The following is a 72089-nucleotide window of genomic DNA, read 5'->3' as shown; positions in this document are numbered from 1 at the left end:
CGTTTCGCTCATTAAATTCTCTTGTTCTTGCCGCGTCTAGCAGAGATTGTTGGGTCTCTATTTATATATATATATATATATATATATATTTCCTCCGTCTCATAATAAATGTCCTTTATGGAGGGTAGAACTTTTTAAGGGGACATGTAATTATTGCATTGTCTCCTTTAAAAATTACAAAGCTACCCTTTCAAGTTTAAATATATATATAATCAAGTTTGAATTTTTTAAAATTTTAAGGATATTTTATGAAAATATGTGAAATATGTTGTTTAAATTTGGTAGATGGACAAGTATTTTGGGACAACTCAAAAAGAAAAAATGAATAACTATTATAAGACGGAGAGAATATATATATATATATATATATATATATTTGAGAAATATTACTATTTATAAGTTGAAAAAAAAATAGGAGTATTCATAAACGTTGTTGTTGTTGTTGTTGGAATTGACGTGTTTGTTGTTACAATCACATATGAGACGTGTTTCTAAGACTCCCACATGAAGTAATCTCTGAATTTCAAATTTTGGTTTGTTGATTTTTAGAAATGAAAGGGTCGTCTGATCTTTCATCACATCAGTAGCATATATCGATTACGAGATATGATTTTCTTGCCATCTTTTAATTTTCAGACACATACGTGGCCTTCACCAGCTATGGTCTATGCACTCTCTATCCATATCCATTTCAAATATTATCGTTATTTCCGAAAAAAAAAAGGTTTGTTGTAATGGAATCACGTTAGTTCCACAGAATTAGGGTGAGTAGTTGCTGTCATATGAGAGGAGTGTCACTTCCAATCTTGTCGTGTATATAGATGGAATAGATTAGCCTAATTGTCCATACAAATATGATTAATTCCATAATGAGAAAAAAAAAAAAAAAAAAATGGTTTAGAGAGAGAAAAAGGGTGCAATGGGTCTGGGTCAATAGTGACTTAACAACATTTGGGCCAACGAGCCCAAATGGTCCGTACGTGACTAGCCAATCAATTGCTTTCTAGATGGGGCCTGTCGGGAAATCCTCACATTTTGGTCGGACCCACTTTCCATGCGTCGTCTTTTGACTGGGTCTTGAGTTTCTGGCTGCTTCATGTACACCACCACCTACATATTGATTGGATTTTTTTTTTTTGGCAAAAATGATAATACGGAAAATTATAATCTTGTATTTGAATTTTGAAATATGCAGAACAGACATTCCATTTGCATTAGTATTTCAAAGTTCAACGACAAAATGATGGTCGTGAATGGAAATTGTTGTATTGGTTAGCTGTAAAACAAGAAAGCAAAAAAAAATATAATGATACCAATACGACGACAATGAGATCCGAACATGTATGGTGTATTGAGTTGTTCTATCAAAGTATTTTGATGGGCGACAGAACAAACTAACACTTCCAAAACTCCTAGCAATCGACTAAACATCAGAACAAGGATTTTTGCGACCTATTATCTGATGAAATATCACTTTTAGCTCATTTACTTGGAGTGATCGACAAAACAACTTGGAATTTTTTTTTAGGGTCATTGTACTACTTCATTATCATTTTTTTTATAGAAATATATGAATGAGAATAGTTTCATGAAAATTATTATTAATAACGTTTTAACATAAACTTATGCTAATTACCAAAATAATAATAATACTTAATTACCCAAAAAAACATAAACTTCTGTTTGTAAATTTATATATAGATAAACATACATGCGACTATGCGAGTGAGAGTGTGTGCGCATATATAGTATCTGGATTCATAGTCAAGTTGCCCATTTGGTGGGCACTTTTTTCTTTTCAACCTAAGAATTGATGGCATCTTATAAAAGACATACAACTTTTTATTTTCTTAGTTTTTAAGGGAGTAACGGCGTTGACAGTGATTCCGGAGGTAAGTTCTTGAGATTTCGTTTTTGAACCGCACACGTGCTCTATATATATACATATCTTCTAATTAAAACTTAGAGTGATATACTAAACAAATAAAAAGCCGAAGTATGTCTATTGTAACAACCTATTCGTGGTCAAAACAAGGATGTTGATTTATATTTTAAATTATTCATGGTACAAATTTCTTCATATGTCTAAATTTCTTTATATTCTGAATTGTTCATGAACCAGATAACTAAATGAAATTGCATATCCAATTTCTTCATGGTACAAAATGAAACTGCATATCCAATTTCTTCATGGTACAAATCTGTCTCCACGAAAAGTATTACTCAGTTCATATTCTATTTACCTATTTAGGGAAAATATATATATATTACTCGTTCTTAATTATTAAGCAACATAACACAACTTCACCTTTCAAAAAAAAAAAAAAAACATAACAAACTTAATTCAATCAAGTCTTTTTCACAAATATTAATGGGATCGGTTAAATGATTCATATTTCTCCTCTTTCTCTCTCTATCAAAAGACATTCTATTATTTCTTTCATTGCTATTTAAAATACATGTAAGTTTCAATCTTTCCTTTTTGCTAGTATTGCCTTGAATATTAATACCTCACTTTCCTCATTGTGTATTATAATATATTTGTCTTTACTTCACTTGGCTATATTTTCCCATTTTATCTCTAAAATCTAAATTGTAAACATTTCTAATAACTCGAAGTAATTTTTAGACGTGGGAAAATGTATACTCAAATATCTAAATTAGTACAAGTAATTATAAGATGTACTGAATCTTTTCTCAGGAAAAAAAGAACAAAAAAAAGAAGCAGCTAATTTGTGAACAAAATGACACACAAAAGCAAATTATTAAGTCCAGATTTCACTAGTATTGGACCATGGATTCAAGTACAATCGATAGCAAAATGAACCAACAGAATCCTCACTAGTTATAAGGATTTGATATATATATATATATATATATATATATATATATATATATATATATAAGAAGTAAATATTGAAATGGTTCTATACATGCAACCCTATTTTCTCCAGCATCAATCAAAAGTTCTATTAAATTATACAGAAAAGCTTAGTTTAATTATATATAATCTAACATGGTCAAGCTTTTCTACCGCAGTACATTTGAGGATTTCTCTCAACCCTCAGAACATGATTACAGATAGAAAGATATTACTAGATCATAACAATAATGAAATGGAAGATATCGTTATTATGTAAGGATATGATCTTGTTGACAATGCCACCCATCTAAGATATCACTCCCTTTATTTATGTAACATCATGTATATCAATCACATGTTATTTGACTTCAGGAAATGCTAGCTATAACATATATATATATATATGTATGTATATATGTATGATAGCTTGATTACTTCTAGCTGTTATACGGAAAAGTGGCCTAGTGGGTCAGATGAGGATGAAGACATTGATCGTGTGAAGCTCCACAAATCAATCTCGCTGCTATAGGCTTGAGAAGCTTGGTTTGGTCTATTAGAACCTAAATGAGGTACATGTAGATCATCATCATCAATGGAAAAGGAGAAATCATCGTTGGGCTCACCATAGCTAGACAATTTCTTGGATCCCTCTACAGGACCATTGAGCTGTGAAGCCACAAGGCGGTCAAGCGCAGCCCAGTCTGTAAGTCCATCATTTTGGTGACCATCAACCATGTTTGTCTTGTAAGAAGTAGTGCCACGATGATGATCAGTACTGTTTTCTGTGATCATCTCATCAATTGATGGCATTGTTGGAGTGCTCTCTAACCTTGGCAGATGGGCAAATCTACCGGTCGGGAACTCATAGCCAATGGCTGTGGTGATAATTGGGGTCAGAAATTGCATACTATTGTCGCTTTTTATCATGTTGATGTTCCCTATTGCTTCATTTTCCTCTTTGCAAGGCCTTCCCATGTACACAAGTATCTGATCTAGTACATGATCATCTTTATTACCCGAATTCATCATCTGTGTCACACCCATAGAGGTAGATGAGCTTTGAGGACTATCTAGAACCTTATGGTAATTTTTCTTCTTGAAAACACGGCAAACCACCCACCCGTCTTCAGACGCAGACTCTCCTATCAAGTTAGAGGCCTGAAGTCTATAGTCAATACTATGTGGGTAAAAGAAACAAGTATTCCAGACACTATTGATTTAAATATATATATATGTGTGTGTGTGTGTGTGTGTGTATTTAAATTAGGTAAGACAACTTACACTGGCGTAGTGGGTAGTAGTATTGTTGTCTTCTAGTCTATATTCATGCATGATCCAATCCGATTTTTGTCCATGTGGTGCTCGTCCTTTGTAGAAGACGAGAGTCTTCCTCATCCCAATCCTTCTAAAACTGCTGTAGATGGCCTTATCGCGACCCGTGGCCTTCCAGAACCCAGCTGCAGTGGCACGGTTGGTCCTAGTCCCTGTTGGGTATTTCTTGTCTTTGTGACTGAAGAAGTACCAATCATTTTGTGGGGTGGATCCTATTTTGCATCGCTCTTCACAACCCCATAAGCAAAAACATGAAAGCAAAGTCATGAATCATGCATCATAAGTTCAGCACACACACACTGACACACACATATATATAGCTAGCTAGTTAGTCTATAACAAATTAAATCTAATTCAACATACAGTTTATAAGTACATATAGATATGTATAGATGGATAGAGTTGCAAGTGTTTACCTTGAATATCCCATGGCTCGAGCTTATTAAGATCAACGTCACGAATAACGTCGAGATCTATCTTCTCAGAGGCCACTTTCTTCCTCAAATAGTAGTGAAGAAGCTCCTCTTCAGTTGGGTGGAATCGAAAACCTGGAGGGACCTGAGACTGGCCGTTTACAGATAGATTCATGTCTTCAGACATTAGTCCATAAATATGTAATTAGTATAGTTCAAACAACTATTTTTCCTCCTAAAATCCTGCCTCAATCTTGGGTTAGAAGGAGAATTATGTGGGGATAAGAAGGAGGAAGAAAGTTGGTATAAGATGAAATGAAGATATCATCACACAGCGTAAAAGGGGTATTGGATACATAATGATATATATGGGTGGTAGGGTAGGACATATATGGTCCAAAAATGCATGAAAAGTTATGGTATGATGGTCTTTATAAATGTACTTTTAACAAGCATGGAGAACAGCCAACCACCTAAACCTAGAGAGGGAAAGATTAGCAATGTGGGTCCTACCTTAGGTGGTATGTATTGGGACCCACCAAAGGCGTTAGAGAGGAGTGCGAGCGGGAGACACGCCCCCATCCAAACTATGACCCTCGACCTTATGATCCCTTCGAAAAGCACCTTCTAAACCACCTCCATCCCCATATATGGAATCTCTCTCCCCCCCTCTTCATATGTATATATATATATATATATATATAATCATCACTCGTTTAACTTGTGCAACCACCTCGATCGAACAACAGGAGGCAATAGAGAGAGGCATATGCATGATGGGGTCGGAGGGCATTGCCTTCATGGGAAGAAAGAGATGATGGGTGTAAAAAAGGCTTTTTGTTTTGTTTTGTTTTCTTCAGTAATTTGGGAGTAAAAAGAAGACCTCGCGGAGAAAAGTTTGATTCTTGTCTTGTTACTCTTTCACTTGATATATATATATATATATATATAGTTGTGAATCAATCGACTTGAGTTGGGCATATATATGAAAACTTGATTCGGACTTGATTTGGAATTGTAACGAGCTTAAAGAGTTGAGACTTTGCATATCACGATTTTAAAAACTTAGAGTTTAATTGTTCAATAAAACAAGTTGAGTTTAATCTAATATTTGTGTTTAAGCTAATTACAGATGAACATTTGCACATACCAGTCTAAATGAGGCCATATATACGAGAGAATTGGCTCGTTTATTAAATTAGTTTAAAATTTGGACCTGAGTTTTTGTTTTACACAAGTGAGTTTTAGCCAAACTTTAAACAAGTTGAATCAGGGACTGGTCATCGATGGTTCAATTTACTTGCAATCCTAAATGTGTCTGTGATCATTGCAACGCTAACTATATGACACCATGTCCTAGCTTTCAGGTTGTAAAACAAAATGTTCTGTCTAGCTATCTAATTTATATATCATCTCTAGTTTTGTATAGTCTAGATCTTCTTCATATATTCGTTGTGACAATTAATTTTTATAGTGTACTTAGACAGACTCGAATCATTTACGTTCTAGATTGAAAGAAAAAGAAATGTCATTAGACCACAGTCTGTCTTAGTATTTCAACTGTGAATTTCACTTGGGACTGGCACGATACATTTTAAAATGACATAATCTTCATATTTTTTTTTTTTAAATATCTGTAAAAGGGGGAAAATATCAAAATCCGGTAACTCATTCTAACTAAGTTGATACAAAATCAGTTAATTCTTAATTACGTGGCAAAATTATATCATTGCAGATCAACTATGTAGTAAGAATTTATGTGACTGATTCTGTCCGTACGAAATAAAAGCATGGAGATAATGAAATTAACGGCCCAATGTTCAAATTGTACTTTGAAGAAACATCCTTGGATAACAGGAGGGCATGCTACATAACTGGAAATAATGATTTATCATGTTTAGAGTTGCAGTAATTCTTACATTCATTGATTGTACATTGATGCCAACAAAAAATAAAATATAGATGTACAGTGGAATCGGAAAATTAATTTAGTGAGACACATATCAAAGTATTAATTTTGATTTTGAGACCTTAAAGAGTCTTTTGTTCATGTCATCACCCATCCCTACTTATGTAAATATAATAATTACCACATATTGTCTCGGCTAGTCATATTCTTATGGGGTAACTAAGAATGACTATGATACCATTTAGCAGAAAAATATAATTACTAAATATTGAATATATCAATGAAGCAAAATGTCAATTCACAATGATGGCAAAGGAACTTCGACATGCCCATCTATATTCATTCGTCTCTCCTCCTCGCCCAGAATTTAGAAAACCATGCCACAATTAATTGTAGAACAGAAAATTAAGAATAGAAGGGTAGTAAGGAATTTGAGGGTAATGAATGAATATAGATAGGTCATTTGGGGATATATATTGAATTCTAGGGCAAAACAGAGGAGACCAAAAACAAAGCTCACAATATTAATATTCGATTTAAAATACGGTTGAGTACTGACTTCAGTACTGTACTACAGTGAAGTCAAAGACAATTCAACTTGCCTGTCTATATTTTCTTTAATTCATCCGTCGTTGCCGAAAATTTAGATAGAAATGTCAATCAATTAAGTGAATGTTAGCAAATTAAGAAAAAAAGGTTACAAACGATTTTGATGAATACCAACAAGCGATAGATCATTTAGGGACATATTAGAAATTTAGAATGCTACCAACCACAAGAGTCCAAAAGTGCTATCACTGTGGCTTTGGGAAAGAAATAATAAAACATGGACATAATAATAAATTTAGTTAGAATAGTGAATTAACTAACGGACTCCACGTGACTCCATTTAAAATGAACAAGGTAATAAATAACGTTATACACATAAAATTAATTAAATTCATTCAACTATTGAATTCTCTTTCATTCTTAATTAATGCTATTAATAGCATAAAAGTAAGTCCATTATACTATGCAAGAATTTCAAAAATATATTTTATAATTTGTATATTACTTGTTTCATCGGTTATGCGTGTTTGGTGTGGTGAAATTAATTGGAATGGAACGAGAATGGAGGTGGGAATGGAATGAGTTGTAAACATGGAATGTGTAAAAATAGAATCTCATTCTCATTCTCATTCTTATGTTTGGTAAGAAAGTTAGAATATAATGAATTTATATTATTTCTTTAAATTACATTTTATTATTAGTAAAAAATTTAACTAAAAAAATTAATTTGCAAAAATAAAAGGGAAAGAGATAATAGAGAGAGAAAAATAAAGGAGATAGAGAGAGGGGGAACAAACAGCATATAGATACATATTTTTTATATATATATGTATATATATATATATATATATTATATATTATATAGTGTGTGTATGCGTGAATTATCTCTTTAAATTATTTTATTACTTTATTAATTCTTAGTGGGAATGAAATGATCATTCCACCTCTCAAGAAGTGGGATGGACATTCCACCTTTTTGATGAAATAGGCATTCCCTAAGAATAACCATTCCACTTTTAATGTGACATACTAAACAAGAGAATAGAAACAAATGCATTCCATTCGACCTTCATTTGATTCCATTCACTCACACCAAATATAGCCTAGATAGTTTACATTAGTGCATGCTATGTGAAAAAAGTCCGTTGGCAAGGAGTAAGCAGGAAATGACAGCACGGTGAAAAAGGTAAAATTGAAATCCTGAGCATAACAATGTATAACATTTAATCATACAAAGCTCGCCCCACTTGGTTGCACGTACCCTATTAATTTAACTACCCCAAACACTACCGACAACCACTTTAATTCCCTACGTCGTTAATACTCCACTTATATATATATTAATATATATTTGCATTGACGATGGTTTTTACTACACCAAATCAAATTTTTACCGACAGACTTGAGCAACTTGCCTAGTGCTCTCTCTCTCTATATTATATATAGACATATATATTTCATGCATTCCGTTAATGGGGTCATTCTGACTTAGCTCTAATAATGATGGTTATTTTTTAAAATTCTACTAGTAATTATGGTTTTAGCTAGGCGACACTGACAAAGCAACCACCTTTCTTTTTACTAACAAGCACTGAATTTCTCGTCTCCACAGCACTTGTAGTTGGTTGTGGTTGAATGTCTGTATATATATGTGTATATATATATTACACGTTTTTTATGGCAAAGTGTGTATATATATTATAACTGCTTCATCATGGGTTTATCTCTATTGCCAAGGTTGTCAAATGACGTGGGTGTGACGACACAATTGAAGAGGAGGATATATATACATACACGTGTGTGTGCATGTATGTATATATATATATATATATATATATATGTATGTATGTATGTGTTGTACATGTATAGATGAGGCATGATGAGTGGCCTACAAGTGAATCTAAGTTGTTGCTGTTAAAAAGATTAAAAGATTTTTGTCTTTTATTGTATAAATGTTCAATCCCAAAGAAGTTTTTATGAAATTATTTATTTAACAAGACAAAATTACTCAATCCAGTTCGAATGTGGTCCAACGATTTACTCGTTAAATTTTGGAGTTTAACAAGTTCAAGGTGGGTTAGAGTCCCGTTAAGTGTTATTTGTGACTAACCTCCGCTGTCCCTGCATTGACTTACCAGGTCAGGATAGGGAGGTGCCCTTCCGAATCCTCGGAGATTAGTCGGGTTGTTGAGGGACCCTAAGAATTCCTGTCATTCCGAACACTCCGAGTTAACTAAAAAAAAAGACAAGATTATCTACGGACTCTTGCATTAGACAACATTATAAGATCTCTTTTTCTATTTTTAGGAAATCTTTCTTTCTTTTCTTTTCTTTTCTTCTTTTCATTCTAAGAGGTCCAATATTATTGTTGTCAAAAAAAAATATATATATATATATAGTAATTCAATTTTCATCCAATATTTACGAGGTAATTCAAAATTCTCCCAATTTCCTTTCACTTTCTACCTCCCTAATCTGTCCCCATCATTTCTCTGAAAATTGGACAAATTATTCCTCTCCATAACCACTACCTATCATCATCTATTTGGTTCATCTTATTTTTCTCTCTCTCAACTTTGGATTAGACCTAATAGGCTAATACCATTGTGCTATGTCCACAATCCACCTTAACATCTTATCATTTTTCATCATACCTTTTTTTTTTTTTTTTTGGTTAGATAAATATATTCACACATGCTCTCCAAGTGCTATAGGCAGAGGTGGGCCAGTAGGGGCCATGGCCCTCCCAAATTTTTTTGAAAATTTTATTAATACCCTCTAAATATTAATTAATTTGTAGATATTACTCTTCAATTTTTTTTCAAAATATTTATATATTAACCCAAAATAGAGATTTTGAAAATAAATTTAGTTGGTGTCTCTTTAAAATTTAAGAAATTTTCAAGTTGGACTCTTTTACTATACTTCTAAATGTTCAAATATTTTAAAACAAAAATTTAAGCTCATTATTATTATAGTCATTATCGCAATACTTTATTGTTTTATTTACATATATACATGTACAATATCTATAATATTAATTCGAGAGAGAAAAAAAGGAAAAAAATCACTAATGTTTCCTCATTTTTAATAAAAATACATGAAACATATTTTGTCAAACATTTTTGTAAACTTATGTTTACAATAAATATATCTAGAATTATATAACAATCTTTATTAGCGAATCTTAGGAATATTGAGAAAGAAGATAAACTAAAATATTGTGATATTGTCAATAACAATAATAATATCATATATGCTAATAATTTTAATAATTGTCACTTGCTAAATGATAAATTTTATGACTATTTGTATCTTGTTTAATAAGTTAATTATAATCTTGTTCAATTTCAAATAATTTTGTTTACTTAAAGTTCATTATTATTTTTCTAAATTTTTCGTCTAAGTATATATATCTTTCTCAATTGAAATCCAAATACTTAACTTTTTTCTTACAAATATTAGATTAATGAAATAACTGGTGAAGAAAATTTGATTCACTAACAATGCTTATCGATCTTTACTTCTTCTTTTTTTAATTTTAACTCATCATTTCTTCTCTATTTCTTTCTTTTTAATATCAATTTTTCGTCTATTATTATGTTGTATTTAGCTCATTTTTAAATTTTCTGAAGGTATATATGCTATGAGTGTATGACTAATATTTAAATAAAATTCTATTACAATTAATTTAAATTTTTTTTTTAACTTTAATTACTGTAGATCGTATAAACTCCAACCTCAAATTTGTTGTTCAGACCCCGCCATACGTACTATTAATCAATCATTCACAGCTTTTCTAAAAAGCCTCAACCCGTCAAAGTATAGCTATATAACCCTACGTAGTAGGAATCATTCTTGGGCATCTATACCCTGAAATGAGTAGTGAGTACACCATTTTTCTATCTTGAACTCCTGAGTTTTGTAACCAAAAGTTAAATGATTGCAGCATTTTTCTACAAATCCCCCATCGATCATATATGTCGATGCAAATAGTATCTTTGAACTTTGGAGTGTGTGTGTGTGTGTGTATACTCCCATTCAGTGAACTATTAAGTTGTCCAAAAAAGTGTGAACTATCAACTTGATAAAAAAAAAGAAAAAGTGTGAACTCTTTCACAATAAATATAACATCAACTACCATTTTTCTTAATAAAGGTTCTTCTGATTTGATGCAGGTTTCTTAGAAGAATCTTATAAAAGCAGCTAGCAACTTTACAGAAAAAAATTTGTCGTCGATTGTGCAATTATTAGTGAATGATTTTTAACCAAAATGGTGATAGTTATACATACATATATATATATATATATATATATATATATGGACCATATATATAAAAGATGAAATTAAAGGAGCTTTGGGGTAGGTGCTGCCTATATAGCAGATTATAGAGTAATATAAGTGAAACTTTACTCCAAGTTGTGTTTCTAAATTCTGGGAAATTGGGAATCCATATCACGTGTTTGAATTGCCCTCTGAGATTGCTTCAGATACAATCACCAGCCTTCGAGAATTGATTTTTCTTGACTATTTATTTATTTTTTTTTAATTTCCTTTCCTTTTATCCTCACAAGTTTGCATATCTATCTTTTTGAGCTTTAATAATTGAGCTTTATTGAATATAAAATTAAATTTTAAAAAGGGTATTGGCACTTATTCAATCACGGACAATCGAATATCAAATCTAAAAGATTGATTTGATCAAAAGTGATTTCGATCAATTTATTTAATATCAATCCAAAGATACCTATATACTGAGAATTAATTTCATTTACTTCATATAACATTCCATTTGAATATCTCTGATACATTTTTGTGCATTTTGTATCATTTGATATGAATATAATGAATATTCATTGTAAGTAGGTACATATAAGAGTTCAGATTGATTGATTTTGGTCCCAGCTCAATCTGCCTCCTACAGACTTGTTTGAGCTCTTTCACCCATTGCTAGCAATGACATTGATCAATAAAATAATTTAAATGGGAAAATTTTAAATTAATAAATATAAAAATTGAAGAAAGATATTTTTAATATCAATAGTTTCAATTTCTGGAGTTAAAATTAGACATAGAATGACATGACCCAATGCACACTTTTAAATGGTGGACAACAGATATCGATGTTTACATCATATCACCAATCCTACTAATCATAAATTACATTCTATTACTAAAGTTTAAATGGTTAGAAAAGATATAACTATTTTTGTTTTAGCCCTGAAGGAATCAATTATAATAAAAAAGTGGTACGTTTGTTTATCTGATAAAGAACGTGTAATTTATGTCACGTTTATTTAAAAGTTTAATTACTTTTCTCTAAGGTCTAATTTGGTTTCTCTTTTTCGCTGCCAATTAAAATCAGATGTTTCTTGACTTTTTAGTTTGATTTGAGGAGTGACTTTTGGGGCAGCCATGGCCCTCTTGTATTTTCGCAGTATTGTTTGAAATGTGTTAAATAATTTAAATTAATCTGTCTGTGCATGAACGGGTTCACAAGTTTTACACGTGAGGCATTTGTACAAGCTTTTTCTCTGCCATATGATTTTCCGTCAACTTTTCTTTAACTCCAATCAATTTTTTTTTTTTTTTGTTGAAATAAGGCTGCATGCATAATAAGTGTACCATGTGGAATAAAATTAAAATTGTTGTAATGATGCATAATAATATATACATAGTTGAAGTGGATCTCAAGTCATCAAAGGGTCAGTGGTCAGCGATATTAATTTCTTACTTTTTAAAGAAAAATCAATTCATATTTAAATATCAAGTGTCACACCTACACAATTCATATTGGAGTCATTTATTTAATGAACCATATTCAAATATAATAATTTAAATTTAAAATGAACTCAATTAGGTGGAATCACACATTACCCGCAATGCAATGGAGCAGTAGATCAGTATTGGGCTTGGGCCCCTCTTCTACTTCTTGATCATATAGCTTGGGCTTCTCTAAATGTCGTTGAAAGAAGAGTTTATACAGTCTGGGTTAGGCCCAGCTTTTTACCGCACTTGCCTGCCGGGCCAATTCCCCAGTGACAAAAAACCATGGCCCATGGTAGTTGTTTCTTTTGTATGAGTTTAGACCCAAAAAGTATTTTATACCAGAAAGGACCTAAAATTTAACATTACGGATCCTCTCTACTTTTTAAAGGAAACTATGATGTTAGATTTGGTACATAAGAATGAAATCGAATGAAATGTTCATTTCAATCATTTCTTTAATTGACATACAAATTTAAAATGGGAATAGACATTCCACTACTTTAGTCTAAATTTATGAAATAACCATTTCATTCTCAAGTAATTTTTTAAAATAAAAAAATTAACTTCCCAAAAAACCCTCGTTGTCTAAGTTCAGAACCACTACTGCCATCGCCACCAACACCATTGCCTTCCCCCCATCACCACCATCACCTTCCACCACAACCACCTCCGTATTTCACCACCGCCACCTCCACTGCCTTCCACCACTACCACTTCCACCACCACATAATCCCACCAATGCCTCCGCCTTTGTAATATCCCAATATTTTAGATGAATTATTAATTAAATAAATTGTTTTAAAATGGGTTTATTGAATTTATTTGTTTTAAATTAAATTATTTATTTATTTATTATATTTGAATTATTGATATGAGGATTATTTATGTGTGTACTTGATTATTGATTGAATTGTTGGCGTGTTGATTTTATTGTTATAGTGTGACTTGGTTGTAAATTCTTGTTTTGTTTATGTGTTTTGTGTAATTAGTTATTTTAATTTAAATATTTATTTAATTATTTTATTTCTTTAAATTAATTGGATTGGGCTAAGGGAAGTTAGACCAATGTATGTGGTTTTGGACTTGGATGAAGCCTTGATGGGTTAATTAATAAGGACCCATATGGTTACAAAGATATTTAAATAAGTATTTTTGCATAATTATATATAGGTATAATTAATTAATAATTATTATGGAATGACATATATATATAGAGAGAGATATATGTATATATGATTTAAGTAAATTAATGGTTATTACGGAAGGAAATACACACACACACACACACATATATTTTATTTAGGAATATTATTATTATTATTAGTTTATTTGGTAGTCATACTAGGAAAATGATTAGGGTATTAATGTGTATAAATATACTTATAAGGTTTTATGGTTAAAAGGTTTTAGTGTTAGAAAAATAAAAAAAGGCAAAGAAAATAAGATGAATGTCTGACAAAGAGAAGACCAGATTAGAGAAAGAGAACGTTGGATTTGAAAGAGACGGGTGAATTCTTTTCTACTTCTCCTTTTAGGACTCATAAATCTTTCACCTTTTTTATTAAAATTATAGTCTTTATTTTATTTGGTTGATTTAAAATAATCTATTAATCGGATTATTAGGAGCACATTAATTATTTGCATATATGTAGATTTAATCATGTGTATATATGTATGTGACATGTGGATGTTTAATTTTCTTTTCTGAATTTTTTTTAAAATTTTATTTAATTATATTTAGCATGATTAATTGTTATAAATGGATTAAAATCAATTTATATGATTGATCTAGACCCAAGAGGGATAATTGTGGTTTCTAGAATTTTTGGGATTTTTTTGAAATTTTCTAGAATTGTTATATATTTTTCAGAATTTTTTAGATTATTTTTATAATTAGTTTAGGTATTATTATTTTTTATTTAAACTCTTATTACGTATTGGAGGCTTGCGTCCACAAGGGCATGGGATTCGGTGCAATGTGGTCCATGGGGAGCTGATACTTATGCGGATCTAGGTCGTAGATGTGTTTTGGTTAATAGGTTATTGATTCAATGTAGCGCAGTGTATTATATCATGATGTGTGTGAGAATCAGAACAGCTCATATTTGAATATAATAAATAATTGATTTGGTGTATTTCGGAGTATGAAAGAAGGGTGCGCATGTGCATCTGGACCATTGAAGTGGTCTGGTTAACACAGAAATAATTTGGTGTGCGTGCATACAAGCGAGTTCAAGTGAGCTAATCTGGTGTGGGTGCATTCATGTGAGCTTAATGCTATAATCTGGTGTGGGCGAGCTCACAGCAGTTGAAAGACTCCAGCTAATCAGAACGCGCCAGCACACACAGAGGCTTGGATCCAGCGCGTGGGCGCACGTGGGAAATCCTTGTTGGTCTGATTCGACACTTGAAATTAAAACGGTCATAACTCAGTCATCCTAAATCGAAATTGAGTCATTCTTGAGCTCAAATTTAAGGATTCCTATCATACTAGAAGATTTTTTCGTTTTAGTGAGACGGTGTCGGAAAATTATTTAAACTGAGATGGAGTATTTATGGAAAACCATTTCTGTAGAGTCTAGAACCTTAAGTTATGATGATTGATGGGAATACTTAATATTAATTAATAAATTTAAAATTAATCTATTATATTATTAAATTGTGTAATTTATTATGCAAGCCTAATTGAGGAATGAAATGATGTTTGTTAAACTTTATGATTTATAAAGCATGTTGTATTTACATAATGTATCGTGGCTATATATGCTAATGATGATTTGATATATTGGCATGTAAATTATAGAAGAAATGTTTTATGTGTGTATATATATATATTTATATATATATATCATGTGTTATTTATTGTATGGATGTTATAATTAATAAAATAATATTGATGAAAGCATTAATGAGCTGCCAAATGCTTAAAGTTATTGCCTTATTATTTGTATAAATAAAATACATACAGAGGAAGAATGAATGAGTTGCTAATTTAAAATATAAATATATATACTTGAAGAGGCATAATTGAATTACCAATGTATAAATAAATATATTTATAATGATATGGTTGATTTGTCAAAGCATAATTAAATTGCTATGTGTATTATATGATTAAAATTACATCTAATTGTACATATAAGTTGGAGGGGTAGTTATATTATTTTATAATATTAATAAAATAACATTTGTGAAGGCATTGATGAGTTGTCAAGGCATAGCTTTTTACTATGTAATTTAAATAATTAAAATCATTATTGGGTTTTGGATTAAATGTAATACTCCTTATTTAAATGGTTAAACAACAATTTAGGATGGAATTAAGGTTAAATGAACTTCTCTTTAAAACTAAATGAAATTGTGGATTGGTTTATGATTATTAATTAATGGTTTTGAAAATTGAATTAGCCTATTAATAATTAAGATTGTTGTATTATATATAATTATTTATATATATGTGTATCATCGTTTATTAAAGTTAAAACTTTATTAGGATTGGTTTTGGTTAGAAATGATTTGTTTATTGGTTTTCAAAAGTTTGGTAGAGAGAGCTTGCTCGTAGGTTTGACCCACTTTATTTTTATCTTTCAGGTTATTAAAAATTCAAGTCTCAAGGTTGAGAATCCGCAATTTGGGGAACTTGAACCTCTAATAACCGATAAAAATTAAGTGGGTCAAATCCACGAGTAAGTTCTCATTACCAAGTCTCTAAAAACCAATAAACAGATCATCTCTAACCAAAATCAATCATAATAAAATTTATCTTTAATTAACAATGATACACACATATATAAATAATTATATATAATACAAAAATCACATCCATTAATAGGTTTATTAAGTTTTAAAAACTATTAAACAATAATTTAATAATAATCATACCTAAACCAATCCACAATATATTTTAATTTTAAAAAGAAGTTCATTTAATCATAATTCCATCCTAAACTGTTATTTAATAATTTAAATAATAAATTATAATTCAAGGAGTATTACATTTAATCCAAAACTCAATAATAATTTTAATTATTTAAATTACATAATAAAAATCTATGTTTTGTCAACTCATCCAAGCCTTCACCAAATATTATTTTATTAATATTATAAAATAATATAACTATCATTTAAATACTAGATTATTCTAATATAAGAATATTTATCAACTCCAAGTTATAAATACAATAACCCTATATGTAATTTTAATCATCTAATACACATTGCAATTTAATTATGTTTTCGCAAATCAACCATTCAACTATAAATATATTTAGTTATATATTGGCAATTCGACCATGCCTCCTCGAATATATATATTTATACTTTTGAATTTGCAACTCATCCATGCTTCCTATGTATGCATTTTATTCATACAAATAATAAGACAATAACTTTAAGCCTTTGACAACTCATCAATGTGTTCACCAATATTATTTTATTAAATACAATGTCCATACAATAGATAACACATGATTTATATATATATACATAAAAAGTACTTCTATAGTTTACATGCCAATATATCAAATCATCATTACCTTATATAGCCATGATACATTATGCAAATATAATCATAGACATATTTTATAGATCATAAATTTTAACAAATATTATTTCATTCCTCAATTAGGCTTGCATAATAAATTGCACAATTTAATAATGTAATAGATTAATTTAAAATTTATTAATTAATATTAATCATTCCCATCAATTATTATAACATAAGGTTCTAGGCCTTACAGAAATGATTTTCCATAAATACTCCATCTCGATTTAAATAATTTTCCGCCACCGTATCACTAAAACGTAAATATCTTCTAGTACAATAGGAATCTGAGAATGAAATTGGTACCATTGGAAAGAGAAGGAAAAATCATTAACTTTGAGCTAAAAAATGACCCAATTTCGATTTAAGATGACTGAGTTATGACTGTTTCAATTTCAATTGTTGAATTAGGCCAACAAGAATTTCTCACGCGCTCTAGCATTGAGCTCACATGAATGCATCCACACCAGATTAGCTCACTTGAACTCACATGTATGCACCCACACCAAAATATTTTCTCGTTTACCAGACCACTTCAATGGTCCAGATGCATATGCACACCCTTTTTTCATACGTCGTAATACACAAAATCAATTATTTATTATATTCAAATATCAGGACCAAAACTCATCTACGACCCAGATCCACATAAGTATCAGCTCTCCATGGACCGCGTCGCACCGAATCTCACGCCCTTGTGGACGCAAGCCTCTAATATGTAATAAGAGTTTAAATAAAAAAAAATTAATACCTAAACTAATTATAAAAATAATCTAAATTTTTTTGAAAAATATATAACAATTCCAGAAAAATCCCAAAAATTATAGAAACCTTAATTAACCCTCTTGGGTCCAGATCAAGCCTATAAATTGATTTTAATCCATTTATTATGACTAATCATGCTAAACATAATTAAATTAAACTTTAAAAAAATTTCAAAAAATAAAATTAAACGTCCAGAGAACACATACATATATACACATGATTAAATCTACATATATGCAAAGAATTAATGTGCTCCTAATAATCCGATTAATAGATTATTTTAAATCAACCAAATAAAATAAAGACTATAATTTTGATAATCAAGGTGAAAGATTTATGAATCCTAAGAGGAGAAGTAGAAAAGAACTCGCTTGTCTCTTCCAAATCCGACGTCCTCTTTCTTTTATCCGGTCTACTCTTTGTCAGCCCTTCTTCTTCTTCTCTGTATGTCTTTCTTATTTTTCTAACGTAAAAACCCTTTAACCATAAAATTTTATGTGTATATTTACACACATTAATAACCTAATCATTTTCCCAATATGATTACCAAATAAACTAATAATAATAATAATCTTCCTAATCATAATAATTATTAATTCATTATATCTATATATATAATTATGAAAAAATACTTATTTAAATATATTTCTAACCACAGGTCTTTATTAATTAACCCAATAAGGCTTCATCCAAGCCCAATACCACACCCCATTGGTTAAACTTCCCTTAAGCCCAATCAATTAATTTAAATAAATAAAATAATTAAGTAAACATTTAAATTAAAATAACTAATTACATAAAACACATAAACAAAACAAGAAGTTACAACCAAGTCACACTATACCAATAAAATCAACAAGCCAACAATTCAATCAATAATAAAGCACACTCACAAACAATCATCATTCCAATAATTCAAATAAAATAAATAAATAAATAATTTAATTTAAAATAAATAAATCCAATAAACCCATTTTAAAATAAATTTTTTTAATTAAATAATTTCTCTAAAATATAAGGGTATTACATTTTTCCCCCTAGCAAAAGGGATTCCGTCCTCATAATTCACAAATCCATGAAATGAAAACTTTAATTATTTATTCCAAATTTTCATTTTTTATTTGTCTGTATAGAAATTAACCCATCCACACATACTCATAATTAGCAGACATATCTCGTAATCTTTTAAGAATATGCTAAGCTAATCTACGCTTGTTGCATTTCTTTGCAACTTAATCTCACCAATTTATATGCATTGGTAAACGTCCTCATTGTGTATTTTCTTGCAGCAAAATAAATAAAAACCCATTTTTCTACACATGGCACAAAATATATAATGATATCCTTACCAACTATAGGCTATTGCCTAATAAATAAAATATAAATCTTCATGTAGTGAGGTGATAACCTTCTTTCCTTTATAATCAACATTACTCCCCCCTATGGGAGACAATTTGAGTAAAGACTCATTTTTAAACCTTTAAACTCTAATGTGCGAGTCTACTATTAATACAAATATTCTGCCCACTCTAGCAGAAGACACCATAGCTCTAATAAAGGTAATCCATTTGATTGTGGCATTTACTAAATTTAGGACCCAACAAGCAATACTTTCCCTCCAATTACACAATTACCATACAAATCCTAAAATTGTGTCATACCATTGGTATAGACAAACTCTGAGAATATTAACTATTATTCTCAATTGTTCATATTAGCTAGGACTCCTTTTTGCTGCATGCATTTGTTATAACGAATAAACCATTTTGTCAACTTACTAGCTATGACCCCTATGGAAATAAACTTCCCTCACAACATGGGTACTCCCATAATATTATTCGCAGAAGTATCTCCCCAGGGCCATTTCAATATGGAAAGCGACTGCACAACACTAATGATCTCCATTGATCACAAGTAATAGTGAACATACCTGATACTTTGGAAGTAATAATGGCTATTGCCACTATCATTCCTCTCTTCCATCTCGACATTTTATATTCCGATACGTCTTATTATGTAGTCTACACACATCTACTCTTTCGATTTATTTCAAAGTAGGATATTATTACTTCATTTGACTTTAATATTTAATTTTGGATGTCTGGATAGTGACTTTTGGTTAAGGGGTCCTTGAGTTACGGGATTCCCCAGTTATAACTCTTGAAGAGTTATTCAGGGATTTATTATTTACTGGTTTTTCTTTGGCGCATTATTTATTCTTTTATTTCATTTTGTAATATGTGCTTGTTTAAATACTTTAATTGTTTCGATATTCCCTGATTTTTTAGTGTGGACTTGATCAACCAGTGTCTTTGAAATTAGGGGGCATCACACCTTCCACCACTACCACCTTTGACCATATGTCATTGTCATTACCACTACCCCTGTCACCATATATCACCGCCTTCATCGTCACCACCACCTTCCACCACTACCACCTACACCATTGATGCCGTCACCATAGCCTTTCACTGTCACTGTTACCTCCACCACTTTTGCCACATTAACTGCCACCGCCACCGACTTCCATTACTGCCCTGGTCACCGCCATCGATTTTCACCACCGCTTTACACATTCCACCACCACTATCACCTTCTACCCCCACCACTGCTACATTTACTGCCTTCCACCACTTCCATCATCACCTCCTCTGTCTTCCACCACGGCCACTTTTCACTACCACTGTAACGACCCAAACCCGGGGGTTCAGATCATTATCCGGGTCCTTACCAGAACCCGAGGTCATTTAAGGGCATTAAAGTAATTTTTGATGTCAATACATAATTTATACATCATCATATGACTTACAGTACACAGTAACATTAATATTTAAAAAAGGTCATAAAGGTTAGATGGGCTGAACTATATCGGTTGGCTGACAACCTCATGTCGGCCGGTCGAAATAGTGGGGGTTGATCGGTTGACGGTGTTGGTCAGCTGCCAAAATGATGAGTTGGAAATCCTAACTCTTTGTTTGCGATCCAGTTGCATTGTCGGTCAATCGGCATGCCTTGAAATGTTGCAAGTTTGTATCTAAAGTCCCGAATGTAACCGAGCTCATTTGTAAGCCAAAATCTGATGAAAAACTTGTCCCAACTCATAACAAATATAATACATCCGTCTCACAATCTTAAACATCAACATCGGCATTCAAAATAGTTCATATTCATTAAATTCATCCAAAAGTGACAACATGGTTCATTATATACTTTAATGGCCATTACAACATTTGAAGTTACGTCAAAATAATACTGAAGGAACATAGTTACCTTTACAAGGCCACATTTACAAAGCTTATACATGTCATGTGCCAAGGCTTACAACAATGAGATTTTGATTACAAAAGTTGTCAAAAATAATCCTCTAATCCCACCTAAGCTTGTTGAGGAACGTCGTTCACCACTTCTTTTTCGTGACTTGAAAAATAGTTATAAAGGGGTGAGCACAACAACTCAGTAGGAGGTGCTTAAAACACACCTCTTAATGACCCCGTGAATCCAAACAAAGCATAGAAAATAGGGAACGGGATAATGTTTGTTTAGGGGAGAATAAATCAACATTTTAATTCAACCAATCCACATTATGTAATGTAATGCCAATGCGATGCTAATGTCGCTCCCCATTCAATTCATAACAACTTTACAAACCATTAATATAATCCGGCCATGGCAACTCCATGATGCCACAAGAGAAGGATTGGTTAGTTAACTATCCCTGACCAAGATAACTTCTTAGCGTTATTTGGGACGTAGGTAGCTCAACCACTTTAGGGTAGTTTCCATAGTTCCCATTAACGCCATGGATACAAGACAACTCCATGCCGTCCGGTTTTCGTAAACAATTTTTCCAAATCCCTTCTTTCAAAAACTTTTTCCCTAAAACAATTTAATTTCTTTTCAAAATTCATTTCCATCTTCTTGCCCAATGCCAATGCACGGATGCTACATGCACTTCAATGCTATGCAATTCATGTATTTAAACCACAATCACATTTATATGCTTTGAATATAATTGATACAATAATTTTACATACAGTAAATTCATCATTCATGGCATTTTGAACATGTAAGGCATATAGCAACTTAAATCAACGTATTTTTTCACAACAATTCAAGTAAACATGCATATCAACACACTTAACACATAAAATATATCCTTCACACTTTATATATATATAACCCTAATTGCCATAAATAAGATTTACAGAATTAAGCATGCCTTAACAAAATTTCATAGAGATAATTCACCAAAATCAAAGAATGAATGCTTTAGAAATCCCTACCTCAAAATTAGAGAAAAGTCCCAAAATTCCCCCAAATTTGAAATCCTCAAAGTGGCCCAATATAAATCTGCTCTGATCAATTCGAAACTCTTGTCGAGCTCGTTAACTTTGTCTTCAATGGTAAAGTTCAAATCACAAAGGAAATGGATTGATCTTAGCTTGAAATGCAAGATCAAAAGAAAAAAGAAAAATAAGGAGAGAGAGAGAGAATATCAAGGCTGGAAGAAGGAAGAAAGATTGGCCAAAAATGAATATGAGGTCTTGTATATAAACATAGTCAACCGTGGGTCCCACTTGACAGAAAAAAATGCTCCATATCTCTTTTGCCTCCTTATGATATATACACATGCTATAAGTACACATCTAAACACATAGTCTCACAAATATGCACCAAATAATATATGAAGTGTAATGATGCCGGAAAGTAATACCGTGCATGAAAAATTCGGTGCGGGACCCACCAGGGACCTCCCAGCCAAATAATTCGAAAAATGCTAAAATGACCCCAAATACATTTCTAAGAGTCCAAAACTCAAAAAAAATATCCTAAATCACTCTCGAAACATACGTGGCATGCTAACTGGTGCGTGGCACGCAAAACGAGGCAAAAAATAAATAAAATCCGAAAATAAAAAATCGAGAAATATCATAACCACCACCTATACCACTATTTCCTTTCACCACCGCACTATTGCCATCGTCGTTGCCTTCCACCACAGCCGCCTTCCAATACCACCACCTATACCACTATTTATTTCCACTTCCACCACCATCGTCATCGCCATCCACCACTTCAACCATTTTTCAAAAAAAGTTATAGAAAAATGTTATTTTGTTAATTTAATTTATTTATTAATAAGGGATATTTTGGAGAATTCAATTTGAAATTCATTCCATTCTAAATTGGTATAATCAAACGCTAGAATGGTTATTATCATTCGATCAATTCCAAGACATTTCATATTTGCAACAAAATAATAGAATTAGAATGATCATTCTATTCCATTCTCACTTACATTATATTTCATTCCTGCACACCAAACACAACATGAGTGTTTGAACCTTGTTAGAGGCATGTTGTAAGTGTGTGCACTATGCTTTAACATTAGGGGAAAAAATAAAAGTAAGACTGGTTCGTTTGGATGTAAAATACTTAAAAATAAATAAATAAATAAATAAATAAATAAATAATTTTTTGGTGTTTGGTTGTCGTAAAATATTTACGAACAAAAAAGAAATAAAAGAAATAAAAAAATCTAACAAAATTAGTTCATCCATCCATTTTTGGTAAGTTATTTTATACATCTCAGCCCGATAAACTCCACCGCAACTTTGATCTAGGTCTTTGCAAACAACGAATGCATTTTTATTTCACACAAAATGACTACTTTCTCATAGTTAAAGTCGGGTTCTCGATTGTTGCACCAAGTAAATAGTTGTTAGTTTGTTTACTCACAACCATTGAACCTTGAAGAGAAAACTACAATTTTGTTCTAGCGCAATTAAGCCAAGGCGTGTTTTTAGCTTTCAAGTTTGGCTCAATTAGCCAAAAGCTTGGCTTATTCAATTAGCAAATCCTCGAGCTCAATCTCAAGTTGAACTCAAAATAAAAGTGTTTGTTCTCGACCCAAACAATGGAGTATTTGTCAAACTCAAGTTCAAACAGTATGTTCACGAATACCTATTTAGAAGTATATCTGGAAGGCTAACAAGTCGCCATAAAATGTCGAACATGAAAATAATGGACATTTTATTGCACAATAGTTTATCAAGACCTCAAATTCAGGTCTTCATATTTCATCATTCATGACTAAATTAAGGTTGATTAATTAATTGTATCAATATATACTGAAATGGCACTGGTCAACAATATTACAGGAGCCATCTATTAATATATGTTGCTCAAAAAGAGTTTGAAACTTGCATCACACAATGCAATACAATCCTACATACATATAGATAACATTAACATATAATATAATATCTTTCTTTGAGGAAGCATTACCCCTACCATTACTGGACAGACTCCACTGGTCTGAAAAAGTCTCCACAGATGAGACTCTATTTCTGCATTTCGCCACAATTCTCACACTCTCAATTAACTCTTGTATTCAATCATTTTTCAAAAGTATCTCCAACAACTGTTCAAGACTGATGACCCGCTTTACTTTCCAAAACCCACCATTGTTGTACCTCGAAAGCACTTCCGTGAAAAACCTTTTCAGTATCCCGTGACAGTCAAACGACATCCTATACAGCGCAATAAGTGCACTGGGCACACTGTTTGATCTCACATGCCCTACTTGAGCAATTTAGCCACCACCTATACCTGTCTTCCTGTTGTTTAGTAGGAAGCGATAGTAAGACTTTCCTACAAGAAGCACTTCTTGGTGAGGAAGTGGCTTCTAGAAGAGGTCGTGGCTCCAGAACATCCCGTGGCCTGGGAACTCATTGGTGATGCACTCCACGGTTATCGGGGCATAAAACTCCATAGCCACACCATCGCCGCTTCCATTACCTTCCACCGCTACCACTTCTACCACCATAGAATTCCACCAATGCCTCCACCTTTTACCACTAACACCTTTGACCACATGCCATTGTCATTGCCACCACCCTTGTCACCAGGGGTGGAGCCAAGAGGGGCTAGGGGTGGTCGTGGCCCCCCCAAAAGTTTTTAAATTTTTTTATTATATCCCCAAAAAATAGTTAATTTATAAATAAATTTTAAATCGGAGTCCTAACATTTACTGACAATTTAATTCATTCCCCCCTCCCCCAAAAAAAAACTTTTTTCAAAACACTTGTATATCCCCCCCTAAAATATTAGCCTCAAAATATAGAGTTTGAAAATTAATTTAACTTGCATCTTTTTGAAACTGATATAAAATTTTAACTTTGACCATTTTAGTCATACTCTTGAAAACTTAAATCTTGTGAAACATACCTTCCAAAAAAGAAAAAACATTTTAAGCTCCGTTTGTTTCAATGTAAAATATTCTTTTTGAAAAATATTTTAGTTTTTTAGGTAAAACATTATTTTCTTTTTACTTTGTGGGTGTTAGGCAGAGGTCTACATTGAGATTGAGGTCGAGTTCATCGGGCGGGGCATGTAAAATAACTTGCCGAAAATTAATGGATAAATTATTTTTGTTAAATTTTAATATTTGTTTTCTTCGTAAATATTTTACGACAACCAAATACCAAAAAATAAAAAATATTTTTTGAAAAATATTTTACGTTAAAAAAAACGGAGCCTTACGGTTTTTACAATTAAAATATCTAAAATTATATACTAATCACCATTTGCAAGTTTTGGATTCATTAGAAAGGAGGAAAAGCTAAAATGTTGTGAAACCTAAATGGCAAAATGCCAACGGTAATAATGATATCATATATTTTAATACTTGTAATTGTCACTTGCTAAATGACAAATTGTATGGCAATTAATTTTTTGTTTAAGTTACCATAGGTTATAGAACTTGTGTAATTTTATTTAGATAAAATTATTATTTTTCTCAATCTTTCGTGAAGATAATAATGATATATTTTTTCAAAAGTAAAATCCAAAATGACTTTTTGAATAATTAAATAATTGTCGAAGAAAATTTGATTCTTTAACAATGCTCTCTCTTTATCTCTCCATTTTTTACTTAAAAATTATCGTTTACTCCTCTATATATTTCTTTCTTATATCAAATTTTTTTTTCTTCTGTTTATTAAGGTTGCATTTTTTTTTTTCATCTTTATTCTTGGGGTATATATATTATGAATATATACTATATGCAAAATTATATTTCAATTTATTTTAAAAATAAATTTTAATTACATAGTATAAATTCGGCCCCCCCAAACTAAAATTCCTGGCTCCGCCCTTGCCTATCACCATTACCGCCTCCATCGTCGCCACCACCTTTCACCACTACCACCTACACCATTGTCATCGCCTCCACAACCTTTCACCGTCTCTGTAACCTCCCTCACTTTTGCCACTTCCACTGCCACCGCCACTGACTTCCATTACTGCCCCTGCCACTGTTATCGACTTTCACCACCGCTTTCCACAGCCATTGCCTTACACATTCCACCACCGCTTTCCACAGCCACTACTTTACACATTCCACCACCGCCACCAACTTTCACCACCACCACCACCACTACCACTACCACCACCACCACCACTGCCACATTCATTGCCACCTTTCACTACCACCACCTATACCACTATCTCCTTCCACCACCACCACCACCACACTACTGCCACCATCGTTGCCTTCCATCGCCGTCACCGCCGCTGTCTTCTAACACCATCATCTATACCACTATTTCTTTCCACTTCCACCACCATCATCAGCACCATCCACCACTTCCACCATTTTTCAAAAAAAGTTATAGAAAAATGTTATTCTGTTAATTTAATTTATTTATCAATAAGGGGTATTTTGAAGAATTCAATTTGAAATTCATTTCATTCTAAATTTTACTCTAAATTGGTCAAACCAAACACTAGAATGGTTATTATCATTCAATTCTAAAACATTTCATATTTGCAACCACATAATAGAATGAGAATGACCATTCTATTCAATTCTCACTTACATTCTATTACATTCCTGCACACCAAACACAGCATGAGTGTTTGAACCTTGTTAGGGGCACATTGTAAGTGTGTGCACTATATTTTAACTTTTCGGGAAAAAAATGAAAGTAAGGCTGATTTGTTTGGATGTAAAATACTTAAAAAAAAATATATATATATATCTTTTTATTTTTTGGTGTTTGGTTGTCGTAAAATATTTACGAAGAAAAAAAAAATTAAAATCTAATAAAAGTAATTCATCCATCCATTTTTGACAAATTATTTTATACGTTTTGTCCGATAAACTCGACCTCAACTTCCATTTAGGCCAATGCAAGGAGGGAATGCATTTTTATTCAACACAAAATACCTTCTCAGAGTTAAAGTGAGGTTTTCGTGATTGTTGCACCAAGCAAATTAGTTGTTAGTTTGTTACTCGGAACTATTGAACCTGGAAGAGAAACTTACAGCTAGTTTTGTTCCAGTGCAATTAAGCCAAGGCCTGTTTTTAGCTTTCGAGTTTGGCTCAATTAGCCAAAAGCTTGGCTCAATCAATTAGTAGATAGTCGAGCTCAATCTCAAGTTGAACTCAAAATATAAGTGTTTGTTCTTGACCCAAACAATGGAGTATTTGTCAAACTCAAGTTCAAACAGTATGTTCACGAATACCTATTTAGAAATATATCTGGAAGGTTAGCGAGCCGCCATAAAATGTCGAACAAGAAAATAATATTGGACATTTTATGGTACAATAGTTTATCAAGATCTCAAATTCAAGTCTTGATATTTCATCATTCATGACTAAAAGGGTTAATTAATTAATTGCATCTATACTGAAATGGCATTGCTCAATAGTACGGGAGCCATCTATTATATTTTTGGTCAAAAAGAGTTTGAAACTTGCATCACACAATGCAATACAATCCCACATACATATAGATAACATTGACATATAATCTTACAGCACACATAAAAAAGAAAAAGAAAAAAAAGGAAAAAGAAAAAAAAAAAAAGACTGATATTTTTCTCTAAATCTCTATTAAGCCAATATCTTTCTTTGAGGAAGCATTACCCCTACCACTGCTGGACAGACTCCACTGGTCTGAAAAAGCCCCCACAGATGAGACTCCATTTCCGCATTTCGCCACAGTTCTCACACTCTCAATCAACTCCTGCGTTCGATCATCTCGCGAAAGTATCTCCAACAACTGTTCAGGACTGATGACCAGCTTCACCTTCCAAAACCCACCATTGTTGTACCTGGAAAGCACTTCCGTGTAAGACCTTTTCAGTATCCCGTGACTGTCAAACGACATCCTATACGGCGCAACAAGTGCACTAGGCACACTGTTTGATCTCACATGCCCTACCTGAGCAATTTGGCCACCACCTATACCTGTCTTCTTATTGTTGAGTGGGAGGAGATAGTAAGACTCTCCTGCAAGAAGCACTTCCTGGTGAGGAAGTGGCTTCCAGAAGAGGTCATGGCTCCGGAATATCCCATGGCCCGGGAACTCATCGGTGATGCACTCCACGGTTATCGGGGCGTAAAACTCCATGGTTCCACCATTGGAAGTTACTACTTTGATCACATCATTGGGCTCTCCTGTTCCTCCAAACAAGCAATTTCCCATTAAATTAATTAATTTCTTCTACAATGGATGAAACCCCTTTGTAGAAGAAGTTCCTCCCACACATAAATAAGCACTTGTTGATGGTAGTGGTGGCGGTGGAGGGAAATAAAAGAGAGGGAAAGTGAGATTAATGAAGTAGTGTTCGTCGGTGGGATTTTCTTTAGAGCTTTTACTAGTAACGACCAGCTCAGAAAAACAAAAAGGAAAAACGAAAGGGAATGGAGATTAGTATATTTGGGACCCACTTGCGTATGATGATTCACTGGGGCCCATTGGCCGAATAATCATAGCCGTTTGTTTATGTTTTCTTAGGTCATATCTGGATCAACTAGTTTGAACAGAGACCGGAACATTGTCTACCTTTTGCTTTCTCTTTGTCATGATTGGGACCCACCATGCTAAAGTGAAGTTGGAGAATCTATCTCCCCACTCCAGATTTTCATACTCAAACATTTAGAGCTTTCCCACTTTAAAGTCAAAAAACCCGCAAATTGTATGGTGTAATTGATTACGAGAAATAATGCAAATCAACTACAGGTTTATATAGAATCACACTCCAGCAAGGGTCGTTGGGTAATTTTGTGGGTCAGAGCTTTAACCAATTTGTAGTTTTTTAATTTTATTTTTATTTCTATTTTTACATGATTAGGACCATGGTTATATATATATATATATATATATATATATATATATATAATTATTCTCTTACTTTTTGGTGTGCACATGCACACCTGAAGTAATAACCGTCAGATTTTATTTGGTAGTTAAAAAGGTAGTTTATGTTTTTATATCTAACGGTGATGATTTAATTCGTGTATAAATTCTCTACACATCAGTGAGCAGGTGAAAAGTCCTATATATTTATATATTTATGTAAATTTGATGTGTCATGATAGATCTATACAAAAATTTTAGATTATTTATTTTTAGGTTCAGTGATTGTTTTACACTTTTTGTGTAAAAAATAACAATTAATCGGTGTCATGTTTCGACTCCACATAATTTTAATAAACCTATTTAATATAGGGTTGATTCATTATTGGAATGAGAATTAGAAAGGAGAAAGTAAATATGATGTGGTTGCATAAAAATATTATGTAAAATACACAATAATTTTACACATTGATGTTTTGATAGTGTAGTTTAACAGACTGTTGAAAATAAAAAAATTATACATCAATATATATTTTACACAAAATAATATTTTAACAAATTGCTGAAAATACTCTAATTAACACAAGCACAATCTGATTAATCATCGCTCTTCTTTCGAATGAGAGTTTTGATCATATTGGAGTTGTAATTTATAAAACTTATTGTCACAGTTGATATCTCAAAAATGGAAATCGAGGGAAAGCAACAAATAATAGTGGCGGACCACGGAATTCAAGGGGATGGAATGTTCCCACTTCATTGAAACTGCTTTTCCAGTAGGGCAATAGCATTTGCGATTGCAATATATTTATTCCCATTTAAATGACATGTGCCACTAGGATTGCATTTTGCTTTTGCTTTTAATTTTTAATTTACAAGTATTTAAAGATTGATTTTTAAAATTTTGGATGGATGTTCTAAAATTAAATGATTTAAGAAAATTGAATATATGAATGGCAACTTTTGTAAAAAAGAAGAATATTTTTATTCATTAAGTTCAATTATTCATAATTAAGAAAAAATTGGAAAATATATTAATGACACAATCAGTAGAATAGGTTAAATGAATAAATATGTCTAGTATATTGTATGATTGAAATATCTTTCTAAGAGCTACTAGAGCAGACAAAATGTAAGGTGGTTGTAAAATAACATATGTATAAAGTAAATGACAAAAATTAAAATAAATAGAGAAGCCACAAGATAAAAAAACTTCTAGGCTGGGAAAAAAAAAAGGAAAAGAAAAAGAAAAAGAGGGTAAAACTTATATGTGTGTATATATATTTGTTGTATTAGCCTTTAATTGCTTCTACTACGTAGTAATACTACTATCAAAATATGTCCACGTGACCAGAAAATCGTCAATTTTTACATTAAAAAATGTGAATGGTGGGTTATGTTGCAACTTTGATGTACTAGGTTTAGTACAGTATGTGGTTATCTTCCAAAGTTTTTGGTACAAGGCAGTTAAATGCAAAAAAGGATTTTCTGCAATTAATTGTTTTTTTATTTTTCCGTCACAAGACGTGGACCCCTGCATGCTTTGACGTGTCGCTGTCGGATTGTCCACTGGCTGCGATTGGAGCCGACCCGAGCCACGCGCGCCATGAAATCACGAATCAAACGACTCGGACGCCAATGATTTCATAACTCAAATTAAACGACTTTCCTCGGTTCCGCCCTTTCGTCCAAGAGAAAGCCGTTTACGTTTGGTCCGAAGAGAACTGAATCCCCCCCTTTCAGCTTTCTGCACTCATTCACCGAATACAAAACACTTTCCGGCGACCTTTTTTCACAGACGCATCGCAAGGGCACACACGCATATCTCCGAGCCTCCAAAGGGTTGCATCTATATACTCTTATCACAGATATCGAAGATCTCTGATTCCAGGTACATATCCCTTCAATTTCTTACTTGATTATTCGTTTTAATACCTCAATTTGGAACTCCAATTGAGCGACAATCAACACCTTGAAAATTATAGGCTTTATGAACTTTGATGCAGTAATATGATAATTTGGTAAGGAATTAGGTTTTGAAACATTGGGAATTATAGAGGCTTTTTAGGGTTTCAAAAAGGAAGCTATGAAAAGCCGGTCGCACCGTCTTCCGACCTCGGACCCTCCTGATGACTGGGTGGATGAATCTTGGACTGTGGATTGTGTATGCGGTGTGAATTTTGACGATGGGGAGGAGATGGTGAACTGCGACGAGTGCGGCGTTTGGGTGCATACACGGTGCTCGCGCTACGTCAAGGGCGAGAAATTGTTCGCCTGCGATAAGTGCAAGGCCAAGAACAGTAGGAATGATAGCGAGGAGACCGAGGTTGCTCAATTGTTGGTTGAGCTACCCACTAAAACATTGAGGATGGACAATCCACATCCGTGGAATGGTCCACCTCGCCGTCCATTTAGGCTTTGGACTGATATACCCATTGAGGAAAGAGTGCATGTCCAAGGCATTCCTGGTGGCGATCCTGCGCTCTTTGGCGGGTTGTCATCGGTTTTCACTCCGGAGCTGTGGAAGTGTACTGGGTATGTGCCGAAAAAGTTCAATTTTCAATACACGGAGTTTCCTTGCTGGGATAAGAAGCAGGAGATTGATGCAAATATTAAGGAAGAAAATGAGCATCCTGTTGACAAAGGTGAGAATATCTTGGCTACCCCTGTTGCAGCTTTGGTTGGCATGAAAAGACAAGTTGACGAGGGTGGCCGTGACAGGTTGCCATCTTCAAAAAATATGAAGAAATGGGAGAACGAGGGTTTAGATGTTAGGCGCCCACAGCTTGGCATGAGGAAAGAGAGGAGCTTACTTCATCCTTTTGTGATACACTCGGGTAAACGCGAAAAGGAGGACTTGTGCACATCCAAGGATCGAAGTGGAAAGAAGAAGGCCAGGATTATTGATAAAGATGAAGAGTCTAAAAGGAGGTCTAAACATGCTTTCAGAAAAGGTGATTTTATGAATTTTGTAATGCTTAGGGTGCATCTCTAAAACTGTGACGTAATTTTTTGTTGCACTGCTATTATTTTATTTTCGATTGTTGATAAAAACACTAATCACGGCTGGTTCTTGCCGTTCATTACATGCTCATGTTGACACCAATTTTTTCCTTTATTTATATTAATAGCATCCACACACTCAAGTGATGCAAAACCATTGGAATTTTATGAAGACAGAGGTGCTAAGGTTCTCAAGACTGATACTCAGAATACCAAAAAGGAAAATTCGGTAGGCACGATGCTTGAAGGTCCTTTATCCGATGGTTGTTATGCATTGAACAATGATGTTAACAAGCCCACGAACAACCTAGCGTTTGGTGAGAATCCTTCAGAAGTCTTTTCTTCTGATGTATCTAGACATAAATTTTCAACTAGAACTCGATCAAAGGAAGACAAGGCTGGCCAACAGTTTTCTGCAGTGATTGTTGGTTCTCCTAAAACAGATGATGAAGTGGTGTCATTGTCAGAACGCACTGACCACAGGAGTGTTCCCATAAAAGAAGAGGTATGCATTAGCATTATTCATAATGCAAATTTTCTGCATTTTATGATTTTATTTGGAGAATCATTTAATATTTTTTCCACATTAGTGCAATCTTAGTGTTGTTGCCTTATTCATAAATAATTGATTGATGCATGCTAATTTGACATTTTGCAAGCTGTTATATTTCTCAAAATACTTTTTAAGTTATTATTTGACTTTGCTAGGGACAAGCCTAATCTATTGATGCTACACGACCATCTGAACCAATAAATCAAACCATATGGGTGTAACAAACTTTAATAATTTTAACAAAATCAAACTACAACTATAGTAAAATGTAATGTTTACTCGACAGTCTGACTCAAAATCTGCTCTTATATCTATCTGGCACTGAACCTTCACGTTTCGTCATTACACTGCTGAGCCGAACAATAACTATAACTAAATTGTTTCCATGATTTTTCGACCACCCTCTACAATCACACTGCTGCCACAATGACGTTACTTTGCTTTGCCACATCAACTCCTCCATCATGCTGCGATCAGTAATACTTTTGTATTGCTACCTCACAGCTAGCCCAACCACTATAAATGTCTGGCAGGAAATACACATTTGCTTGTTTAAACTAAAAGAAAAAAAGGTAAAAAAAAAAAAAGAATAGATTTTGCTACATTGCCTGGTGAGGGGAACTCTATGAAGGGTAACTCTATGGAAAAAAAGATATGCATTACCTTCAAAATTGTAAATCCAATTGGTGAGGGGAAGTGTATGAATTAAAAAGGCTAGAAAAATAAAATAGAAGGTATAGAAACTTTTGAGTGTATAAGTTCATCTGAACAAAATATTTTAAATTACTTTAATGACTTGATCAATATCAGCCAATAATGAGCGATAACAAAACTCATACCCAATGACGTAGTATCTACTAATTTCTACATTAATCACTCCTAATATGTCTACTAGAATACACCATTGTAAAAGCTAATAAAAAAAAATGCCACTACGCAGTGCTAGGAGGGAGGAATTGAGTGAAGACCAAACATTTGGCATTATTTGCACAAAGTGATTGACTTCATATTCGAGTGAGTTCACTAGAAGTCCAAGCTTTTACCATCATAGTTGTTAAAGGCCCGCCTAGGCTCCAAAAAAGCCCCAGGCTCGTCACGGCTCAGCTAAAGCACCTCAACCTACTACAGGGCAGGCCCCTTCAATCAAGCTCACAGAAGAGACATGATTATGTATCTACACCAGATGCTTGTATTTTTTAATCATTTACTCATATCATTTTATTTTTTACTTAATGACTACTAATTAAAGGTTCTATATCATATATCATATTGTTTAACCTAATGAAATATTTGACAAAATTCATAAATTTATGGTTCACTACTTAAATTAACTGCAATTACTACCTGATTATGAATATATATAATAATATATGTTGAAATATGAATTATTGTATACATGCAACTTACTTCAATCAGGCTCGCGCCTTATACTGCGCCTTTGGCCCCTTGAGCCTTTAACAACTACCATTGAACCAAGCCATTAATTCATTCTAAAAGTTGATGATGAGTGTAATAGTACAGTCATTGTGGTAACAACTATAGAAAGATATCTAACTTGCATAATGGTAAATCAATCTGGAATAAGAAATCCAAATAAAAATTTAAGGAAAAGAAACATATAGGGACCTGAATTTATTTTTTCCACCATTTAACGTTTTTTTTTTTTTTGATAAATCACCATTTAACTTTTTTTAAGTGACTTGATTGCATATGGACTCATTTTCCCATTCTTGTGGGAAAGAATATTAAAGCAAAGATTAAGGAAAGAAACAATAATATCTGATAACGAATTTGGATTTATGCCAGGTAGATCCACAATGGAAGACACATACTTAATAAGACGACTTATAGGAGAATATAAGAGTAAACAAAAGGACTTCCATATGGTTCGCAGATTTAGATAAATTATATCATAGTGTCAAAGGACATAATTTGGACCCCATTTAGGACGCTCTTGTAACCTATTATATAAGGGCGTTTAGAGTTGGAGTGGGACACGAGAGCGCTGAAAACTGCAAGAAAGAGAGTGAGCTAGGGTTTGGGGGCTGAAGTTTGTAATCTCCTGATTTTTGCATAGTCAAATCTTTCGCCGAATCTTTACCGTGGACATAGGTTTACGCTGAACGATGTAAACCTTTGTGTTCTTTATGTGTAGCGTGCTTACCTTTCTGTTGTAATTCTTGTTATGTTCTTGGTTCACAGTGTTTGTCATAACAATTAACGAAACTAGTGACTTCCCTATAAAGGTGGGACACCTATTTGCAATAATGTTACTCCCCCTGTCCCAAAATTCATGGGCCTCTTTGGAACTCCAACTTTTATGGGGACAAGCATATAATGTTTTGACCCCTTTTAAAATTGCAAAACTATCCATTTAAAAGAAATGTATGTTGGGATAAGTTTTCAAAACGTTGAGGATATTTTGGGAAGTAAATCACATTTTTATAATTAGGGACAAGAATTTTGGGACATCCAAAAATGGAAAGAAGACCAAGAATTTTGGGACACAGGGAGTACATGAAATAACAAAAGATATTCAAGAAAACATCCATGGCGAATGTTATTTGCGGATTGTGAAAACATGAATTGTGCAATAGAAAGAGAAGGAGAATATAGAGTCTGTATCACTTCATTACATTGAACGCTAAACATAGAAGGATTATATACAAACATAAGAAAGGCCTAATTGCATAATGGCCACAAACTATACGTAATTACCCAACACAAATATATATATACACATATAAATGTTCTAACACGGATGACATAGTATTAATAGATACCTCTAAGGAAGCCTTAGCAATGAAATTAGCAATATGGAGAAAAGCATTAGAATCAAGGGGCCTAAGATAGCTAAAACAAAATATATGACATGTAAATTTATATAGTAGAAATCAATGACAATATAAATATTACACTTCAAGACCAAAGTGTTAACTTAAGAGAATTCTTTTTGTTACCTAGGATCTTTTGTGACAAACGAATACCAAGTTGCAGGAAATAATGTATGGACTAAGAAGCCCGGAAACGGATACGGGACACAGATACGGCGATACAACTAATCCTAAAAAAATTAGGACACGGACACTCTCTATTATTTCCACTCTTTTTTGTTGGGTTTATGGGAGAGATCATAGATCTTTAGATGAAATTGTCGATTTTTTGGCTTCTTTGAAGGCCCAAAGGTCCTTTGTGGCCTTGTGTATATTTTCAGGGTTTCGCTCCCCTTTTGAGCGCTTTTATAAAATTATTCTTACTTATCAAAAAAAAAATATAATATATATTGTACTTTAAGAAATTAAGAGTAATATTTTTTTTTACAATCTCATGATGAAAAAAAATATATATGTTTTGTTGGAAAAAAGAAAGAATGATAAGAGGGTTAAGAAAGAGGGGGGAAAAAAAAACAAAGAGACAAAGAGGATTAGGGTTTTGCTTGAAAAAGAATTAGGCCTTAGTAAAAAATAAAGGTAAGAATCCATAGAAGAGAAAAAAGTTCATGGGGAATACTGGAAAAAAGAAAAAGGAAAAAGAGACAAAAAGAAATTTATTGTGAAGGGAAAAAAAGAAGTATTTAGGGTTTGTGAAGAACAAGGAGAAGAAAGAAAATAGGAGGATGAAGAATAAGAGAGAAGAGGAGAGAGAGATACAGGGACCATTTACCGGTAGTGAAGCTTGGTTGGTGGGACAACAAGAGAGTTAAAGATGATCGTGCAAGGGTTCGAACCTTTGAGCTAAAATATATAAGAATAAATATCTAATTGTTTGAATATAAAATTGTTTATGAAACAAGTTTTTAAGTAATTATGTAATTAAACAACTCAATATATTTTCACTTCAACTCAACATTGTTTCTAAAATTTTCTTAAAAATCCCCAAAGAGTGGGACAGCATGTTGGACACGTATCCATGTTGTGTCGGAAGTATGTCCACGGCGTGTCTGGATATTCAGAAAAATAAAAAATATTCGGACACGTATTTTGGCGTGTCTGACACTTGTTTGGCGCGTGTCAGTGTCCGACACGGATTTTTTGCCCTTTTAGGCGTGTATGTGCTTCCTACTGTATGGAACAGAGTGTTGGACATTGAAAAAGACACAAATGCAACACATTCATGAAGTGGAAATGAACGTGTGAGGAAATAAATGATAAAATTAAGGAAAGTAGATGGTGGTATAGTCATATTCAATGTAAACTTGACTTATCAAAAAAAAAAAAAAAAATTCAATGTAAACTTGATGATTGACCTATTAAAAGTGGAAGAGTTGTTTGTTTAGACAAGCTTACTTTTTACTTATTAAAAAAAAAAAAAAAAAAAAAAAATGGTTTAGACAAGCTTACGTGTGATGAAAAATAAAAAACGACTTAAAAAAACTTAAATTTAAGAGAAGACATGGTATATAATAGGAAAGAATGGAAAATGACAATTCATTTGGCCGACTCCGTCCATATGAAGATTAAGGCAAGGATGATGATGATGGTGATGAGAAGTGGTAATTTTTTTCTTTTTGAGAGATATACACATGTTAGGGTTGTGACCCCTAATGAAACTCGATAATTATTATTGTTCTTTTTATTGGTTTACTACTATTTATGGTTCCCCAGTCTAGCAACTCTTGTGAAGTAGAAGCTAACTCTTAAGTAATTAACGTTGGGATTCCATTTGCACTTGTATTATGGGAATGTAACGAGAATTTTAGTTCCTATGAAGGTGGATGTGTACCAAGTAAACCCCAAGAATATAAACAACTAAACTTTGTGAAGAAATGTCTTTCTAAAAAATATTTTGAACCAAATTATTAACATGTTAAGTTATTAGTATTTCTTTAGTTCGGAACTAATGATAAACACTTTGTACTTATTGATTATTTTGGTTTTCAAATCATACGGGTGGAATGATATCAAGCAGCTCAAACCTCAAGGAATATAAACAACTAAACTTTATGAAGATGTTTATCTAAAAAAAATATTCTGAACCAAATTATAAACGTTGTATCAATATTTCTTGAGCAGAGCTTTGGTGTTGAGCATCAGAGACTTTGGAGGAGGGTTATATTGTCCCGTTTTGGGGAGGGGAGAGGTGGTTGGTGCTCCCTTGCTGTTCGGATCCCAGGAGGTGGTGTTGTTTGGAAATTCATTCGGAAGGGTTAAAATGAATTTTCTAAACATATTAGATTCAAAGTTCGGGACGGCAAGGGTATTTGTTTTTGGGAGGACTTAAGGTGCATTGATTGCCCGTTGCCTTGTTCTTTTTCCAGGCTCTTCAGAATTGTCGTCGATAGAATTATTTGCTTGATAGTAGGAATATAACTTGGGATGTGCGTTTCTTGAGACATTTCCAGGATTGGGAATTGGATTCTATTGGAGTTGATGTATTATCAGGAGCTTGACGGTGGAGGTCTGGATACCTTGTTTGGGTGCCCTCTTCTCAAGGGAGATTTGAGCTGCGTTCTCTGTTTAGACACCTCTCAGATTTCTTAGGTCCTGCTTTCCCATGGAAGGTGGTTTGGTGTTCCAAGGCTCCGCTCAAGGTGGGCCTTCTTTGCTTGGAGTACGGTTTGGGGCAAGATTTTGACGCTTGATAACCTAAGGTGGAGAAAACATGTCACTGTTGATTGGTGTTGTGTGTGTAAGAGTAATGGAGAGTCGGTTGATCACCTCCTTTTGCATTGTCCAATGACTCACGACTGTTGTGGCCTTCTTTTTGTCCTGTTTTGGAGTTCAGTGGTCATGCCTCGGTCTTCAAGAGGTTTGGTGGATGCTTGGAGAGGGTGCTATGTGGGATCACACACGTGGTTTTTGGTGGGTGGTGCCTTTATGTGTTTTTAACGGAGATGAATAAAAGATCCTTTGATGGAGTGGAATCTTGTACTGGGGTTTTAAAATTTCTTATTATTAGTTCTTTTTTTGTTGGGTTATGGGGAGAAACTATAAATTATAGAAGAGATAGTTGTTTTTTTTGGGTTCCTTTGGTCCTTAGGGTCTGATGAAAGAAAAGTAAAAGTTGAGGAGAGAAATTAAAACATGAAGAACACAAGGATATAACGTGGTTCAGCCACTAGGGTTTACATTCACAACACACAAAGGAATTACAATAACCACCTCTATTTATAGGTGAATTGGGGAAGACTTGTAGCTAGAGAATAGAAATTTCTTGCCCAACAAGTTTTTTGTAATAAAGGAATTACACATAAAGTCAAATACAAATATGGCATCAACTTGTTGCCCAAGTATAGCAACGTTAACATTATGTCAATTAGTGATTTAAGGGCTTAAATCACTCCTATAATTCCTCTCCCTTTCCTTCTCAAGTTGGTACACGGAGATTTAACTCAAGTGTCCAACCTGAAACTAAATATGAAATTGTCGAGAGTCTGGTAAATCTAAGATGAGTTGATATGGAGATCCGAGACAAGTTGATCCGATCTGAGCCGAAACAAGCTGATCCGAAGAACCGAGACGAATAGAGTTGATACCATGATGAAAGAAAAGCAAAAGTTGAAGAGAGAAATTAAAACATAAAGAACACAAGTATATAACGTGGTTCAACCACTAGGGCTTACATCCACGACACACAAAGCCCAAAGGGCTACATCTCTTTTCCTTGCATTCTCTCTTGATTTTGTTTACAATAACCACTTCTATTTATAGGTGAATTGGGGAAGACTTGTAGTTAGAGAATAGAAATTTCTTGCCCTACAAGTATTTTGTAATAAAGGAATTACACATAAAGCCAAATACAAATATGGCAACAACTTGTTACCCAAGTATAGCAATGTTAACATTCTGTCAATAAGTTGTTTAAGGGGTTAAATCACTCCTATAATTATTCTCCAACAGGGTCCCTTGGCTTTGGCCTTTGTGTAGTTCTTGGGCCGTGTTCCCTTTTTGAGTGCTTTCTAATACATTATTACTTATCAAAAAACGAACTAATAATAAAAAGTTGTTTTTTAAAATTATTTTGGTTTTCAAATATTATGAGCAGAATGATATCAAGCAGCTCTCAAAAAAGATGTGTGATGGTTGCGTATTGGGTAAACCTGATCAAAACTAGAACGCTTAAGAATTTAAAAAGAAAAAATAAAAATAGAAGAGAAAAATAGAAATACAAGGAAAAAAGAAACTTCTGAATCTTATTTCCACCAAATAAATCTTTCAAATCTCAAGAATGAGTCATAACCAAATTTATATCAAACAAGGATGGGCAATGACTACTTATGGGCAAACGCATTAACTTGGAGATCAAACAGTTCTACTGTGTGAAAACACTAAAATACACTGGTTCTTAAAGTCAATGACACCTGCCACCAGCTATTAGTTTTGGTGGTATCTCCTGCAACTTCCAAAATGGGTGGTGCTGGGTTGAAGTCCCTGTTGGGATGATGGTGTGTTTGGTGTGCTTATCTTGAAAAAAGCTGGTAACGGTTGCTATTGTTTTGGACTTGTTCTCCCTTCTTGTTCTGATGCATCATAGTTTCTGCTTTTTGGGAGATGTACTCATTCAAAAGAGTCAATGATTATGTTGTCTTTCATTGGCTGGCTTGTAGTAACCATCTGGGATCTTTATTTTATGCATTGCCTTAATGTTGATTCTAATATGTCAATAAGGTTCTATCATGCAAAGTTTTGAACATTGTCTGAATGCTACTAGCATTGTTGCATTATTGGCCCTGGCTGTTCCTTTTGAATACTTTCCTCTATTTACAATTTTAATGTTTACTGTTAATACCGTTTAGTATTTTGTTACTTGTTGGAAATTGGAATTACCAAAAAATAATTAAAAAATCTTGTTGCTTATTGGCAACTTGATTTGAAGTGAATAATCATCTGCAATTTTTTTTTTTTTTTTGTTGAGAAATGCTGATGTCAAGTAGATTTTCCTGCCAATTTAATGTCATTTGGGGAAGTAGCCTGCTACTTCCCTTTTTGCTTTGTGATGGATTGACTTTCTTGTTATTACATTAGGTTGTTGGTGCAGCTCTTGATAATGTGAATGGTAATGGAGAAGGTTCTTGTAGAGGTGCTGGGATTGACACTCACAAGTCCGAGTCCGTTGTCAGAGATCTGACTAATGCTGTGCCTGAAGTTGAGGAGAATAAAAAATTACAAGATTCAAAGGCCGACATATCATCGAGCTCTTTACAACTTACTGTTGATGTCAAAACAGAAGTATATGTAGATAAATCTGGAGGGGTCTTTGATGTTGGATTTTCTCCTCTTACTGATGTAATGGATGGCACAAATCCTTTGGTCCAACATCCAGGGGTGTCTGCTGATCACTTGTCTGAAAATGGTAAAGTGATTGATACTGCTGTATCCAGTTCACAGTCCGATGAACATAAAGTGCAAGATGTTGAGAGATGTGCAGAAGCAGTCAGTGATTGTCAAACTGATAAAGCTGATGAACTGTCTGGTCGTCTCTGTCAACTTAGGCGACAGTTGGAAGACTCGGAAGATTCCATGTTAGTGCCAAAAAGTTCTTCAGCACTTAAAAATGGTTCGAGACCTGCTGAAGAGCCATCAAAATCAGGTGGCTCCATGTTAAGCCTTCCAGCACCACCCAGTCAGTGTAAAGTAATATTATCTGTTGGAAAATCCTCATCAACTTCATCGACTACTATGATCTCCAAACCTTCTGTTTCTGATAAACATAGGCCTGCAAATGCTCCAAATCATAATATTATCATTAAACAGCGGGGAATATCTGACAGCGGCAATGTTAGTAATAAGAAAGATAATGTCTCAACTGATATAGTCAGGGATGAAGATGGGCGTGAAATTCCAAAGAAAATACCAAAAGAACATCCAAAATCCTCTGTCAGTTCTGTGGTGAAAGCATCACACTCACCCAAGATCTCGCATGCTTCTGTTTTCAAGAGAACCTCATCAGAGTCAAAACACCCTCTACCGTATTCTTCTAAAGCATCTTCTGCACAGAATATTGTAGTTCCTTCAGGCTCTGGTGACACTGCCAGTTCATTGCAAACTCAGAGTGCTTTACATGGACAAAATAAGTTTACAGCTTCTGGTTTGCCTCAGAGAGGTGAAAAGGCTAATCAGCTAAGTAGCCAGCCATCATCTAAGTTGAACAATGCACCACCAATGCACCCTCCTGCTCCTTCCAGCTCTGCTGCTGCACTGAGCGATGAGGAGGTGGGTCATAACTGTCATTTCATGTAATGTCTATTGTTATCAGAAAGCTTAGAATTTTCCATGATATCTTTTTTGTTTCTTTCACAGCTTGCTTTATTGTTGCATCAAGAACTCAACAGCTCTCCTAGAGTTCCCCGTGTGCCACGTATGCGCCACGCTGGTAGCTTACCTCAGTTGGCTTCTCCAACTGCTACAAGTACACTAATGAAGCGAACATCTAGTTCTGGAGCAAAAGATCACAATTTGGTATGCTGCCTTGCTTTTGTTCATGGATAGAATAATGCTTTAGTTGCTATCGCTTTTCTGGAGATTCACAGCCTTTGGCAACATAGTTTGTTTACAAGATTCGGCTAGTACTAGACTTGTTTCTAATACATTATATTTTTATAGGTTTTTAAAAGAAAAAACAAGGATTTAGGTAAAGATGGGTCTCGCAGTTCTCAAGAAATTAATGGTGAATCTAAGAGGATAGACAGAGTGCCTCCATCTGATCAGAAGAGACATGATTATGTATCTACACCAGATACTTTTACCAAGAGGGAAGTAGACAATGGGTCTGCAAAAGGAGTAAAAATTGTCAAGAAAAGTACTCGTCCTTCCTCTACTGCGATTATGAGCAGTGGTCAATCTTCCTCCACTGAAGCTAACGAACAAAATTTGTCATCCATGCATAACTCACCACAAAACGGCTCAGATGATGATACGGGCGCAGTTGGGGGTCCTACGCATCACACTTTACCAGGTTGTTACCTTTTGGAGGAGTTTAATCTTTATAAGTTATTTCTGAATATTATCTTGAAATCATTCAAATAATAGATCATTCTTTTGGATTTTTTATCATGCAAGTATTTATTTATGTATTCATTTTCATAGGCTTAATTGCTGAGATTATGAGCAAAGGCAAGAGGATGACATATGAAGAACTCTGCGGTGCAGTGCTGCCGGTAGGGTTTCTTCCACCAGACTGGAAGCTTACTATTTCCTGTACATTACTTGTTGAAAGCGAGGAAAACGTACTGCTTCTGATTTGTCTATTCCTTTTTGTGCTTCTCTTGTGCAGCACTGGCCTAACCTGCGGAAGCATAATGGAGAGCGCTATGCATATTCAAGTCCTTCACAGGCTGTTCTTGATTGCCTGAGGAACCGACATGAATGGGCTCGGCTGGTAGATCGTGGTCCCAAGGTATGTTTCTGAAATCATTGGTAATAATTTTTTTAGCATAAAATTGGTTGTGTTGAGGCGTACCAGAGATACAAGTTGTTTAAAGATAACTCATATTGTAGGGGAAGTACACTAATTTATCCAATCGAAACTAAAAATCCACGGGACCTAGTTTTTATTTTGTTCAATGGGATTGCATCATTTCTTGAATAACAGTTTGACTCATGCAGTGTGCTTCTGAAATTTACTCCGGCATATATTCAGTTTCTCTAGCTTGATTCGGACAAAAAGTGTGTGTTTTCACATGCTGCTACTTCACGTGTATGAAAGCTAATTAGCTAATTGTAAACAGCTTATTTTAGCTAGTCATAATCTTTACAGGAGAAATATATGTTCTAGGAAAATCCAGGAATAGAAACTATGAGGAAGAAATTATGATGGTGGTGCTGTTTTTCTACGGGGTCATACTACAATATATTGTTACTTGCAGATTTGTTTTGAAGTAGAATTCAATTGAACACTTGTTCTGTAAATGTTGTGGATTGGATGCTAATGTGTTTTAAATTTTGTAGTTAGATTTGGCTTGTGCCTTAAAACTCCAACTAATCCTGAATTTTAATAATCGTGGACCAGACCAATGCTAGTAGGAAGAGACGCAAGCTTGATGCTGAACCCTCCAGTTTTGAATCAGAGGATAATGAATACGGAAAGGACAGAACTGCCAAGGAGGTTGAAAGTAAGAGTTTTGAATCACATCCAGAAGAGTTCCCCAAGGGCAAGCGCAAAGCAAGAAAACGCAGGCGACTGGCGCTGCAAGAAAGAGGTATAAAGGATGTGAGGAGGAGACGCAAGGTGGATGTGGTTAGTGATGATGATGATGACGATGATGATGATGATGGTTCATTTTCTAGTTCTAGTGAGGAGAGTGTGTTTAGTGAGGACGAGATATTGGGAGGAGGATCAAGTCCAGCTGGTAGTGAGGCTGCTAGCTCAGATGAGACAGGAACCATGTTGTAGTGCTTGTTATTTCAGGTTTTCGGTTTATGGTCTTGGAAGAGGCTTGTCTGTAAAATAGTCAAACAGGTAACCCCTCATATCAGCATTTCAGTTTAGTCTTCTTTTAGTAGCTTTCTTTAGATTAACTCATAGTGCTCTGTAGTACGGCAAGAGCCTGGTTTGATAGTGATTCGACTTTTGATGTAAAAATGTAGCATGCTGTACATAGTGATTGTTTATGTCTGAAAAAGAAAAACACACAGTGCCAGAAACTCCATTTTTGGGTTATGTGTTGCCCATTGTAACAGTCTGAAACTAACAGCATCAAGGATGGTTTGCTGGGCTATCAGGGATGCTTAACTAGATAACCTCTCTTTCAAAAAAATTTGTGTACGGATTACTCAGCTGGATGGTTGGTCCCTAAGATATTATCTTACATTCGGAAATTATGTTTCAGCAGATGTGGTGGTTGCGACCACAACTGCTATCTGATACATCAAATGTGGTGGTTGCGACCACAACTGCTATCTGATACATCTATGTGTTTAATGTGTGAGATAAGCGCAGTGGATGCGGCCGGTATGACACAAAGAATTGCAGCCTTAACAATCATGGTGAGAACTGAATTCTCCATGAAATCGTCTTCCATAATGCATGATTTAAATTGAGATACCATGTTTTCTCGTACTCTACTCTGATATGAGCTGTGTTTGGATCCAATACTTTTGTGGCTGGATTGCAGTTGTGACCAAGTTAAAGCAAGGTATTTATCCATTTGTAAAGCACATGGTTGTGGTATAACTATGGTCTCTGAACTGAAGCAAGGTGGGGTGGGCATAAGACCCCAAGGGGATACCCACTTTGCGTGGGTATCCACTAGCCCCATCGAGTGTGATTTGCAATTCCAAAATTTCGGACCAAGATTGTTTCTTGCCCCCACCGTACGCAATATAATATGTGAAGCTTCACCAAGAAAATTGTTGATTTTCAATTTTTATTATGAAGGGACACTTAAATTTAGACGTACAGGTAAATTTACATTTTTTGGTTTCAACATGTCAAACAAATGATACGCGATGATATTGTGAAGAAATTCATGGTAAGGATGAGGTCTTAAGTTTGTAATGCATATTTCTGTTGCTTTAAAGCGGTTCAGTCATATGATGAAGATACACAATGAAACTCACACAAATTTAAATTTTCCAACAGGGTAAAGGATTTCATTGTAGTGAAAAGTACGCCATCACTTCATTTTAAAAGAGTCACGGCGGCCCTTGACAAACCGTTCTCTCTTTTTTTTTGTTTTTTTCCCTCAATCATCAGTATCTGACAAGGAAGTCAAGGATTAAGTGTTAAATCAACCATATGCGGTAATAATATCAATTCCAATCAACCATAGCGGGTAATAATATCGATTCGAACTATTATTATTTTCTTCTAAAAAAGTGTCATTTTATTAGTTAAAAAAGGCCAACGCTGTGTTAGACTATTTTTGCAGGGTGGGACACTCGCTATATATATATATATATATACACACACAAATTTTCGGTTAGTATAAAATATTATTATTATTCAAGTTAATTTTATTGACACTCCGTAATTATCACTTCTATTATAAATTTTTGGTCTGTCATTCCATTACACCCCTAAATGGTACTTTTCAAGTATGTCAGATACTTTTTACATGTAAAATCATATTCTTACCTTTCTAACTCTCTGTTGACTTAAAAATAAATAAATAAATAAATTAAAATGGCCTGAATACCCTTTAACCTTCAGAAATTTAAAATTATTCTTTTTCTTTTCTTCTTCTTCATTATTGCCGGCGAAGAAGTTGCAACTGCCGGTCGCTGCTTTTTTATTTTCCTTTTTTATTTTATTTTATTTTCTTCTTCTTCAATACTGTCAACAAAGAAGCTACAACAGCCGGCAGCGACCAAGGTTAGTAAGGAGAAAACGAGGGGGGAGTCGCCGCTGCCGATGAGACTTCTGTTGTGGCGGTGGCGAAAGCAAGGAGGGAGCATTACGCCGACAAGAGGGGTGCCTCAGTTAGACCCAAAATCGGCGAGATTCAACAGACCCAAAATCGGTGAGCTTCAACGTACTCAAATCGGTGACTTCAGCAGACCCAAATCAGTGAGCTTCAATAAATCCAGAATCCGTAAACTTCAACTGACCCAAATTGGTGAGACAGACAAAACCAAAGCTCTTTGCTGGGTAATAGATGTCCAACCGAAACCGAAGCTACGTTATGATCCAACCGAGACCCAATCGGAAAGTCTCATTGCAACCTAATATATATATATAGAGAAGACTTCAAGTTTGGTAAATTTCTGGAGAAGATGATAAATATAAGAACTAAAGGGATTTATGCGGCGCTTGCACCGTCCGAAATCAAATTTTCTCCAGAAAATTGGCAATGCCTGCAAATTTTCTCCAGAAAATTGCGAAGAAAATTATTGTGTTTCCTATATGTGTGTGTGTATAGAGAGATACTGCAAATTGGCAGCACTCATTTTCACATTCATGGCCTGTGGGTCAAGCTGTGTGTTAGAGAGAGAGGGTGAGATGAAGAGTTTTGGGGAGGTGACAAAATACTAAATGAGGGCAATTTAGTCATTTCAGAATTTTGATATTTTATATAAAAATAAATTAAAAAATAGGGATAAAATTATTATTTTGTATTTTTTTAACGAAAAAGAGTTTGAGGTCCGAGTGATAGTTAATCTCTAAAATTTTTGAAAGTAATATTTAACCAAAATAATCGTAAACCTTACTCACACACCTACTATGTGCTATTCGAATAAAAGAAACAACATAATTACTCACACTTTCTTATTAAAATTTATTTATATTGTGTTTGACGACAAATTCGTGTTTACAAAAAATATTTGTTCAAATATGATGTAGCGTAATTATTTTAATTCTAACGCGACGATTTTTATTATATGTTTAAGTCAAATTTGTATTATCCAAATTTAACAAAATTGGTGAATTATTTATTTATTTTTTTAACAAAATTAAAGTTTCACCTTTGAATAATTCGTATGATGTTGTTTTAATATATTTTGACCTTTTATTTATTTATTTAGTAACATGACCATTTTTATAAGAACAACAATATAATTTCCGCGTAATTTTCGCTATCGCAATATACTAATTCAAAGAATAATTCATGACATTAAATATTGTTAAGTAAAAAATATATACTAATTTAAAGAATAATCCTTGACAATAACCATGAATTGTTAAGTAAAAAAAAAAAAAAAAAAAAAAATTCAAACCTTCCTCTTGTGAAAAATCAGTTCCAAAATAGTAATAATAATAATAATAAATAAAAATAGTACTTTCTAAGTTTCTCCTTTTGTTAAGTAAAAAAAATCTAACTTTTCTTTCTCTCTTCAAATTCTTAAAGATATATATATATATTTGAACTTCCGATTTTCATTCAATATTGGTGAGCGACTGAAGTTAAAAGGACAGATCGTTGAATCAAACGGGAAAGGAAAACATTTCTCATTTCTCTCATTCTGACAAAAGCCTCCCGCAATCTAGGGCTTCTCAATCCCCAAATTTCTATCATTGTTCGATCTGAACAGTTTCTTATCTTCCTTTTCATCTCCTCACCAACTTCTTTTGATCGACGGTTCGTCCAATCCTTTAATTTTTTTATATTCAACATCACTCTGTGACCAAAAACTAACATACTTTCCATAGTTTTGTTTTTCCAATTCAATTCACTTTCCAAAACTGCTGGTTTAATTCATTACCGATTTGGCCGTTGATTTTGAGGTTTATATGACTTGAATGAGATGAATTTGAGATCTTAAGCTTTTGTTTATATATATGCATATATTTCACAGGATTCGTATGACAGTATCGATAATGACGATTTCTGATTCGTGTGATATGATGGAGAACGGAGCAGTTGGCTTGCCGTGCACACCGGAGGAAGAAAAACGGATCATAACGGAGTTAACCAACAAAGCAGAGTCTAACATGAAAGAAGGGAATTTATACTATATTATTTCCAACAGGTAGTTATTTAAGTAATCCATATTCTCAAATCCTATTTGCCTGATGTATCAATTTCAATGCACTGTATCACTGAAACATCAAATTGTACTTTATATCTGCGTGGGGAATTATTTTCTCTTCCGTTAGTTTTCATTTTGTATCTTTCAGGCATTTATGTTGCTTCAGGAATTCTTTCTGTATAGGCTTCATGTTTATGCCCACCCTGGCTGTACTTTGAACATGTGGACTTTGGGTAATAGTTTTAGGATATTTGGAAAAGAAAATTCCAAGTTGGACCATTGGGTTCAATTTGTGATCTCAACAATCTGTTGATCATAAGTGGCTTGTTAGTTGATTGTCTTTAGTATAGCGGTTTTCAATTATGTGATGTCTCGTGATTGACAATGGCTATAAATATGTTCACTTAAATTCAAATTTATTGGCTGCATTTTCTATTAGTTATATCTCAAACAATGGGATCCAGGTCCTTTATCTGTGGCTTGGGTTTGTTGGGTTTGTTTTTTAGGCCGAACGCATTCTAATTCTAGGAATGCTTGGGCACCTTCTATATGCTTACCTTTGTTTTCCAACATCGTAGAAGGGCATTTTTGATAGTTGAAAATGCTTGGTGAGCATCTATGCTGCTAGGCTGTTCTTCAATAGTGGCGCCATGGCCCATGGGGTCATGCTTGTGTTATCAGGCTAGCTACTCTCTCTGAAATATACCTTCCTTAGTTTGGCTGATTATTTCCCTACATCATCGTCATCATCCTTACCTATTCCCCCAATGAATGGAGTCTGTTGCATGCTCTCTCTTTTTTAATTCTATTATATTTTATGGCATGCCCTTTCTAATATTTAATTCTTTGAAGTTATTTTTAATAACTTCATTCCGTGTTAGTTTTGGTTGGCCTCGTTGTCTCTTACCTTCTATACAAACTTGTCTTCCCTTTTTTAATGACGCATTAATGAACTTACATTCTTTGTGTCCGTACCACCTAGGTCTTTTTTCTATTATTTTGTCACTAATAGACACTATTCTTAATCTCTACCTCACATTTTGATTAGAAATTCCATCTTTTCTAGTATCTCCCAAGTCCTATCATCCACCTCAACATCCTCATTTCAGTTATGTGAATGCGGTGTTATTGGTTTCTTTTTTAATTCCCAATACTCGACTCCGTATAGCTGGCCTAATGATCATCCTATAAAATTTTCCTTTTAACTTGTTTGGTGTTTTTCTATCACATAGGATACCACTAGTTTGTCTCCATCTGGTCCATCCTACAATTTCTTCTGTATGCTGATGGTATGGCTAGGAAATTTTTTTTTGGTAGTAACAGTATCAATTGTAAAGATCCTTTATATTGATGTAATCTTGTTCTTTCTGCTTTTTGTGCAGGTGGTTCACAGGCTGGCAGAGATACACCGGGCATGGCATTGGTTCTTATTCATGTGATAATCATTCTGATGATTCTCAGCCTATGTTTCAATTAGAAGCAGCAGATAGACCTGGTCCAATTGATAATACTGATATAGTATTAAAAGGAAGTGACTCTGAGGATGAGGATCCACAGCTTCTTAGAACACTGGAGGAAGGACGTGACTATGTTTTAGTTCCTCAAGAAGTTTGGGAGAAGCTTTTTTACTGGTAATGATTATTTAACTCTTTTTGTCAATATACTTCTGCTGCAATGCTTAAAATATTTTTTACTTTGTCAATAATATTCACAATGTTTCAGCAAGAATGTCTAATTTACCTAGAGATTGCACGACAGAAATTTATGCGTTTATTGTTTTGTTAGAGAAATATATGGAGAGACAGCTCACTTGAGACAAATTGGTTGAAGGACATATAAGTCTAAAGTCACATTTGGGTTACAGGAGGTTCGCCCTGAGCCTATAGTTATTTTTTTCTAATTATGGAGGAATTAATTTCTCATTTGGATGATGAGGTTATTCGGTTTTTGTTATTTGCAATAAATGTGGTGTTGATGGGTTTCAAGAACATGTAGGATGGTGAAGATGTCAGGAGATTCGGATAGGATGAGAACCTAGACAGCCTTAGGGGAGAAAGAGAGGAATAGTGCTGGAGAGTGTGAGGAGATAGGAGAATCCCTTCTGGTGGTGCCTCAAGGGTTCGTGTCAAAAATGGAGTTTGGATTCTCTATCTATAGAAGTATGGGAGTATAGCAGACGGTTAGCACCGATTACTGCACGTACTAGAGTGATGCGGCTAAATGGAGATATTACCAACCATGTGAAGTTGTAGGAAACTATTTGTAATCGAAGTGGTTCATAATGACTATGACATGGAGCGACCACTTTTCATGAAGGAGCGTAGCTTTTCTTTCTTTTATATTTGTAAAGGTGTATATCTTGCAGAAAAGACACCTTAGCTAGCTTTCAATTTTACCTGCCAAGCCACAAACCCTTGGAATTCCAGAATGGACAGTGGCATAACTCTGGGGCCGCATTGTGGACACCCAACAACTTGAGGAGGTCCCTGGACTCTATTCTAATATAAGCAGGCATATGATATGAAATGGCGCATGTGTGTTAAGAGTGAGATGATGGGGACTGAATATGGCGATAGCCATATAAATTGAGCATGATTGGAGATTTCAAGGGATGGCTTTAGCCATTGGCAAGCTCAAAACATGGAGAAACTTGCTCTTATCCCATGTGTTGTGGTTTGAGGATGAGGCGGCACTGTTTGCACCAACCGAAGGGCTGAGATAAGCTATCCAAGGTGGGTTACATAATGGGGGTGTGACATGTGTTGGCCCAAGACGTCAAAGTGTTAGTCAACGAAAGGAGAAGTACATTATTGGAAGAAATATATGTCAAAACATGGTTCTACTGTCAGTAGGAGACATTTGGTGATGTGCAGTGTGACTCGGGGGCTACCAACATGGAGTCACGTGACAAAGTGGGAGTTGTCGGCTTGGAGACATGTGACTTGATGGGGTTTGATATCCACATTTTCCCGTTAATCTATGCATTGAATTACACTTATCTCTCACGTCGAAGACAGTTAGAAGCCCTTGTCTCTCACATATCGAGTCTTGTGGAGATTCTCTTCATATCTTATTATTAAATACATACATAAATATTACAGCAAAGATGACTTGATTAAATTTGAGAACCTCACGGTATTTTCTTTCACCATTCCGCCATACTTATTCTATGTTATCATTGTTTTGCACCTTAAATATTGGAGCGTTTAACTGTTTAATGCCCTCAATAATGTCACATGTATATCCTCCCTCTTATGCTATATTAGTATATTGTTACTTTGTTAGTAAGATTTGGCATGGATCCATGCCCAAATATTAGTTGGATATTTTGATTCCCATGTTGGCATAGGGTTGTTTCATTTTTATTTTATTTTTTAATGCTGCTCATGTTTCTATGTTTTTGACATCACATTCTCTTAGGTACACTGGAGGACCGACATTAGTGAGGAAGTTGATATCTCAGGGTATTCAGAAGACATTCATTGTGGAAGTATATTCTTTATGCCTTAAGCTAATTGATTCCAGAGATAACAGTCAATCACTTATAAGGTTGAGCAGAAAGGTATTGCCTTTGCTTAATTTTTTTCCTTTACTTTCTCTTCAGAATCCGGTTTTATGTGGTTAATTACCCATTAAAGTAGCGACAAAAATCACGTGAATTCTCTACTTACTGTATTCTTTATAGCTAACCTTCTAAGTTATTAAGCCAACCTTCTAAATCAGTGAGCTGCATTTCCTTTTGGATTATAAGTTGTTTTCCTGCTAACTTTTGCATAGATGTCGACTTGTATGAAATTAAAATCAGTGAATAGATTGCCTGAATACAATGTTTACATGTTCTCTACTCATGGTTCGGTTGTTTTCGTATTTCTTATCTTTTGTTAGCAACACGTGGAGTTTGCTACTGGGTGGATTATGATTCATTGGAACTGGGTCCTGGCATTGTTTTCTTTCATATTTTTACACACAGATGCACACCTGTGTGAATAGACACACACATGAAAATGTAAGAAGGAAAGAAAACATTAGTTGATGAAATTTCTTCTGACTCATGATTGATGTAGTTGGTACTTGAATGAATGAATGGTTTCTTCTTATCATCATCGATTCAGAAAAAAAAAAAAAAAAGAAGGAAAAAATATATAAAAGGAAATAATTGGCAGCTAGTCCCCCCCACCAAAATTTTTTTTTGAAAAGAAGGAAAATTATTTTTTTCTATCTATGGGAATTCAGTTATCCAAATGGAATAGTTTGTGCTAGAATGTCATTTTAAATTGTTCTGTTCACTTAACTTGTGATGCATCCACTTATTATAATACTATTGGACTGGTAGAAAGAGAGAGAAATCATACCAATCCTGTCAGTATCAAAAGACAACCTTCTCTTTCTCTCTCTCACACACACACTGGATCTGGACCCTGAATATTTGCCTGTTTTATGGATGTACTAGTATATGGACATCTTCGTTGTATAGATGCTTGTCATTCAACTTGTTGTTGGCTGAATTATGTTTCAGGCTTCTTTACATGATCTTTATGAGAGGGTGTGTGCACTTAAAAGGGTAGAGTCAGAAAAGGTGAGTCCCATGATTCTTCTACATTTAATTGTTTTCTCTTGATTTCTTCTTCTTTAGGTTTTTATACCTAAGGAATTTCAATATATATATGTCTCTCTCCTAAATAGAAGATCTCAACAGGCATGTATCTGGGACTATTTTAATGGACGGAAGCATGTAACATTATCGAATTCAAACCAAACCCTGGAGGAAGTTAACTTGCAAATGGACCAAGATGTGAGTACTCTGAACAATGTTTATATTCTGGGCATAGTTGAAATTTGAAAGAAAATGTTAGTTTTGCTCATGACAATCAGTTTCCTTCATTTGTCTGTATGAGTATGTAACCAGCCAAAAAAAAAAAAAAAACAGAAGATGAAGAAGAGTCTTTAGTATGCACAGACCTTAACCGGCATGACAAACGCGTTTACTAGAATAGTCTTATTGTTGTATTCTAGTTTCCTTACACTTGTTTCTATAAACATTGCCGTTCACATCTTCTTTTATGATTTTATCTTGTCATTCAGTGTGTGGTATATAAGATCCCCATAACTCCTTTGATTTTATGCCCATTTTTGGTGTGTCTGCCAAGAAAGTTTTGAATTTAAATTTTGGTTTGTAGTTCAGTTGCTAGGAACTAGGAAGTGAAAACTTTTAGTACAACTATGAAACATTTTAGTTTTGTTGTGGAGAAGAAAAGGAGATTAACTTAAAAGGGGTACATAGGAATTTCCGGTTCAGTGATATTATTATAGACCGTGACCATGGATTCGGATTGTAAGAATGAGAACTTTAAACCTCAAAGGTGCTTGTAATGAAAGGTTGTTGTAAAACGTAAATATATAGACATGGCCTTGGATCATGTCAAGGGTGAAATTTTGAGGTGCATCGAACCTTGTGATTCAATTACACATACAAAAACAGACAAACAATAAAGAGAATATATAAGGTGTGAAATTTATATACATGTAAAATGCAAACAGGTTGACTATCATTTGATTCATTTATGAAAACAATCTTGAGAGTAGCAAGTAGGTGTAATATAAACTATTTCAACGTGTATATGAATTGTTTAGTTTACATTTCAAATTTGGAAATTCAATCCCTGAAGTAAACCATGTACAAGTTAGAAATCATTGTGAACTGAAGTTTCAAATATATCAAACATCATAAATAAATGATATTTATTATAATTATTTAAAAAAAAAAAAAAAAATTATTTATTTGATTGCTTTGACAAATTTTCTGTAAGGGTTGTGATACTTAGGCAGAAACGTCTGACCTATTTGCTAGGCAGAAACAATGTGGCGGTCCAGCTGGCAAAAATTAATCATATTTGGCTCAGTGCGTTGACATCATCACACTAACAAAGACCCATTTCTCTGCGAGTCTTCTTCATCATCTTCAAGATCTCGCCTACTGTCGTCCTCGTCACGAGCCTCTGCTTCATCGGCTTAACTGTTATCATCGGCAGAGGGCTTCGACAACCCACTGGTCTTCTTCAATCATCTCGCCGTCATCCTCTTCATCAACAGCTGCTGGACGAGGCGGCCCAATCATCTCCCCACCATGCACCCGACAATCATTCCTGCTTCAGCCGGAAATTTTAAATGATCGCTGTGAGTCTTTTCATCCTGTCACCCGCTGGAACTCTTCACCGGAACCGGAATTTTCTTCCCACCGGCCAAACGGTCATCATCGGCATGCATACAAATTCGTCGTCGAACAGAACGACTGTCACTGGCCCATGCCTTGTGAGAACAGCATTCTTTGCCGTCGCTGAAAGTATTCGTGCTCACTACGGCTAAGCGTTTCGTCCTCAGCGTGCAGACCTTGTTATTTGGAATCATCTTTGCTTCTTGCTGGATGTCCGTGAACAAACTCAACGCCGGTGACATCTTCCACCCTTCGTAACCATTGTCGGCGACCTGTTATTCTCTCTGCCGGTTCTCTGTTTAATCCTTGCTTGCCAGTAGTCCAGTCTATGCTCACCACCGGACGGGAGGTGAAAAAAAAAAAAAAAAATTTGCTCTGCATCAGCAACTGTATCTTCGTCAACCTATTGTTTTAAACTTTTGAACAAGCCCATATGCCAACAACACCGCCTCTTGTTCATCTCCAGCTTGAACTTCACCGGTCCACAAAACAAACCGCCGTACGTCATCTAACTCGCGCCTCACGAGCCCACGCTCCTGCGAGTAGATCTAACTCGCGCAAAACGCGCCCACGCGCTCCTTCTTCAGCAACGTATTTCCAGTGCTGTTAATCTGAAATTTCTCTATCAAAAAAAATATATCGATGCGAAGAAGCCAACACACTGTAACTCCACCGACCTCTTCGCTGATTACCTCCAATCAGTCCTTGCTTGCACCTAAAGTACACCGATGAAGCTGGAGAGAGAGAGAGGGGAGGGGGGAAAGAAGACCCAAAAGATGGAGGGGAAAGGTCAGAGAGAGAGAGGAGAGACAGGAAGATAAATGGATTGCACCCTCTTTTTTATTTTTATTTTTTTGCCAGTTAGACGCCACCTAGGATTCTGCCTAACAAATTGGCCAAATCCTTCGGCGTAAATATCATTTCCCTTTCTGTAATTAGGACGAGTCGAGATTGAGGTGAGGTTAGGAATGTCAATTCAACTCACCCCATCCTGTCGCAATAGGGATCATCCTAATAGTGTTAGGGCGGGTTTGGGAAGAGAGTTTAAAACCCACAAAGCTCCGAACCTTCCCCGATTAATAATTAATATATAAATAAATATTCTTTTATTAGTTATAATTTTTCTTTTCTCCTTATTTCTTATGATATTTTAAATATTAACAACATTTATGTTATTATGATTGTTAAATATATGACTATACTAAAAAAAAAAATACAAAAATTATTTTAATTTGTTCAAGTTTGAATTGTTTTTAATGAAGTTCATCTTGAGTATGGTAGAACTTAAAAAGATTGATTATTTTTTCTTTTCTTTTCTTTTCTTTTTTCCTTTGAACACTTTGTTGGCATATTGCATCACTTGTGTAGTTCTGATGAGGTGCAAGGTATATACCATATTCTTCCTGTTCTACCGTAATCTCTCTCTCTCTCTTTTTCTTTTCAATTTTATGTAAATGACCAATTCTGGGATCTCAGTTGGTTTTAATTAACATTTAGTTTATTTTTTGGGGTGCATTTTTTTGTGCAGATTCTCCTGGAGGTTCAAAGTGATGGATTTTGGTCATCTGGATATGGCAAGGACTCAACTGACAATGAGTTAGCATTGGTTCCAATAGAACCATTAAGATCATCTGTGACAATTGCCGGGGGCCCAACTTTGTCCAATGGTTGTTCAACTGGTTACGGTTCTAGTTTTTTTCGCAGAAGTACTTTGAGTTCCCCATCTAAGGATATGGAGGATGAATGTGACATATCAAGGCCTGTAACAAGAGGAGGTAGAAGAGGTTTGGCGGGATTGCAGAATTTGGGAAATACTTGTTTTATGAATAGTTCTATTCAGTGTTTAGTCCATACACCACCTCTCGTTGATTACTTCTTGCAGGATTACACTGATAAGATCAACAGGCAAAATCCTTTAGGAATGCATGTATGTTGCTGTTGTTATTTATCATGCAAAAGCTTTATCTTTGGAACACTTCACAAAGTTGCTAATGTGGTGTAATTGTGCAGGGTGAGATTGCACTTGCATTTGGTGAGTTATTGAGGAAACTCTGGTCCTCTGGGCAAACATCAATTGCACCACGTGAATTTAAGGGAAAACTTGCTCGATTCGCTCCCCAGTTTATTGGGTATAATCAACATGATTCTCAAGTTAGTTACATATTCCTTACTCCACTTGCAATGCTCTCATTAAAATATATCATTAGTGATTTCTCCAAGTTTTTTTTTTGGGTAAATGTGATTTCTCCAGTTGGCTCTGTTGTTTTTTTATTTTTTATTTTTTTTCCTATTCTGATTTAATGATTAATTAAGAAAAAAACTAGTGAACATTTGATGAAAATCTTTGTAGAGACTAATTGGAAAAAATCAGCCCATCATATGAATTATATTTTGGTATTTTGAAACAATTCGTATTTGGATACATGTTTAGCTTATCTTCCTTTGATTGTTGCGTATTTTTAAGTTGTACGGTATTGCTTCATGGCAGCACCTTTTTGAGAAGTGAGGAAAAGAGTATAACTTTAAGGAGTTCGATAAATTTTGTGAAGATGAAGGCATGGAAAGGCATACAGTGGCTTATACTCCACAACAAAATGAAGTATCCGAGAGAGAAAATCACACGGTGATGGAAATGGCTAAATCAATGCTACATGAAAAGGGTCTACCTAAAACTTTTGGGAACAGAAGGGTTAGTGGGTGGAGAAGCTGCCCTAGACCTGTCAAACTTCCTGTGTTATGTGTTACGTGGACCCTTCAAAAGTAGGTGAAGTACCCGTGTCGGACACACAATGGTCAAACATGGATATGGGATATGTGTCTGACACTTCTGGTTGGACATGCACCTAAAAAACACATCCTATAATTTATTTTTATTATATTATTGCTTCAAAACGAGTGAAAAACTTGTATTACACACTATGTTACATAAAGATGTTATTTTACTCTAGAAAATAAAATTTAAATATTAAATAATATGGATATTCAGCGGTGTCTATGTGACCTTTTGTTTGGGGATTTGACACATCTGACGCCCACAGAGATGGAGCCAAGTAAGGCCCAGGGGGGTATGTGCCCCACCACAACTTTTAAAAAATTAAACTTTTGTATGTATAATTTTTTAAAATTTTTAAAATTGGATGTATATTTCTTTAGAATTTTGAAATTGCCCCCCTCAACCTTTAAAAAAATGAATTTTTTTATGTATATTTCTTAAAAATTTTAAAATTGCCTCCCTCAACTTTTAAAAAATTACATTTTGTATATATAAGTCCTTAAAACCCTGAACATAATTTCTGGCTCCGTTATAGTTGTTAAAGGCTCAAGGCGCACTAAGGCGACAAAGGCCTTCTGAAGCCTAGGCACAATAAGGCGCCAAAGGCCTTCTGGAGCTTAAGTGCAAGGCACAGTATAAAGCACGAGCCTAATTGAAGGAAGGCACGTGTAAATAACAATGCATATTTAAAAATATATTATTATATATATTCATAATCAAGCAGTAATTGCAGTTAATGTAAGTAATGAACCATAAATATATGAATTTTGTCAAATATCTCATAAGGTTGAACGATACGATATATGATATAAAATCTTTTAATTTAGTAGTCATTAAGTGAAAAGAAAATGATATGAATAAATGATTAAAAAATACAAGGCGCGCCTTTTTTGAGCCTGGAGCCTACTAAAAAATGTGAACTTGAGGGCTTTACGTGAGCCTGATTGAAGGGGCTTGGCTTGTATTAGGTTGACGCGCTCTAGCTGAGCCTTGACGAGCTTGGGGCTTTTTTGGAGCGTAGGTGCACCTTTAACAACTGGGGCCCGCCCCTGGACGCGCAAATACTTTACACGTACCCAAGTCCAGGAAACATAGGTTTGTTCTAATGATGAGATCCTAAAATCACACAAGATTAAGGGTTTGTCGAACAGTTGAAAACCATGTAACAATTACAGGGCATTCAAAACTAGAACTAGCACAATCTTGGAAGGAGGGATGCAGGTTTTGTCCATATTTATACATGTGTATATATAAATACATGAACAGGCTTTGTACATGTTTAATATTAGCATTTCACTCATTTTGAAGTAATAATATAATAACATTAAATCATTTTATATGCTTTTTAGGTGCATGTCCAATCATAAGTGTTGGACACATATTTCACACCCATGTCTAAGTATTGCAGCGGATCAATGAAAGCAAGCAAAATAATTAAGAATAGCAATGTATTCTTTAAACACTCGAATCCACGAGAAGAGACTGAGAAAAGTTCTCAGTTTTCTGATATTAATAAAAGAGATAATTGATCCCTAAACTATTACAATAGCATGTATTTGTAGGCCTAAGCAAATCCTAAACTATATAGGAAATTAAATCAATGGAAACTTTCCTAAAACAAACACAAAACTATTTAGAAAATTAGAAAACTTTCCTAAAATAGAAACTAGAAAACACTGTTCACGCCACTTTTCATGCACTGTTCACATGTACTACGTCAGTTTGACACGAGTACTCCAACTACTTTTGAAGAGTCCATGTAACATAGATTAGTAGTGATTAGAGAAAAACAAAATTGTGATCATAACTAAGCCAAGATCCTGTGGTTGAAACTTGATGCACATCCATGAAATGCAAGTTTAAATTCTACTGACAATACTCTTGGTGGAGGGCTGGCTTGTTCCTAACCATCTCGGTTTACATGCATATATCCGAACTTTACAGTACATTAATGTTGATGTAGTCACTTGCTCTTTATGTAGTAATGAGAAAATAAAGTTCAATTTGTTACTTGTCAAATAGAGGAAGTCCAGATCCAGAGGTTTAAATACTTGTTGCCCATCAATGAAATTCAAGTTTATACCCATTGGAAACACTCTTGATGGTTAATTAAAAATATATGTAGGAACACAATTTCAGGCTTATTTGAGACAACATGATTTGGAACTTTTTAATATCTAGTTGATTGTCAAAATATTATGACTATTATACCACTGGGCCATTGGTCTAGTTGGTGTCAGATCTCCTTTTCCAAGGGGGGGTGAGTGGTTGAGCTCACATGGGGGCTGTTTGGTGTTGCAAGTGTGTGCATGTGTTGTTCACCTACCAATTATATATATATGTATCTCTTTATATGGATGTTATAATTATATTGCAATCTATGAAACAACAGGTATCCAGATTAAGGACCTTCATATTGATGCTCAATTGGTGTTTCGTTGTGCCCACCCTTCGTAGCTAATGTTAATATAATTTAGGGTTTCACTTGCTTATTTCTTTCCTATTCTATGATAAATAAAAGTAATATATTTTCTCTAGGAACTCCTTGCCTTCTTGCTGGACGGATTGCATGAAGATTTGAATCGTGTTAAACAAAAGCCTTACTTTGAAACAAAGGACTTCGATGGTCGCGCTGATGAGGAAGTTGCAGATGAGTGTTGGAGATATCACAAGGCCCGGAATGACTCCGTAATTGTGGATGTTTTCCAAGTGAGCATTTTATTTTATATGCTTATATTTTGTATCTTAGAAGTTTTGTTTATGATGAAGTGGGGATTAGTTTATAGCAAATTGCTAGAAATGACGCCAACTCTTATTATGTTACTATGCTTAAGCTGTTCTGTCCTTTCTGTTAAGAGAAGATTTGATCATAACCTAGAAAGCACCGACACTTCACCTAGGGGTGCTGTGGCAGTGTCGGACACTCAAAACACGTGTCGGACGCAACTAGAAGCATCCTGAAAGTTAAATATTTAATTTTTTTAGACACAACAAGGTCACCGCTGAGACATGGTAGTCACACTTTCAGGACTCGGGGTGGTTTTGTAATTTCCGAGAATAATGGGATTCAATGTAGTTTAAAATATATTATGGATTATTTAGAAAAATAATATAAATTTAAGAAAACAAAAATATCAAACATCTAGCTCTAGTAAGCTCCAAATTAGTGATTTTATTCATGATTTGTATGGATAAAATGAGTAAACATATTTTTTATATATATAATAATATAATATGTTAATACTTTTTGGCGTATCCATGTTGTATCCTTGTCCAATTTTTTTAGATTTGTCGTGTCTATATCGTGTCGTACTCGTGTCCGTATCCATGCTTCCTAGATTGTAAAAAGTTGTGGTTCATCTTGATTTGTCTCTTTTTTTGGCTGGGATGTCCTAAATAATGAGTGGTGAAGGCAGTATTTTATAGTTTCTCATTGGCAAATTCTAAGGCTTCTTTTGTTGTCTGGTTTGGCGATGATGGAAGTCAGTTACACTTTCTTTTTCCTTTTTCGGTAGGTCAGTTACTTGTTGATATATATATATATATATATATATATATGTTTGTATAAATGTATTGAAGTTGTTTGAACTGCTAGCATCACCCCTTACATGCTTGTCATCCTTCATTTTCCCTGTAGTATCAACAGGACATGTTAGTCACTACTATTAGAATTTCCTTTAGAAACCATTTTCTATCAATCTTATTTGTCATTTTTTCTTCAAAAAAAATGCTTATGCTTACATTAGCTGTCAATTTAGATTCCTTTATGCACTTGACAATGTATTTTGTTGTACAATCTGTGGGTATATTTGTTTGAATTAATTATTAGAATTAGAGTTAAAGTCATGCTGGATAGAGAATTTCAGTGGTTATCTGGGCAAAGACACCCCCCCCCCCCCCCCCCCCCCCCCTTCCCTTCTCTGTATACATGTATTGAAGTTGTTTGAACTGCTAGCATCACTCCTTACATGCTTGTCATCCTTCATTTTCCTTGTAGTTTCAACAGGACATGTTAGTCACTACTATTAGAATTTCCTTTAGAAACCATTTTCTATCAATCTTATTTGTCATTTTTTCTTTAAAAAAAATGCTTATGCTTACATTAGCTGTCAATTTAGATTCCTTTATGCACTTGACAATGTATTTTGTTGTACAATCTGTGGGTATATTTGTTTGAATTAATTATTAGAATTAGAGTTAAAGTCATGCTGGATAGAGAATTTCAGTGGTTATCTGGGCAAAGACCCCCAAACCCACCACCCCCCCCAACCCGACCCAATATATATAAGATGAGGTATCCCGCCTCTTTGTTTATTTGTGTTCCAGAGATTGGTATTTCAGAGCTTTTACAAACTGGACATAGTTTTTAGTAACATTCTGAACTCAATTTCAATATTCTCAGGGTCAATATAAGTCAACATTGGTTTGCCCAGTTTGTAGCAAAATTTCAATAACATTTGATCCCTTCATGTACTTATCCTTGCCACTGCCTTCAACGGTTACTCGGAGAATGACAATAACTGTGTTTTATGGTGATGGGGGTGGTCTTCCGATGCCATATACTGTTACTGTCCTAAAACATGGTTGCTGTAAAGATCTTAATCAGGCTTTGGTTACTGCATGCTGCTTAAAGAGTGATGAATGCCTATTGCTTGCAGAGGTAATAATATATTCTCTTGATTTTGATAAATTATTTTTATTTTATTGTATCTTCTTACCTCCCCTTTTTCTGAAGCACTAGATTTTCAATCTCCAGGTCTATGAACATCGGATATATCGGTACTTGGAGATTCCTTTGGAACCGTTGTCCTCTATAAAAGATGATGAATATGTTGTGGCCTACAGGCTTCCCAAAAAGCAGGCAGAATTGACAAGACTTGAGATAAGTCATCGATATCTAGACAAGTGAGTTGTAATTCTTGAAGCCCTAATTAACCTTGTTCCAACCATTAGCAATTGTGTATTCACATGCCTTGTTGTGTGAGCTAAATGAACCACGTGTGAGAAAGAGGCACATTTTCAGTGGCTGCCAACTGAATTTTTAAATATTCTGATTATTAGTTTAAATATTGACGTTTGTTTGGATTATGCATGGTTTTGTATGCAGCATGCTTGGATGTCTTTATGAACCAGACACTGAAATTGTTACCTTGTCAGTCTTGTTGATGACTGTGTGGTTGTGGCCGCAATGATTTTATGCATGTATGATATAAATGCATACGGCTCCTGAGTGACCATTGTGATTGAATCTTCTTAGTTTTTTAATTTTGTATTGATTTAAGTTTTAACTATTTGAGGTATGTACGGCAACTTTTTTTTATCATTTTTTTCCCTGCCCGCGGGGGTTGAAAGTTTAGAACATTAGATTGCTTGAAGTCTTGTCTTTTGGATATTGCTCATACTTGCTTCAGTTAAGAGTGACGTATAGCATGCTTGCATTCTGTTGTGCCTCTCTGAGTAGGCTTTATGGATTTTATATTCCTAAAGAACAATATGTTGATTTGTGTATTGCGCAACAAATGTTAATGAACAAATTTTATATTCATGCTTATGTGTTTCGTAGTTTGTTCCCTTTATTTGGGAAGGCCAACATGTCTAGTTCTATCTTTCTTAGGTGCTTCATGAAGCTGTTCATTATTTCTCTTTTTTTATGAATTGCATAACCAACACATTGTTGTTGTCCAGCTGTATGTCAGATAATTTGAAGGGCTTTGAGAGGAAGCTCTTTTTGACCCCACTGGTTACGTGTTTAGAAGACTCGCATACTGGAGCTGGTATCAATATTGCTGTTAGTAAAATGATGTCTTTGTTTAGAAGGAAAACATTCTCTAGTTTGACTGAGGCTCATAGTAGCAAGGAAAATGGTTGTGCATCAGAAGCTATTGATGAATTAATGAACAGCAGCAATGACAATTCTGGACCTGAGAACCACTTGACAGACAAAACAAAATTGGAAGAAACATCCTGCACAGAGTTTTGCTTTCAGCTCTGCATAACAGATGACAGGGGTTTGAACTGCCGGCCAATTGTAGAGGATTCACTCATAAAACCTGGTAAGCTGGTCAAGGTTCTACTGAATTGGACTGATAAAGAACATGAATTATATGATGCTAGCTACCTCAAGGATCTCCCTGAGGTTAATAAGACGGGGCTTACCATGAAGAAAACCCGGCAGGAAGGGGTCTCACTATTTTCATGCTTGGATGCATTCTTAAAGGAGGAACCACTCGGGCCTGATGACATGTGGTATAATATTTAACAGCTTGTTACTGCTTAATTATGTATTTTGAGGCAAATTAACCTTCATATTTCCAGAGTATCATTCTTTATATTTTATGTGCTAAATAACGATGCAGGTATTGTCCTCGTTGCAAGGAACACAGACAAGCAACCAAGAAGTTGGACTTGTGGAGGTTGCCAGATATACTTGTCTTTCACTTGAAACGGTTCTCATATAGCCGATACCTGAAGAACAAACTCGACTCCTTTGTAAATTTTCCCATTCATGATCTTGATTTAAGCAGCTATGTGAAGTGTAAGGATGCTTCTACAAATTCTCATGCGTACGAGCTATATGCCGTTAGCAACCATTATGGTGGCCTAGGTGGTGGGCACTATTCTGCTTATGCTAAGGTAAAACACATAATGCACATTTCGTTCTCATTTTTTATTTTATTATTATTAGTTTTTTGCCCTTTATTTTTGTTGGAGATATTTCCAGGAACCCAATTGTTTGCAATTTTGCTAGGTGGTTCTAACAAATTCTTTTTTAAAAATCATCAGGATCTCAATTTGGTTTTCCTAGTGACAATAAAAAGATCCTTTGTGCAAGAAGGATCTGTGTAATAATTAAATAATCTTTTGCTTTCTCATCTTTTTTAATATCTTGAATTTACTGAGCTTAGTATTTGCCACATTTAAAATGCAGTAGTTTGGATCTGAGCTAAGAAGCAGTACACATTAAATTTTTTAAAAAATAAGACATAGATACGACGAGGAGATAGCGATAAATATGTTTTTCTATATATAAAATTATATTGCTAATGACAAACATTACCTCATAACAACTAGATCTAAAATTTTATGACTATATTAAATTTATTAACTTATAGATTATGCAATTATATTTACCCGTGTTACATAGAGAAAGGCATAACAAGGACCTGGCATGTATATGAATGTGTGTTTGTGTATATTTATAGAATTGTACTCAGGTTTTCTTTTCTATTTGTGCAGTTAATTGATGAGAACAAATGGTATCATTTTGATGACTCCCACGTTTCACCAGTTAGTGAAGCTGAGATCAGGACATCTGCTGCCTATGTGTTGTTCTACCAAAGAGTTGAAACCTGAACCGAGTATGGAGTGGGAGAGTCATCCCAGGGGGCATGTTAATTTTTTTGAAGGCCATAGCCCTATGCATGCATCTAAATTTTGCATTTTTTATGGCTTTACTGCCATCTCTTCCGAGGAAAATCTGATTTGGTTGAAATATTTTCAGCCAAATGACATATGTTTTAGCATTATAGAACAAATGTGCTGACCTTTGGGTTGAAAACAAGAATATTGTATAGGCATTTTGGACATCAATCAATTCTGTAGGGTTGTGATTTATAACATGGCTCCGGATGATAAAATGTATAACATCTCAGTAGACATGGCAACAAGATGGACATTAGTTGTTGAAAATTTCAATCTTCTGAAGGAAGAATTCTGGATACTTTTGAAGCCTTTCTTTTGTAGAGTAATATTTTCCGTTAACAATTTCTTTAGGCTAAGACCTCACCTGAGGTTTAGGTTTGGAAAAATTACACCTGAGTAGACCGTTCAACGTTTATTACCTTACCTTCCTAAGTTTTAGTGCAACTCCTGGCAAACTTGGTGACCAAATTTTATAAAATAATTGTATGAAAAGGCAGTAAGGTAAATTATACTGATCTTTTATATAGAGGTCATGTGAATTATACTGATCTCTACAACGGCGAATATTAAAAAGCCCCTATATAAAGGCGGCGTCAGTGTCATACTTCAACCATGAAATAGTAGTACACACCATATCATTATAACAATAACTTATCCGCTACACAAAAACGAATGGGGATACAAATAAATCTAAATCAAATGATGTCTCATCCATAGTCTTCCTTACATGATCAGTAAATTATATTTAAATGATTCCCTATCCCTATTACCACACAGCATCTTAAAATTAACACCATCGTTGACATAACCCCTACAAGAGAAAAGAGGGAATCAGTACCAACAAAAAGTGAAAAAAGTGCCACTCATATTCTCAATTCTCAGTGGGAGACTACAACCCGCTCTGTGATGAAGTAGAGCCCCCACATACTAACTCATTTGAACAAAAGGAGTCGAAAGAAAGTGGGCCAGCTTTATTCACTGTCATCAGGTTTTAGTGTCCCGACAATCATTTTCCATTTCCTATACATCTACTTACTTTACTGGCTGTTAATAGAGCTACAAAATAAGATGATGATTCCTGATAACATAATCGCGTACAAGCAAAGAAAACGAATCTTTTACCTTTTTCTTGTCTCTGAAGCTCCTTTTCTCTCTCTCTCTCCTATAATTACTGTGTGTGACCGTCTAAAGCTCATGTAGATTTGAAGCCCTTTCAATTCCAAAACTATTCAGATCTATATAAATGCAATGTCATCAACAACCCCACAAGGCTCGAAAACAACGAAATGCTTGCAGATTGTAATTTTCCCTGAAATCAAGACAAACATTAAACAAAACTATTAGACCTTTTTTAGAATTGATGGTCATTTACAAAAGTAAATCCAGTAAAAAGCAATCACAAAATTGCCAAGTAAATAGCACATGAAATATAAGCGTCTACACTTCATATTATTTATATACGTTTTTCAAATGTAATATTTTTTTATTTATATGAAAATTCTTTTTATATTTGATAGAGGAGCTTGGATCCTTTTGAGTGCCTTTAATTGTTGTAATGTTTTTCACCGCATTTAATTATAAGTTCGGAGGAGTATATTTTTAAATACCAAATAAATAAATACACGAGAGGTGAACAGCGCTGCAGCAGTCACAATATGATGCTACATGACCGGCCGTGGTCCCGACTAATCACCATTAGACACGTTACTGATCAATCCATCCAAAATTTTCTGCTTGATCTAGACATTAGAGGTGAAAAACGCTACCATGATCGACTCTAAATGCCAGTGTGTGATTGTGACCATAATCTATCGCATAATTTGCCTATATAAAATCTTACTGTAGATTTTATAAAAAAGAGATGCTTTGAGGGAAAGATGTGCCACCTAGACCTAGCCTACTGTCCAGTCAATTACCACGGCTTGGGACAGAGTGCAACCCAGTGGACACCACTACCAATGACTGCTACGCGTCATAACGCCCCTCGAACTATCTCAACTACACGGCTAAAATGCGCACCGTAACCTGCGCCCGGCGGGGGCGCACTTTAGACACAGAGCAGAACGGAAAAAAAACTTACCGACGCAGAAGAAATAGATAAATAACCCGTCGACGAGCTCGCCGGCGTTGAATTCCCGGAACTTGCATTAGAACTATTAGAGCTCGTGTTCCCTAGTATGTTGGTTGTGGAGAGCCCGAGCGGGTACGCCAACGTTCCGTCAGGCTTGAACAGACCGTAATTTCTCTCCGAAGTCGGTCCAGGTTTCATGTTCTCGTTGAACAGAGCAAACACGTAGATGTTCAGATCTGAGCTCGGCCTCAACGGCGTCCCCTTCTTCTGAGAAATCAGCTTCATCAGATTGCCATTGTACTTCTTCGCGTTCTCCGGCGTCGCTCCGACTTCGTCTTCGTCTCCCTTGGAAGGCCATCCGGTCTCCGAGATCCACACCGGAAGCTTTTTGAACCCTGACGAAGCGAGAGCAGAGTAGACGGCGTCGATCTGAGCGAATAACATGTTGTCGTAGTGAAGATTCGATACCGGATCTACAACGCCTGAATTAGGCTGAAACAGGACGAAGTCGATCGGTACTTGCTTCGGATTGGCCTTGTATGCGAAGAAGGGATAGGCATTGATGAGGAAAGGCGAGTTGGTTTTGGCATGGAAATTCAATATCTGAGTGATGTACGGCGTCAGATCTCGGCGGAAAGCTCCGGCCGACGGCGGATACGAAGTCTCCATCACAGCTAGTGAATGTGGAGTTGTGACGGTGACTTGCTTGTCTATCCCTAGGTTCACCAGAGCAGTGTGTACGCCCTGCATAGCCGGAAGGAGGCTACTGCTAAGAGAAGTGTCGTTGAATGTCAAAATTTCATTTCCGACGGTGATGCAGGTGATTTTCGTTTCCGGCAAGAATTCATTAACGTTTGTCTTCACCCAAGCTAGAGCTTGTTGTGGATCTCTCATCCTCACTAAGTCCTGGTTGCTGAGTCCAATGATGAATTCGACTCCGGTGTTGGCAAATGCACGAAGGACTCGTGGATCTGCGTCGTAGAGCTTGACTTTGCTAGCACCGATCGATCGAATAAGCGGAATGACATTTTCCGGTGACGGGAGATTGTTGGCGATCTGACCGTAATTTATTCCGATAGAAGAAACCATCGCCGGAAACAAAAATCCTAAAACCACACATTTTCAACAAAAAAAAAAATTCAGTAAAATTTCAGTGAAAAATCATTTTAAGATGCACAAAATCATTAACTAGCTAGTACTGTTACTACCTGAGATGATGATGAGGACTAGTGAAGAGCAGTGAAGTGTGGTGGCGAAGTCCATGGTATGAATTTTGCTTGCTAGAGACGAAATGAAAGAGTGTGAGTGGGAGAGACCGACGCAAACTGTCACCGTCTCACCACCGTGGTTTGCGGTCCGTTACTTCAGAAGGAGGAATGGGTGCGCATGTGCCATTCTTATTTCACTTTTTTTAGGCTTCGTTTGGATACACAGTGAGGGAAAGGAAAGAAAAGAAAAGAAGAGAAAAGAAAAGAAAGGAAAGGATAGTTATAATTTATATTTATGTTTGGATGAGTAAAAAAGAAAAGAATTGGTAATATTGTTATTTGGATAGCACAATGGAGGGAATAGAAGGAAAAGGATAATAATAAAATTACCATTTTACCCTTTTTGGTATTTTTAGCAAGGCAAAATCATTTTAGCCTCCTTAATTCGCCTCAATCATTCTCACAGATCCTCTCTCTCTCCCCCCAATTGCATACAACAAAATCTACAACAATCAGAAGATCAGAACCTATATCTATCAGTTTCCATCATCAGATTGTTCCAAAAATCAAAACCAAACTACATATATGTATTTATATATATCGGCATATACATATATATATATCTCCATCTCTCTATTCTCTGTTTCATTCATGGATTTCTTCAAATCCATTTTATCAGATGATCTTGACCCTCCAGTGCTCGAAAAGCCCCAAAGTTTGGAGAACGAAAATCCATCTCGAGACAACAAAGAAGGAGAAGTCGATGACGACTCAGATCAGAGCTTCCCATCCCGTGATCAGAGCTTCCACACTACGTCGTCATTGACAGCCGGCTGATAACTTACAGAAATCGTAATTCATAAAGAGTTCAGGGCTTACCCATGTATGTGACTGAAGAAAAGCTACGAAGGCTGCTATTTTGCTCTCTTCGAAACAAAGAAGGAGAAGTCGATGACGACGAAGTGTGGAAATCGACGGCCGATATTTCAGCCGGTTGTCTCTCTCTGCAACTGCCAATTTGTAGAAGAAGCTTGTGCATATATGTATATTTGTATGTATGTGTGTGTGTATATATATATATATATATATAAAGAAAGCAAATCATTTCAGCCTCTATCTGTCTCTCGTTCTCAACTCGAACTTGCCCTCTCTCTCTCTATGCAATTGCAAACTGAAACTACACGAGGCTAATTTTGTCTCTCTTTCACTTGCTTCCTTTCCCCTCAAATCTTCTCAAAGTTGAGGGGATTTGATTTCACTGTGCAGGAGGGATAGCCTATCCCTCCAAATCCTTCCCAATCATTTCTTTTCTTCTCAATTTCCTCCACCCAAACACACTAAACTCTATCCTTCCTTTTCTTTTCTCTCCAATTCCCTCAATCCAAACGAGGCCTTAGGGTTTCTTTTTTCGGAAAAAAAAAGTAGTACTACGTGACAAAGTAACTCATTGTAACACAATTGATGACACGTGGCATTTTCACTAATATATATATTAGTCATGCTATTACAGCGGAGATGTGGCTTTAATGCAATCAAGGGGAACTGAATGCCAAATATTTTTACGCTGGCCATGTCGGTCGAATTGTGCCGATACCGCCAAAGCGGTGAGAGGGACCCACATACATCAGCATTCGCCAGATAGTTTGTGGAAACACAGAATAACTCAATACAATTGAGTTTCCTTTAATATCGCAATTTGAATGTTACATAAGTGCCATTTAAAATAAATGACACGGACAACACTAATTATTGAATACTACTGGAATGTTAAAAATTTTAAATATTAAAAAATAATAATAACAATAATTAATTACTAATATCACTTAAAACTCTTAAAATTTTCACTTTTATCAAACAATATCATTGTTCATCATTTTATTTTTAGATGTGTCAAATTAATTGTATCATTTGAAGACTTCAAGCAAAATAAATGTTATTTTTTTATTATTACCTTTCTAAGTTTTCAAAAGTTCAAAACTTTACAACTTAAAAGGCAAGTTGGTAATTGTGAAAGAGAACAATGTATTTATTGCATGCCTCCTTAATTACTATTGTTGCTTTTAAGAGCATCTCCAATCGATCTTTGTGTATATATATATATATTTTTTTGTATAAATTTGATATGTCATAATAGATTTATAAAAAAAAATTGGATTATTTATTTTTAGTTTCAGCGGTTATTTTATACCTTTTGTGTAAAAATATATTCCCCAATAACAACCAACCATTGTTAGATCTGAATCCCACATAATTTTTACAAACCTACTTAATATAGTGTTGATTTGTTAATGGAATGAGAAAAAGGGAGGAGAAATGTAATGTCTTGATGTGAGACTTGGGTCCTCTAAATTAAAACTCATCTAAGTTATCATAAGTTGAATTTTTTACATAATGATATGTGTCATTTAAAATATATCTACGACTTATATTAAACCACATTAGCTAATTTAATAAAATTTAAAAAAACTACACCATTTTAAGATAAAAAGCTTTACGAAGACGTAAACATCTCTCCTATAAGATCTCTCATCTTTTCTCCAAAAAAGATTGTTCCTTCACCCTCCTTTTGAAATAATAGTATTGGTTTGGACGTTCTTCATTATTTAAAAATACTAAATCTTTGGTTGATAATAATTAGATGCATTTTTATGCCGATTCAGATTTAGATTTAAACTAAAGTATAAATGGTTAAGGTATTTTAAAATATTTCTATTTTCAAACGGTGCAGTTTTCTAAATTTTATTAAATTAGCTTATGTTGTTTAATATATGTAGTAGATATATTTTAAATGACACATGTCATTATGTAGAAAATTCAACTTATGATAATTTAGAGGATCCAAGACTTTTGATGTGGTGTGTAAAACATACAATAATTTTACACATTGGTGATATAACAGTGTATCTTAACAGACAACTGAAGATTAAAAAAATTTACACATCATACGTGGCATTGTATATTTTACACAAAAGGATGTTTTAACAAACTGTGTATTTTTTATTTATTTATTTTTTTTTATATAAATGTCATGATAGATTTACACAAAAATTTGGATTATTTATTTTTAGCTCCAATGGTAGTTTTATAACTTTTGTGTAAAAATATATCTCATGATAACAACCAAGCACGTGTCATGACAGGACCCACATAATTTTTACAAACCTACTTAATATAAGGTTGATTCGTTAATGGAATAAGAAAGAGAAATGAGAAAGGAAATATATTGATGTGACTGTGTAAAATATACAACAATTTTACACATTGGTGTCGCGGTAGTGTATCTTAACAGATTGTTGGAGATAAAATATATATATATGTATATATATACACACACACATCATATGTGGTAGTGTATATTTTACACAAAATGATATTTAACAAACTGATGGAGATGCTCTAATACTTTTTTCGATTTTAAGTGTCTCACCTAATGAATGATCCAACGGCATTGTAGACTTTCTCCCCTCTTTGTGAGAAGTTCTATAATATATATCTCGTGCCGAGGTCTCCCAATCGTTGGATCATCCATAAGGTGGGTCTCAGTACCACATCCAACGGTTGGGAAATTTCAGAACGGTTAGCATGGGGTATTATAATTTTATTTCCTATTTGATAACCTAATTTTTAATATTTTTTATTGTATTAATAATGAATGAATTACCATTTAACGGGTCCACAATGATGTTATTATGTTTTGAAGTGTGATACTTATACCAATTTGTTACAGTGAATTATTTAACCGAATGTTTCTGAATGGTTATTTATGCACAATACAAGTAAGTGGAAGGCCCCATTTCCTTATTAATTGCATAGATGACAATTTTTAAAAAGTAGGTATGGTAATTTATTGCAACAAATCGGTATAAGTATTATTTTCCTTATGTTTTACATTTAATTAAGGGTCGTGATACTCAGGTAGAAACGTCTCACCGATTTTCTAAGCAGAATCCATGTGGCGGTCCAGTTGGCAAAAAATTAATCTTATTTAGCTTCAGTATGTTGACATCATCGCATGCGCCACTCTCCGATCACAACCCCATAAATATCAGCATTGTCCAATAACTCAAGCACGTGTTGTAACAATCCTCACCCTAGCCAGACACAATATTGTCTGTTTTTGTCTTCCCCAGACCAGAGACTTCCTAGGGGGTCACCCATATTAGTACTACTCTAGGTTAAGCACGCTTAACTCTGAAGTTCTGGTGGG

General features: G+C 34.5%; 5 protein-coding genes across 7 annotated transcripts; 2 read left to right on the top strand and 3 right to left on the bottom strand.

Annotated features, from left to right (window-relative positions):
• Positions 1 to 2930: 2930 nt before the first annotated feature.
• On the bottom strand, positions 2931 to 4990 carry LOC132308142 (NAC domain-containing protein 43-like). Of its 2 annotated transcripts, none has more exons than XM_059806145.1 (3): positions 4612 to 4990; positions 4145 to 4422; positions 2931 to 4021 (listed from the first exon to the last, which is right to left on the bottom strand). In XM_059806145.1, the coding sequence occupies exons 1-3, from the start codon at positions 4793 to 4795 to the stop codon at positions 3308 to 3310; spliced, it is 1176 nt and encodes a 391-aa protein (XP_059662128.1). In that variant the 5' UTR covers positions 4796 to 4990; the 3' UTR covers positions 2931 to 3307. The 2 variants fall into 2 exon arrangements, with proteins under 2 accessions (XP_059662128.1, XP_059662129.1); XM_059806146.1 differs by having other exon boundaries at positions 2931 to 3892.
• Positions 4991 to 27919: 22929 nt separating this feature from the next.
• Positions 27920 to 28799, bottom strand: LOC132310438 (uncharacterized). The gene has a single exon (XM_059808611.1). The coding sequence runs from the start codon at positions 28638 to 28640 to the stop codon at positions 28035 to 28037; it is 606 nt and encodes a 201-aa protein (XP_059664594.1). The 5' UTR covers positions 28641 to 28799; the 3' UTR covers positions 27920 to 28034.
• Positions 28800 to 30953: 2154 nt separating this feature from the next.
• On the top strand, positions 30954 to 44606 carry LOC132308141 (uncharacterized). 2 transcript variants are annotated; one of them, XM_059806143.1, is made up of 9 exons: positions 30954 to 31185; positions 31301 to 32248; positions 32426 to 32802; positions 40815 to 42002; positions 42090 to 42248; positions 42393 to 42744; positions 42876 to 42946; positions 43063 to 43185; positions 43798 to 44606. In XM_059806143.1, exons 2-9 carry the CDS (start codon positions 31381 to 31383, stop codon positions 44179 to 44181), a joined length of 3522 nt encoding a protein of 1173 aa, XP_059662126.1. In that variant the 5' UTR covers positions 30954 to 31185; positions 31301 to 31380; the 3' UTR covers positions 44182 to 44606. The 2 variants fall into 2 exon arrangements, with proteins under 2 accessions (XP_059662126.1, XP_059662127.1); XM_059806144.1 differs by having other exon boundaries at positions 31280 to 32248.
• A 2995-nt stretch (positions 44607 to 47601) lies between these two features.
• Positions 47602 to 64909, top strand: LOC132308139 (ubiquitin carboxyl-terminal hydrolase 9-like). The gene is made up of 14 exons (XM_059806141.1): positions 47602 to 47806; positions 48024 to 48197; positions 49580 to 49828; positions 51618 to 51759; positions 52714 to 52773; positions 52894 to 52989; positions 55937 to 56335; positions 56419 to 56559; positions 59720 to 59890; positions 61584 to 61841; positions 61938 to 62086; positions 62867 to 63427; positions 63538 to 63814; positions 64418 to 64909. The coding sequence occupies exons 2-14, from the start codon at positions 48031 to 48033 to the stop codon at positions 64532 to 64534; spliced, it is 2787 nt and encodes a 928-aa protein (XP_059662124.1). The 5' UTR covers positions 47602 to 47806; positions 48024 to 48030; the 3' UTR covers positions 64535 to 64909.
• Positions 64910 to 65221: 312 nt separating this feature from the next.
• On the bottom strand, positions 65222 to 68099 carry LOC132308140 (glucan endo-1,3-beta-glucosidase 11). The gene is made up of 4 exons (XM_059806142.1): positions 67883 to 68099; positions 66684 to 67780; positions 65726 to 65912; positions 65222 to 65414 (listed from the first exon to the last, which is right to left on the bottom strand). The coding sequence occupies exons 1-3, from the start codon at positions 67935 to 67937 to the stop codon at positions 65829 to 65831; spliced, it is 1236 nt and encodes a 411-aa protein (XP_059662125.1). The 5' UTR covers positions 67938 to 68099; the 3' UTR covers positions 65222 to 65414; positions 65726 to 65828.
• Between the last annotated feature and the right edge of the window lie 3990 nt (positions 68100 to 72089).

The sequence above is a fragment of the Cornus florida genome, unplaced genomic scaffold, assembly GCF_030987335.1.
Source record: "Cornus florida cultivar Cherokee Brave unplaced genomic scaffold, ASM3098733v1 CherokeeBrave_3.0.0_Hap2_Chr05, whole genome shotgun sequence".
Classification (NCBI taxonomy): domain Eukaryota; kingdom Viridiplantae; phylum Streptophyta; class Magnoliopsida; order Cornales; family Cornaceae; genus Cornus; species Cornus florida.
This window is presented reverse-complemented; position numbering and strand designations above follow the sequence as displayed.

What these genes read in the sequence shown, in the direction of transcription:
- LOC132310438 (XM_059808611.1), bottom strand. Translation starts at nt 28,640, where the DNA reads ATGGGAAATTGCTTGTTTGGAGGAACAGGAGAGCCCAATGATGTGATC.
- LOC132308142 (XM_059806145.1), bottom strand. Translation starts at nt 4,795, where the DNA reads ATGTCTGAAGACATGAATCTATCTGTAAACGGCCAGTCTCAGGTCCCT. An exon ending in CGAGCCATGGGATATTCAAG is followed by an intron (nt 4,423 to 4,611) that starts GTAAACACTTGC and finishes GGGGTTGTGAAG; the next exon opens with AGCGATGCAAAATAGGATCC. An exon ending in CTACTACCCACTACGCCAGT is followed by an intron (nt 4,022 to 4,144) that starts GTAAGTTGTCTT and finishes TATAGACTTCAG; the next exon opens with GCCTCTAACTTGATAGGAGA.
- LOC132308141 (XM_059806143.1), top strand. Translation starts at nt 31,381, where the DNA reads ATGAAAAGCCGGTCGCACCGTCTTCCGACCTCGGACCCTCCTGATGAC. An exon ending in TAAACATGCTTTCAGAAAAG is followed by an intron (nt 32,249 to 32,425) that starts GTGATTTTATGA and finishes TTATATTAATAG; the next exon opens with CATCCACACACTCAAGTGAT. An exon ending in GTGTTCCCATAAAAGAAGAG is followed by an intron (nt 32,803 to 40,814) that starts GTATGCATTAGC and finishes TTATTACATTAG; the next exon opens with GTTGTTGGTGCAGCTCTTGA.
- LOC132308140 (XM_059806142.1), bottom strand. Translation starts at nt 67,937, where the DNA reads ATGGACTTCGCCACCACACTTCACTGCTCTTCACTAGTCCTCATCATC. An exon ending in AGTCCTCATCATCATCTCAG is followed by an intron (nt 67,781 to 67,882) that starts GTAGTAACAGTA and finishes GTGTGGTTTTAG; the next exon opens with GATTTTTGTTTCCGGCGATG. An exon ending in TATCTATTTCTTCTGCGTCG is followed by an intron (nt 65,913 to 66,683) that starts GTAAGTTTTTTT and finishes TCTTGATTTCAG; the next exon opens with GGAAAATTACAATCTGCAAG.
- LOC132308139 (XM_059806141.1), top strand. Translation starts at nt 48,031, where the DNA reads ATGACAGTATCGATAATGACGATTTCTGATTCGTGTGATATGATGGAG. An exon ending in TACTATATTATTTCCAACAG is followed by an intron (nt 48,198 to 49,579) that starts GTAGTTATTTAA and finishes CTTTTTGTGCAG; the next exon opens with GTGGTTCACAGGCTGGCAGA. An exon ending in ATAATCAACATGATTCTCAA is followed by an intron (nt 56,560 to 59,719) that starts GTTAGTTACATA and finishes TATTTTCTCTAG; the next exon opens with GAACTCCTTGCCTTCTTGCT.